This window comes from Haliotis asinina, chromosome 1 (genome assembly GCF_037392515.1).
Source record: "Haliotis asinina isolate JCU_RB_2024 chromosome 1, JCU_Hal_asi_v2, whole genome shotgun sequence".
Taxonomy (NCBI): Eukaryota; Metazoa; Mollusca; class Gastropoda; order Lepetellida; family Haliotidae; genus Haliotis; species Haliotis asinina.
The window spans coordinates 47,358,147-47,429,107 of record NC_090280.1 but is presented as its reverse complement, the minus strand read 5'-3'; the positions used below and the strand labels follow the sequence as shown (position 1 = coordinate 47,429,107).

Sequence of the window (70,961 nt, the reverse complement as noted above, 5' to 3'; positions counted from 1 at the left end):
TCAGTGCGGGTGATATTCCGTGAACACAACAGTCCAGTCAAGGAGATATCACGATTGAGTGATGTAAGTGATTCCATCATCACCTTAGGTTGAGGGACATACAGTAAATAATGGGCCACATTATCTAGCTGATGACACACTGTGCATTTAGATAGGCACCGAGACCACAGTGCCCAAGACTAATTCTGATTAATATCACCTCTTCTCTACGGTTGCCTCTGGATAATTTTGATTCGTTAGAAAAGCCTCGATGCCATAGAGATTGCGTCCGTTTAAGGATGAGGACCATCTCTGTTGCCATTTCGTCTGAGCACAGAACTTACTGATGGTGCAGAATTCAGCATTGGGGTGACTCGTCGTGTTCCGATGCATCGACGTCTAACGCAGCTTTTGCCAATCTGTTTCCAAATATCCCAACATGAGCCGGTATCCATGAAAATTCAACGTCTAAAATATCTAAAATATCAAGTATAATATTGATCAAATCTTGCCTTGCTGAGGAGGGGCCAGTCTGAATTTCTTGTAAAGCACTGACAGAATCACTGAAAATGAATCCAACGCAAAGCTTCAATGAAGGCTGCAAGTTCACCAGAAAATGCTGACAAGTAATCAGGAGAGAAATCACTCTGTGATCAGTAGCTGTGAAGATACCTGCACCAACATGACACTGGGCACTTAGATCCATCAGTGTAAATCTGCATAGCATTAGTCTACTGTAGACTTCGGATATGTCCCTCAGCAACAACTTTGATACGAGGTGCTGGCTCAGATTAAGATGCTTGTTCCAGGACATCAATGTAAACGGATGAAAGTTCAAGCAACCAAGGTCGCTTCTGCGGCAGAACACTAACATCATCTATGGCAACATCACGTGATGGTGAAAAGCACTTCTGTGACAACACATTCCATAAGGTCCCACACCGTCCCACACACAATCGCCCAATACAGCTGACGTCGGGCGTTTCAGCTCAACCGATTTCAATTTTAGCATGTATCTAACTTCTAACAGTTCACGTGTGAGATCAAAAGGTATTTCACCCGATTCAACATGTAGAGCCTCAACAGAGGTAGTCCTAAATGCTCCAAGACAGTTTCGGAGGGCTTTTGATTGAACAACATCTAGTCCTGACTTTTGTGTAACACATGCAGATCCTTAAGCTTGACATCCGAAATCAAGTCGTGGTCTAATGAGGGCGCGATGTAACAGCAATAGACACTTCTTGTCTGCGCCCCATTTGTTACTGAAAATACCTCTCCTGGTATCCTGGCGTTTGAGATGTCATGAGCCGGACCAGCCTGACACTTCTTCTTCTTGATTTCTTAGCTATTCATGTCTGTATTTATGGAGTAGAGTATCCCTGTTGCTCTGATCTGTCTGTATGTATGGAGTATAGTATCCCTGTTGCTCTGATCTTGCAGTTTGGTTCCCATTGCAGGATTGTCCTTGTTGATAGTCGACGGCTTGTGGAGATCAGAGTTGCTGAACCCCATTACAATACCATGGCTAAAACCATTCCCCCTGGTTCGAAAACCAATAAACGGAGATATCTTTCAACATCTTCTGATGATAAAGTGTCTACGGCAGTAGTGGATTCGTGGCCAAGATTCTTGGTCATTGAAACAGCAGATGGAAACTTGTTGGGATTACAAGATTTTGTTAATATACGGGTTGTTGTCTCTCAGAGGCATCGTCCGTGAGCAATCTCTGACAGAAGAAGAAATTGTTGATGAACTGAAACACCAAGGAGTAACTGCTGTTAAGCGGTGTACCTGAAAGCAAGATGCAGATATCGTTAAAACTAATCCTTACAATTTCATTTTTGGACCGTCTTCTCTACCAACGCCATTAAACTTGTTACTTTAATATCCCAGTTGATGTATACATTCCAAATCCTCTGCGATGTTTTAAGTGTCAAGTCATGCACTCACAAACAGTATGCTCCCGTTGCAGTGGGGTTTGTGACAATACTGACTGCACTTAAGACATCAGATGTGCTAACTGTAACGGTGAGCACACGGTATCGTCAAAATCATGTTCTAATTTTGAACTCGAATCAAAGATTCTTAAAGTCAAAGTCACCAACAACCTCTCCTACCAAAACGCCAAATGCCTCCAGAGTCTCAAATTACTACAATTCGAACATACTCAGCCACTGTTTCTTCCCCTGTTCATCTTCCTGTATGTTAAAAGTTGTGTCATGCAAAATCCTTTTGGCCACGATTCAACTGCATATTTAACTACTAGTAAAAAGTAGTTTTGATTTTCTAACTTGATGAGAACAAATCATAATCTCAATAATTCTAACGGATTTTAGCCCGTGACTTCACGATTTTCAAAAGAATGGCGGCGCCCTGTCTGAGGATGAAAGCTATTTAAGTTTGTTTTCACCGAGTTGCAAAATCAAAATTACTTTCTGCTGGTAGTAAAATATGTATTATATTGATGGACATTAGGATTGTACATGACATTGCTTTTAACATAACAATTTCACTCTTGGAATCGGTCAATATAATATTACTTACGATAATATTGTCACTTCGACCACAACCTCGTTTCCGAGGAAGAAAGCGTTATATCCATGCAAAATATTTTGGTTACCAATGACGGTTCCATGACGTCACTATAGGGCTCTGGCGACAGAGTTACGTAACCTGTCTGAGTTTTTGATTGCGGACGAGAGACAAGCAGACGTCTTTTTAGCAACTTTTAAGCGCTTGGTATTAATTAATCACAATTTTTTTTAAAACAAAAAAAATGGTGTTTCGTTTATGACTTACCAGAAGTGTTTCGTATGCAGTGATAAAAAGAGTGCAAAAAATGAGTTTAGTGGTCCTTTAAGCGGGGCTTCGTCTTTTCTCAATTAAAATAACATCATCTGAAAACAATAAAATTGATGTAGAAAGATCCACGTCTATTCTCAACTACATTAATCTTACGTCCTATGAGAAAGTTGTAGATTCCATCTGTGTCGTCATTTAAAGGTCACATGCAACCAAAAAATCAAATATAATTAAAACACATTTATCACTTATTCATGACATATAATATACATCGCTGCTTTTAGTAGAGATGGTAAACTACTGTGTGGCTGGAATCTGTCATTCGTCCAAGTACAAAGTAGGACTTGAAACTGACAAGAGTTTGCACTAGTTTCCGTCAGATCCAGTCATCCGAAAAATATGAATGTAGTTTGTGTGCAACCCACAGACATAAAAACATGTCATGTGTATCACACGTGCCTAATTACATAATTTGGCAGACACGGGACTCGGGTGCACGAGTCATAAATCAACTTATTTTCTTTATGTCGTATAGTCTGATAGGTGTTAAGTTCAAATTGCACGTGGTCAATGATTGAAGCTGTGTATTGCATGTTGTCTTTAGCAGACAGGCAGACAGACATATAGGTGTGAATAAACCAGACACTGAGCTTTCTCTGTGACAGAGACTGCTTACCACAATCAACATGTTTGTTTACGTAAAAAGTAGATTATTTACTTGTTTGTGTACACAACCAAGATTAGACTACTGCTCACGACCTCAGACGCTGGGCATGCATACCGTTTCATGCTCCGCGAACCTATTCACTGCGCATGCGTCATGGACGCATCGCAGCACAGCTGTTGAAACCAGTTTTCCCCCCAGCCTTGGGGGAAACGTTTGAACTCCGATTTCGCGGGCTTTTTTCAACTTTATAGGTTGAATTGGCATTTTTATGATTTGTTTCAGTAAGTGAATACCGAAAGGTATCAGAATCTGCAAAGTTGTGTTTTACGTTGCATGTGACCTTTAAATATTCTCCATTTGTACGCTACCACCACATCACATAATCACATTGTCATGAGAAACGATAATACGTGTACATGCAGACTTTTATACATTTATAACAGAAATAATTTATAAATATAAAATGTGTTTTTGTATTAGGAGCAGGTTTGAGCAGTAACACACATAGAAAGTAAAACATTTCATTGTGTGACAAAGTTAAAAGATGAACACATCTGCTGTAATATTTGTGAAAAAAGAGCAACTATAAAATCGTCATATATATGGGACCTTATATATCAACACGAGTTGATAAAGTTACAAATATTAGAGGCTTGCCAACAATACTTTGTTTTGAATGAGTGTTGACATATTTGCTATCAGAAAACATGGGGGTGATATTCTATTTATCAAAAATCACTCTTCACTGATTTTCAATGAAATATGTACATACATGTGTCCTTGAAGACGGTGCTGTCAGTGCAAGATGTTATAGTATTTTGACACCATCAAATGCATGACGCTATAGCATTGCCAGTGCATTGTACCAAACCTACAATCAAAACAATATCTGCCTGATCAAGTGAGTACCAAGGCATTGCGTGATCGTGTTACAACTGGTTGGGTCTATTATTTTGAAGGGATGCACCTTTGTCAGGTGATCTGCAACGTGTCCGAACAGCTGGGACAAGGTCGACGTTTAACATCTCTGCTCCCCTATTCGATGAAGTTAACTCTTCTTACATAAGTGTTTACAAATATATCAGCTGATCTCTGTTTATGCGCGGATGAAGATAACAGAATACAGGAATCGAATACGAACCACAGCATAGTACTGTACAAAATGGTGTGAAAAACAACACAATCAACAGTTGCCAAGTTATTTTGATTGTGTTAACCACACCCCATGTAAATAATAGATTTATTTTCAACGAGTACAATCACGTTTTAGTCGTAGGTGATTTAGTCTTGTTGGCTGCTGTTGGATACAAAACAGCGAAATCTGTCAATTTACAACAGTGAAAACCTGCAATGGAAAACAACACGCCATATCGGAATTTCGCCAAATCGGAAACTTCAATCTAATTTTATGGATAGCCAAATTATTTATTCTAGGAATGCGACGCTTCGATGCAGGTTTGTGTATCGTTGCCAAAGTAAATGAGGACAATTGTGCCGAAGCGTCGCATCAACTGAATAAAGAAGTTGTTCTTCCATGACTTTTCTCCTTATCTTCTAAATATGACTCACAAAGAAGGCATCCAAACCGGCAAGACATAAAACATTTTAGTAGAATATTTGGCACTTTTGGAGTCACTTATGAAGATACTTCCACTTGCAAAATGTTACATGAAACCAACAGAAATAGACATTTGACACTTTAGATACACTTAACTCTGGATGACCCAATATACTGCAGAAAAAGAACCACATCTCGATGGTCGTATCGCGAGATACTGTACCGATAAATACCCCATGCTTGTTGTAAGAGGCGACGAACAGGATCGGGTGGTCAGGCTCGCTGACTTGTTTGACACATGTCATCGGCTCCCAGATGTGCAGATCGATCCTCATGCTGTTGATCACTGGATTGTGTGGTCCAGACTCGATTATTTACAGACCGCCACCATATAGATGGAATATTGCTGAGTGTGGCCCAAAACTAAACTCCTTCACTCCACTAATGCTGCAGCTCCCACTTTTGCAACAACTAGTGCTGCTGCTGCCACTGTTACAACTACCACAACTACAACTATCAACACTACTACTTCTACCACTGCTGTAGCTACTATATCTTTTCATTCTGCTACTGCTACTGCTACTGCTACTGCTACTGCTACTGCTACTGCTACTGCTACTGCTACTGCTACTGCTACTGCTACTGCTACTGCTACTGCTACTGCTACTGCTGCTGCTGCTGCTGCTACTACTACTACCACTACTACTGCTGCTGCTGCTGTTGCTGCTGCTGCTACTCGCAACGCCGACCAGCCGGATGCGATTCCTTACATGGGTACAAGAACAATGTGTGAAGCACATTTGTTGTGTGCCTCCTGCCGTTGTATGGGTAAAACTGATGTGAAGCTGAACTTATTCATGAGCATGAGATTTGTTTACATATTTGTTTACATATTTCACACTAACTTACATAGTTTGACACTTATTTGCAAATTTAACATTTAACATCATACTGTACACACGTCTAAAATGTCAAACTAATGTACATGCTTCACACTGATTTATCCTGCACCACAGAATGAAATATAGTGCTCGGTATATTAAAGCTGATCCACTTGAGTCCATGAGCGGTGTCATTTAATCAGGTGTTTATTGCGGTTAATTGGAAGCAAGCATGGCATCAAACAGACAAGGTGAGAAAAAACACAAACACGCTAACAAGTGGTCCGTGTCTGGAGTCCGGATGCATCAGTCCAGACGATTTGCACATGAGCCAGCCGTCCCCCTGGGGAAAAACGTTTCATTTGAATTGAATTGATGATGTTTAATGATATGAGCTGAACACGATATGCCCCGTGGGAAGTCTCGGACACGACTGGTTTAGTGCCCCGTGCTTATCTACCAGATGACTGGTGATCTATTTGAAATATAGCCTCACACCCCCTCCCCCCCCCCCTTGTATGATGGCCGTGGACAAACCTGTACATGGCATACCGTGATTTATTTCCTGAGTTAATAGCTATACCGAATCGTCGACCATGTCATATTGTAGAATTTGTATATCCGCGGCATTTTCTTTGTTCTGCATCACATCAACTTCTAATTGCTACACAAAGCAGTTAAAGAATTATTGATTAGATTTTTAAAAACTACAGCGTCGTTTCAGCCCAGGATACTCCCATCGTTGATTAGATCTTTATGCAACACAAGGGGTACTCAGCAAGGAAGTCGTTAAACGAATATTTGAAAATGTTTCTTAAATTGGCCGACACACGGTATGATCATGGCATGTATATTAAACATCTTACCAGTAGAAGTTCTTGTGTAGTTTTTTTGTGAGCGAAATAGCGGTTATTGTATCGACATTTGTAACGAATCTTGGTGTTACACAAGGATATATTTTAAGCTCACCTTTTTCATCCACGCCAAATAATCAGCTGTACAATTCCTCAAAACTGTTAAGATAGCATGTAATTTTACTGAGAATATATTTTTTTCTTCTCTTATTTGCCCATGATGTAGAAAGGTTTCAATCACAAATCCTACAAAAGTTAACCAAGTAGGTGGATTGTCATAGTAAACGACGGTCTATATCTGTCAATGGTGAATTTGTCCATGTCAATCGCCTTTAACGACAAGCACGATGATGATCAACTCCATCCAAGCCAAATGATGATGTTGTAGAATTCGTTCCTAATCATGCATACGAAATTTCATCGTTTCACTATATTATTCAATTTTAACTACACTCGAATCATCCTATACCAACATTTCACACCCGACTGGCCTCTGAGTGGAAATCTACGCATCGTTTCATCGAAGATGTTATCCTAGTTCTAAAATACGCCATAATTTCCTCGGTCTTACATAAATATTTCTGAGTTCATAGAATAGAACTAAACAACCCAGTTTGTATATTTTACTCAAAAACGAGAATACCGAACGCTGTATCTGTCATTGGTGATCTTCATTTTTCCAGGTTATCCGATAATTAGCATTTTGTGTTAAGCTTTAAGATTACAGGCATGGTCCGTTCCAAGTATATTAATCCTTCAGTGAGATATGCGCTCGTCTTAATTACTAAGTTACTCGATAAGCGTTATGTACTAATCGTTAAGAACACATGTCCAGAGAGAAAGGTAAAGATTACTCTATGATAACACACTGGCCGAGAAAATTGTTTGATAATTTTAGTCATTTCTGCATTCTCAAATCTTTGAAGCTACGCTGGTAATCTCAAAATTCAGATAAGCAGCAGTGTAGATTAGTAACATTTGTAAGTATTGTTTAAGGATTACTCAGTTGAACTTGCGTCCATATCACGAACTCTGAGAGCATCGGTGGTATATATAACGGCCTTTATTCGGGGTACTTCACTCATGAAATGCACCGAATAAAGACTGGCCACTAATTGATGCTTCTCTCGGTTATTTTGAAGGTAAGCCATGTTCATTTCATTCAATGTATGTTCCTAAATTATGTTCACGTTTTCTGTTTTCTGTTGCGTTCCATACTGTTAGTTCATACGGTATACTGGCACTTAAACTATGCAGTATAGGCTAAGTACACCAGGGAATATTTCAGTTAGGTAAGACCAGGTAGCACCACCCTATATATGTAGTCTACGTCAAAATAGCTTACAGTATAATTTAGTAGCGTCAGGCATAATCTAACTTTAGTAAATCACATTTACATATAATCGGGCTCGTGGAAGCAGAGAAATCATTGTGCACGTCTTGTATATTTTATTGCGTGTTTACAATCAAATGTATACCAGTGAATGTATTTCTAAATGGTTATTGTGTGCGTTTAATGCAAATGTATTACATGACGTAACTATACTGTACACGCAAAAGTAGGGAGCGCGCATAACCCTTGTTGTTGCATTCTGCTGCTCAACATTGCTACGTTTTCAGTATTGTTAAGCTCTAATTATATATACGTTGAATACTTTCAATAACATGATGTTCGACATATGATCTTTTGTATCTCACGATAATCTAGATGTAAAAATGTGGTCATATGATTCAACTAGCACACTGACGTGTATATTATTTGTGTATTTATATTGCGCCCTTTAAGTTGTGTTCCCTGTCATTTACGACCTCCACAAACAGAAGATTATTTTAGTTATTGACAACACATGTATTACTTATCTTACTAAAACGTTACCTCATCAGTCTCTATGCTTATTTGTCAGCTGCGCTGGCTTAACCTCCGTGTAATCCTTGCGATTGTTTATTGTAAGGTATTTTGTTAGTAAGGTTTGTGTAATCGTTAATTCACATGGCTTTCATATGTATTATTTGTACAAGTTTTGCTAATGTTTTATTATGTGATGACTCATGAAATGCACCGAATAAAGACTGGCCGCTAATTGATACTCCTCTTGGTTATTTTGAAGGTGTGCGGTCCCAAGCTAATTCCCCGACAGCAATTCTAGGTATTATAATTATCCTAGGCCACATATAAACCCTAAAAAGGTTACTATAAGGTCAAGGTTATTATAATGTCATACAAGATGTCATACAATTAAGTACACAAACGTTGCGTTCTATTGACCGGTGATAGAACTGGCACCAGATAATGCGGTTCTGATGTAGTGATTAGCGGTGACAAAACAACCAAACACTTACTGTTGTCTTGACTCACCAGAAGGCTTTCGGTGCAGTCAATTAGTGTAGCCCAAGGCAGACAAGAGGCCACTGAAATATACCATCAAAGCTAATAGCATGGGCGGCTTTGCGTTGATTGAAAAGTGCCTTAAGTACAACTGTCATATCAATTACAACATAGTTGTGTTTAACACCAACTACAACACCAGAACATATACAACACCACCCACATCACCAACGACAGGAGGACATGTACAACACCAACAACGATATCAACAACACCACAATGTGAACAACACAAAGTACTATATCAACAACACCAAAACATGTACAACACCACAACAACATCAACAACACCCCGACATGGACAGCACCAACTACAACATCAAAACATCACAACATGTACAACATTAATTTCAAACTTCAACTACAGATAATAAATGCAAAAACACCAGTGTGTATGACTGGAACTCATGCATAAGTTTTTATATTAAGCCATGGAGAAGATTTAGCACTATGTATGTTAACAATGTCTTATTCGTACAATTGATGGTAGCTCACGAGGCAGATATTATAATCCATCTTTGGTATGTTACAAAATCCGGGTTTGCTCAGTTGCCATGCGACTACAGGTCTTGCAAAATCTGATACCTAATATGCTTCTTTCGGACATGGATTCAGTTAAAAGTGGATATCTTGCTACACTTATCTTTATGCACAAGCATTTGACAATGTAGCTTAGTGGCTAAAGCGTTCGTTTGACACACGGAGGACCCTGGATCGAATCCCCCAAGTGGTCCAATGTGTTTGGCATCCCCTATGGTAATGTTTGTGGAATTTTGCAGCAAGACGCGTGAAACTAATCTTACTCCCTCAATTCCAACAAATAAATTTATACATGTCGTACCGACCATTTATACCGCGCATGCATCTTCACGGTATGGGCACTGATGTACAAATCAATGCCCATTTTCAAACCATCATCAGTAAACAGTGACGTCAGCTCTACTTCTGTCATGGGAGTTATGGCCATATTAGAGATGTAACTAGTGTCTCGTAGACCGGGGGCTGTTTTAATGTATCATAATATCACTATAAGTCCTGTACCACAGCATGTGACACATTAATAGAGAACATAATGTTTTTCTTCTTCTTTATTCCCAAATATCGCTATGTACAACTGTAATCATGTATGCTGTGAGACGATTAGGTAACACTGTTGGTCAGTTCTATACGATCTTACTCTCCTGCCAATCACCGGTCCGTTCATGATGGCGAAACACTTGTATCTGTACATTGTTTGACGTCACTATCATCTGTTTCAGCCCGTGACCCCAACGATGGCTGTGACGAATACGGACAATTTTTATGAATAACGATAACAGAATTTATGTCGAAAAGTTGACTATGCGGAATAAGGAAGTTTTGTATCCACCAAAAAGCCTTCATCCTTCGTCTACTTAACTTCTAGAATGCCAGTCAAAGAAGATGACTGTGACAACGAAGGCGCATGCGACGTTCTATGATGCTGTTATGCGGTAGTCTACTCCCATTTGTTTTATTGGTTTGTTTATTGTTGTATATTAACCATATTGTAAATACGAGGTGAGACTTTCATAGAATATATGTCTGTCTGTCTACCCATTCGTTAGAAGTCCCAGTTATATCCCAGGGATACTCTTAGTTGTGAAATATAGTGTATGTTATTAACAAAGAAGACACACCATATCTGTCAGAATAGGTTGATCCAAGCTAATTAAACTGTAACCACGGGTCTGCATTATGTAAATTTTAAATATTATCTCATACATTACTAACTGAAACTGGTAGCAATGGCTGTAACAGAACCCTCAGGTATGAAAGACTTTGTACCAGCTGTAATCTTAATCCAATAGAAGACGAAGTTTTCTTTTTACTCAAGTGTCCACTCACCTAAGATCAATTCATTTAAATAAATATTATTGTAAAAAATCTCGATATTAAATATGTACAATTACTATCATCAGAAGATATAAATACTCAACGCTCTCTAGGTAGATACGTGTATGAAGCATTCCGTGTAAGAAACAACTTTTGACTTATTAATAAAGTCATCCTCACAACCCAAAATAAGTATAATCGATATTGTATTGTACATACGGCCAGAGGCCCACATGGCCTGCGTCAGTAAAATCTGTCTGTTTGTTTGTCTGTCTGTGTTTGTAAAAGCCAACAATTCAGGTCCTTTTTTAGAGTGTTTAGTCCGGAACAGAAGCCGTGACCACCTTACCTGCGGAGCGAGTGAGGGGATATGCACTCCCCAATTACTAAAAACTCGTTTGAAAGGTTTACTGTCGGGAATTTAGATGCTATCCCGTTGATCAAACAACCTGATAAAAAAGAATATTATTTGGGCAAAAAAATTTATAGATATTACGGAGACCTTAAAGGTCACATGCAACTTAAAACACAACTTTTGCAGATTCTGATACCTTTCGGTATGCACTTACCGAAATAAATCATCAAAAATGCCAATTCAACCTATAAAGTTGAAAAAAACGCGATGAAAAAAGCCCGCAAAATCGGAGTTCAAACGATTCACTAAATTTCCCCCAGCGCTGGGGGAAAAAGTGGTTTCAACAGCAGTGCTGCGCTGCGCCAACGATATATGAATCCATACTGAAACGAAGCATCAAGTACAAAAGAGGTTGTTATCCATAAAGAATCTTACTTTTTTCTGACTCACCTAAAATGCTCATCAAATAGATTATCTTTCTGACCGCACAATGAGCCCTCAACGTATCAGCAAATGAACCGGCCAATCGGAAGCCGTCGTACACACCCACCCGCTATGACTGAGTTCGGTCTCCCGAGGGCTTCGTTTCGAGGAAAGTAACAAAAACAAAATATTGCACTTTTGCATCGCGATTGTACGCTTATAATTTTGTTTATTTGTTTTTTTACAAGTACTTTATATGTTATAAATAACTGATAATTGTATTTTAATTATGTTTGAGTTTTTTGTTACACCACATTGATCAATCATCTTCATCAAAATATTGTTTTGTACAAAACAGCTTCCATTAAAGTTTTATAAGCATTACAGAGACCTTGAATTTTGCAACCACCATCAACTTATTCATACGGTGGAAAACGTCTGCAAATGAAATAATACTGAGACTTCGAAAGTTGTAAAATTCTATCAACATTCGAACATGATTTGTGAACACTGGCTTATTATATCAATGTACAAAGAAATATTGTCACATGCGGAATCTCTCAATGTACATGATAAAGGACACGGATTATTTCTGAATCAAAGTATTTTGAAAAACTCATAGCTGACCATCTAGCGTAAGGCAAGACGCCATTGCTTGAAATACCGAGGTTCATTCGGTACGAAATCGATCACAATACGTATTCATTACGCATACATTCGCATGAAACGGAACTTGTCGGAAAGCACTGTATATCCAGAATAAATTCATCCAGTAAACACACAGACACAGATACAGACACATAATGCATCGGCAGTATTTCACCCACATCGTGACTAAGCACTGACTGGAAGGGAACACCATGTTTAAAGCCTTGGAGTAACCTGCAAAAGGGTCAGTAAAATCTTCCTTTCGTCGGCAATGCCCTTTTTATAACTCGGGACGATGTCTGAGGCATGTTAACACACAACATAATGAGGTGGAGGAAGGAGCTTCAACAAGTTACATGACAGAGAGAGACAATGTTTATTTAGGTGTCAAGTGCTTTTACAGTAGATACAATACATTACAAACATACATTAAACTTAAAAGCACACCATTACGTTCATTACATTCACATTAAAACTCATCATTACATTTATTTGAGATTGACAACATAGTTTGTTCACATATATGCTAAAAATGCACTCGTAGCCTATCAACCATACTGACGCAAGCACATGCACTCACCCAGCCACTCCCGCACTCATACATTCACACATACCGCACAATCACGCACTCATAACACAATCTCACAGACACAGGCTTGCGCTATTGCGTTCTCACAAGAAGATACACACACATACACAATACCGTACTCATGCGCACCTACTTGTGCATATGTTTATCCAAACACTCTAATACTTTCAAAGGTGCACACAGACAGACAAGCAGATACTACATACCATTATAACACAAACGACACACATATACACACAGACATATACACATACACCCATATATAATAGGACGCGGTGGGCGACCTGGATAAAGCGCCAGACTAGCGATCCAGTGAGATTGAGGTGACAGAATCGAGCCCACCTTTGACGGGTGTAAAAACCTTAGAGTCAACATTGTGTGCAGACTCTTTCAGTGTTGTCACAACCCCTAGTGTACAGTACACAGCCCTGTGCACTTAAAAGAACCCACGAATCCGTTGGTATATAACCAGCTGGTGGCCTAGTTGCGGGTACAGCAACGTGCAGTAAATTTGGACAATGCACTGTGACTATGTGTCCCACCCAGTCCACCCATGGCCAGCTGTGAACTGCGTACCCCGTAAGGATGAAAGTGCCACAACAACAACAACAACAACAAACAACAACAACAACAACAACACCAACAACACCAACCAACCAAACTCGGTGTGCCTACTGGCAGCAAGAGTTGTATACACCCCAGGGAGTTGAGATTGATAATATGATGTGACGTTGAGACTGACATCCATTGGCCGAGGGAACCATATAACAGCGCCTTGAGCACGTACTAGATGCACGCGTGCGTGGAACATTCACGCGCTGGATGGACCAGTAATAGCCTAAATACGTTGTTTATTGCAGCATTACATCGAGCAGTTCACCATGACCTGCATCCACCAATAAACACGTTACGTTTTGCAAAGCTTTTGTCAAGAGCACATTCAATCTCATCCTGTGTCAGCTCGTACCTGTCATTGTGTATCAATTCCGGGTTTGCTGTTATGTAGGCTCCGTTATGGTTGCTTGTTCGTCTTAGCTGTAGAACTGGAAATATGTTCAGTTTCATTCATAGCACGGTACGTAAACCAAACTAAACCACACAATGGCCACAAAAGAACAAAACTAGTCCTGTGTTCTTATCTTACACGGCACTATTGCTGATTAACTCTTTGTTTTGTTACCTTGGATTCGTTTCACTTCCGCATTATCTCCAGGGAATAACTTCTTGTTGGTGTCAGTAAATGTCACCTCGGTATACTGGTTCCTTCGGCGTTAAAAAGGATGTTAATTTATGTACAATTATAATGCACGTTACCATCGAAGATGTTCGGCAGATATTTATGTCCCAATCTTGTCTTTTCACAGATACCACGTGTTCGCCGTGGCAAGGTGTGTTTGGCTTGGGTGCTTTTGTGTGTAAGTGTCGGGATGTCAGGTAAGTGTTCCACATACGAGTGACCTACAATGAGTTCCAAATGACCAACTGAGAAGTAGATAACATTTTCAATGCTATTATACATGTTCCAGCGCCTGTCACTAGCCGTCTGACTAGCTACCCACAGTCTGCCATATACCTGTAAATCACGAAATTTTTGTGTCATGATATTTTTGCGAGTGGCGACCAACAGACGTTTTTGCGACTTGCCTAATTCTCAAAACATAGTTTAGTTTGACAATTTCAAATCTTACTTACATCTGAAAGTTTTAACTGAAGTAAATCCAATCACATATTAAAGTTTGCCGCTAATCTTGAACACCATTCAGTGGAGTACTTCCGCATGAATGCAGTCAGTGATGTTTTCCTAAAAACACTTGCTGCATAGGTCAGATAATCTTAAAACGGTTCAAAGGGATTAAATTAAATGGAATGACTTTGATAAATTGGCACTGAAGAAGGACTAGTTTAGTCAGTGTCAGTGAAGCTGTTGATCTCCAGATAAGTGTCATGAGACCGCTGGATTGTCTCGGCCTTTCAAACAGTCTCTAAGAAATGTGTGTTGCGTGGTTGACGCCTGTCTTGACTATCGAACGGAGATCTGTTGTTAATTATATGAACTGATGAATAATAAAGCGAAGATAGGACAGGTTGTTTGCTGATTATTCATTGCATTCTACCAGCAAATTGCGTCACGATATTTTTGCTAGATCAAGTCATTCGCAATTTTCGCAAAAATATCATGTTCGCAAACATTTAATGATTTATATACTATATAAAAAGAAGGGAAACTTCATTATTTTTTATTCACGATTACAAATATTTAGGAGCTTTATCGGAGTCAATCAATGATGATATGGTATTATTGAATGTGTTGAGAGTGTATAACCATTTGCACTTCCTTACAACCATAGTTATTTGGAATGTAGTCACTTTTGAAAGATGATTGGTGTATGGCATGTAATTTGCATGTATACGATTTTCATTTTAAAACAAACGACTGGGAACAAACACTAACAAATGTGTGATGCAAGATGAGTGTCAAAATAAATTTCCCGATATCTTGAAAATAGGTCAACATCAAGAATTGGACCCCATGCACGTGTATAGTGGTACTGCATTGTGCACGATCATACCATGCGATGTGTTTAGGGTTGGTAATAGAGGGAAATGGTGGTGCTTTCATAAGATGTCTGTCCTTGAAACGTTTGTTAACGTTTACATTTCCTATCCAAACTGAAAATTGAGGTTCCCCTACTTCTTTGAAGAGTCAATATACAATATGCATATTCCAGAGTCCCTTCATCCTCATCTGACCAGCTACCCACAGTCTGCCGTGGATGGAACCGAGGTCACACTGTCCTGTGCAACCACACACAAGGGTGGGTTGATAGGTGTCAAGTGGTACAGAAACAATGTTGACATATTCTATACAAGCAGTGATGTCAATGTATCTACTTCAATACTTAACCCCAACACCACCTCCCCCGAGTTCCAGTCTGTGTCACGACGTGTCACTGTCAACTCCTACCCACCACAACACAACGTCAGTCTCCGGATCAACTCTACACTCGATAAGGACTCTGTGTGGAAGTGTAAGAGTGGGAATAGTTTCAGCAATAACGTCACTGTGGTGATTACAGACAGCACTCAAGGTACAAGGGAAACATTATGTGATGCATGGTTCAGAAATGGTACATAGCTAAAATCAAATAAATACCGACATTGTTGTTGATCCATTTCCATGTAAATCGTTTTACCTTAACGTCATTCACAGCAATAGTGCACCTTTATGACAAAGCATCATAAAGGATTGATTCTGAATATCAAAAATCAGTTTTTGAAAGCACAAAGAAATATATATGTATGGTTCAAGGTCCATCGTCTAAAGATCAAAAAGATGCCACGAAACTATAATCTGCAAAACGAGTGAATTAAGTACTGTAATGTGTGTGTTCTTATTGTCTCATTTCGCATGTAAGAAATTGTTAAAGTATAAAATACCAATATCTTGCAAATAACTACCCTACAAATGTTTTACTGACACTGGAAATTAGTATTTTGAAAAAAATTAAATGTTTCACTGCTGGTACAAATCTTTGTTGGTTTGCTTTTCTCCTAGAGAGACATGTTTCAGTATTTGATTTTGTATAGTGAAATACTTACTCCTGTATGTCTCAAGGTTCTGCTTCGACAGCTCGGATGCCGACAAACCGGACAGAGTCAACCACACGTATGTAGCAAACATTTATACATGTGATGCATGTTTTAGAAATGGAACATGATACGCTTAAAATAAATAAGAAACCCAGGTTCTTGTTAATAACACACATGTCGCAGCACAGCGGACTTTCTTCGTGTATCACTTTAAAACTGAAACAATAAGTCTATGCAAAATCTGTTTGCAAAATTGTATACTAACAAATACATACACACATATATACACACACACACATGTGTTCAAAGATAAAAGATTACACTAGACTCCAAAAGCATCGACCTATTATAACTTCTCTACAACTGCTCACATAAGACAGTAAAACATTCCTGAAAACTAGTTATTGTTAAGGCTTAATGTTATGAACTTTTTGAACTAAATCTTTTTAGAAGGAAAAGGCAACAGTTACAGCAGAATTGATACTTCAATATAGGCGTTGTCATGGATCCTTTTTATTTCATGTCAATTGTTTACAGTGAGAGTTCTACTTAATAGGTTACACTTACAACAGATGATACTCCGTCTTAGTAGGAGAACTTGTATTACGCCGCGTAACCACTGACAAGCATTTGTATATAATGATCTCACTTTCAGAGTCCATCTTATTAAAAGCCATAGGAAATCCTGTCAAAGATGGACAGATCCTAACACTGACGTGCGATAGTACAAATAACATCACGGAAACTGTCTGGTCTAGAAACTCACTTAACCTATTCAAGACCATCCTACCGACGTCCATGTTGGTGTACGACACCAGCTACCCCCAGTACCAATCTGTGACAGGACGTGTCACTGTCAGCTCCACCCACCAACAACACAATGTGACTCTAAGGATCAACTCTACACTCGACCAGGGCTCTGTGTGGAGATGTAACACTGGAAACGTGGTCAGCAATAACGTCACGCTCCATGTGATGGGATATAGACGAGGTGTACACTCCTGTGATGTATAGTAGTGTTATATCTTACCAAGATTATACTGATACATAAAACTGAGTAATGTCCTAACTGTAACACGGTGACTTCATTGCAATAACTCGGTGATTTCATAACATAACTCAGTGACTTCATAAAATGTACTTGGAGATTTGGAGATTCCATGATATATCTCAGTGATTGCATTTCTGCAGGGGATGCTATAACGACGATTACAGCCCTGACACGATCAACCTCTGGAGGTATGCCATTTTCATTTTCCCTACATTGTCTCGTTAGGGTTACGTGACGATATCGTGTGTGAATAGGATTGTGATTTGTGATCTTGTTGTTAGGTTTTATCCTTGTCAAATAAATCTCATTATGGTGGTATTGCTATATTCAACAGAATAATATGCTTTGGCAGCCTGGGTCAGGTAATCCAGCGACGAGGTATTATGAGCCTCGATGTAAGAAACTGTGATACAATTACATGTGTCATCCTGTTTGTCGCCTCTTACGACAAGCATGAGTTTCTGAAGACCAATTCTAACCCAATCTCCAGGTGTGATACAGATGGTTGGGGATTTACTTTTGTAATATTTGTGCAATCATGAACAATGAACCGCGGATCTGGCTAACTTTGTAAACGTCTTCATACGGTCCGTAGGTGAAGGAGGTAAATTCTCGTGTCACTTCTGAAATAAACATCTCCAAGCATCATGTTTCATGCAGCCCAGTGGCGTCAGTCAATGTTCATTGACAGTGCCAAATTTTCAAGGTGAATGACTAACAGATTTGGGAAACGTTGAAGTATATGTTACGAATGTGGTATAGAGAAACAGAGTGGAACACATACAGATTCCGAACACTCAACTCGGTGCACGGAAAACTGGATGTCATGGCAACAAGGACTAACACAAACATATATATTTAGTCTTCTCTGTGTTTCAGATGGAAGTATTTTACTCATCGCCGCTGCCGTTGCCAGCATCATTGTCATCATCGTCATCGTCGTAGCAAGTTCTGTATCTGTGTTGCTGGTGAGGAAATATAAGAGGAGTGAGTGTTTTCTTTTACTCTATTCTAGTATCGAGGTTCTTTCTGTCCAAATTAGCATTACATCGTGAGCAACATGAACACATAGCATGGTATCTAAGTATGGGCATACATACAGACATACAGGTATTTAATGAATGTTTCTTCCAAAGCAATGATCGTTGAGGGTAAAAATACTTTCAATATATCGCCCAATGTACGACAAGAGGGGAGAATGCACCGAGTACATTACACTCGGGATAACATTTCACATGGCATATTTGGAAACACACACGCACACACACAGATACACATACACACACGCATGTGTAAAATGTTTCTGATCATTCTATACATGCGAACTATTTTAATATTCGGCGATCGTAATGGTTAAGGGGTATTCTTTAGCTTTATTCTCTCTATTATGCATAAGTGGCGATGGACGTTTTACTGTGTGCAGATATCAAATTTACTTTACAGCGTGAATAAACATCTTACATCTTACATCTTGTATATCTTATCATCACCGACAAAGTCTCATGTTGTTCCAGACATCGCAGAAAGCACCAGTCAGTTGTACAGCACCATGTCACGTGACCCCGACACTGACAACAATTACTCCGAGTTGGGTCCTGAACACACAAATAAAAGGTTTCCGACTTCCCAACGTGTCATCACAGAGGAATCCGTGGCTTACTACAACACATTACCCGCTGACAGCCAGTATGAAAATCCACCACCTTCCACTGAGAAGCCGGGTTCTTCATACTGTGAGTGAGTGGGGGCTTTAGCTTTTAGCAATACTCCAGAGATATCACGACACTGGACACCACAAACGGGCTTCACGTATTGTACACATGCTGGAAAACAAACCCGGATCTTCGGCCTGACGAGCGAACGCTTTAACTATTTGGCTACCCTACTGTCCCTTTTCAAACAAAATGATTCCGTAATCTTTCAAACGCACTGGCTTTTCACAGATGATGAGGTCTGTGTTGTTTCAACCAAGTGATTGATGATTCGATTCACTGGCCACGTCACATAAAATTACGTTAAAAGAAGTACTTAAAGCTACCCTCTCTGGTGTTCTACTGGAAGAGGATACACTGTTGTAATAGCCAGTCATGTTAATAAATGTAGATATCCGTTACCTTGTCTGGCGTTTGACTACGTAATAGAGCATAGGCCACGCGGTTATTCGTTACAACATTGTATCTTACTCTGGCATCCATGGTAACCTTCGGCATGGTATCTCCGGGTGTTAGCATGAGTAATGCCAGCATTGTAGTCACTCACAATTTGACACCCGGTTTTTCACAATGTACATAAAATTCCTCAATATTTGAAAATATTATAATGCTGTGGCCTAAATTGATATTGAATTTTAAAACGATTATCAAACGTTTTGCCTTCAAACGTATCATATAATAACTGTCAAACTGTGGATGGAAAAGCTAACAAAGGCGTAAACTGTGTGACAGCGTAAAATGTACATGCACGGGTTTTCACATTCGCGCTCGCATTGGTCGTCAGCATACAGGTAGAAGAGTTGAGGTAAAAACGATGTTGTCTGAAGGTGCGTGGCAAATCTTCAAAAGAATTTACAACCTTTTTTCAAGCGCGAGGCAAAGCGAAAATGTATTGTGTCACGAAAATAACCACAAAGATCTGAAAAATAACTCTGCAAAGAGTTATCTCCCATGTCACTATTTCGGACAATGTTGAGGACATAACAGTTAAATCGGAGGTCGTCTCAAAACACTGATGGTTTCCACAAAGTGTGACTTAACCCAGGGACTGTGATTTGAACTCAGACAGTGACACGGATGCTTTATCCCGGGTTTTTAAAAGACTTCAATGTGAACTAAATTAACTGGATATATGATAATTATACAGTCCCTTTAGGTTTGCTCGCAGGAATGGTAATGCAAACAGGATGCATGTGTGTCACGTCATGTCCTTGTCTGTTCCACCATATCAATGTACTCCCTTGTATAACTACTTCTATTTTTCATATCTTTATATCATAGCGTCCTAGGAGGAAACTGTGATAACGGACAGGAAATCCTGAAATTTAAACCTTAGGTAGGTCATCAGATATACAGAGCGTGTGCACGAAAACGTTTTTGATGCACTTTTGGTTAAAACGTAATTTGGGAAAAACAGGGTGTGAACAGTTAACTTGACGGACTAGAGTCCGGACTGTCATACAAACAATGTCTACTGACGTAATAATCTGAAGGTGACGTCACGTTTCACGCGTTACATTCAACGAAGTCTCAAAAGAGTGTTTATCACTGTTCTCTTGTGTTTAGTTTTGGCACGGATATCTCGATGTATTTTTCTTTGGCACTATTTGATCACTTCCTTTGTTTCATGTGCTTTTTCATATTCGCACAATGACACTATTGGTTTTTTTTTTTTGGTTTTTTTTAAGAAATCTGTTTGACAACCCATTGTTTACTGATTAGTGGTAATGGTTGAAAAGTTTGTTTCAATTTCATAGTTTTATGTCAACCTTATGTCTCAGTTTATGTCAACCTTAATATGAAGGGAGATAACTTCTAATTGGGGTGTTCAGTGTCACCATGTGGTTTGTGCTGCAAATGTTGGACTCAGTCAGGACTCAAGTGAGATCGAAAGTAATGGTAAGGCAAATGTAGTTACTGATTTGACAATTCAGTAGGAGGAATTTGTTTGTAAATGAATTTTCTTAACTTGTACCATACACAGTAAGACAGTGTTTCACAATTTAAGTTTTGTGGCCGTTTTGGACTTGACTTGTGGAAATTGCATAGCCTTGACTTCAAAATTTGTTCACAAATATTCTTTGGCATAAGATTGGTATGAAGGATATTTGAAATATCAAGCTTGCTGTTTATTCTGTGTAATTACGATATTGGTTTTGCACATTGTATTTGTGAAAATGTTCAAGTTTGTGTTGTCCAAAATGTAGAAGCAAGACTTTCATGTTGCTATCAGTCACTTCCGTTGTTTCATGTTCAGCATATTCACACATCGACACAATTGTTTTCTTTGTTTTCATACAATGAATCCTTTGTATTCTTGAAGACATATGTTTTTCTAACGTTGTTGACGGTCGATTGCTCTGTCTTTAATATAATCACATAATGATATATGTTTTTACAGGTATCGCGATGCATTTGTCTTTGCTAACTTTCTTTCTTTCTTTTTTTTCTCATAACTGAACGTGTTGAGTTTACTAAATTCTCAATGTACAGTATGTTATCCTTTCATTTAAATGCTATTCTCATACCATGACGCAATTGTTTTTCTTGAATCAATTTGTTTGTAGCAAAGTTATGCACGGCCGTTATACATACATACAGTCAGTGATGATGTATATCTTGACGTATTGTTTATAACCCGCACCACGAAGACTAAACTCGTGACTAACCATAGGAAGTGACACTTTCTCATTGTTACATTTCCGCGTATTACAAACAAACAAAATGTGCACGTTTCTGCTGTGAATAAAATGAAACAAAACAAAACCCCAGAGGTCAGTTCACAGAGTGAGTGAGCTGGGTTTTACACCACACTCTGCAAAATAGATTAAAATCGTGACTAACCATAGGAAGTGATACTTTCTCACGACCTGTTAAATTTCGGCGTATTACGGTCCATGGTATTGCTGTGAGTAAAACAAAACAAAACTCCACAGGTCAGTTCAGTTCAGGGAGTGAGTTGAATTCCAGCTATATGGCGCCGGTCTGGAAATAATCGAGTCTGGACCAGACAATCCAGTGATCCACAACATGAGCATCGATCTGCGCAATTGGGAACCGATGATATGTGTCAACCAAGTCAGCGAGCCTGACCAGCCAATCGCGTTAGTCGCCTCTTGCGACAAGCACAGCCGCATTTTCTGGCAAGCATGAGGTGAGTTCAGATAAAGACAATGGTTGTGAGGAAAATACTCTCGATCATCCCCAAACAGTGTTTCTTTTAAATAACAAAAAATGCCAATGAACGTTTACATGAATAGGTGTACTGGTATGCCCAGCAGTTTCCGATTTGTACAGTTTTTCATCAAAATAACATAATTGTCAATGAAAATATATTTTGAACAGGGTTACTGCTATGTCTGTTAGTTTGAGATTGGCATATATTTTAATGTAAACAGCAAAACTGTCAATGAAAATATATTTAAGTAGGAGTACTGGTATGTGTATTAGTTTCAGATTTGTATATTTTTTAAATTTAAAACCCCCCAAACCATCAATGAAAATATACTGAGGGGAAAAAAGAAGGATCACATGAAATGACAAGTGTTCGTTCATTTGTTCCAGGGTTTCTTCACAGGCTATGCGATACACAAATTATGTGCGATACACAGATATTTTTTCCTGAAAAAATAAAGGAACGCTTGTTCTTTCATGTGATGCCTTATTTTTTCCCTCAGTATATTTAATTAGGATTAGTGGTGTGTCAGTTAGTTTCAGATTTGCATATATTTGAAGTAGGGATATTAGCACGTGTATCAGTGTCAGGTTTGTATATACTTATTTAAATAGCAAAACTGCCTATGACAATATTTTTAAGCAAGGGTATTGGTATATCTGGTAGTTTCAGGTTTCTGTGGATGTTCTTGTAAACAACCAAAACTGCCAAATAAACATATACATGTGTAAGCTATTAGCATCTCTAGTAGTGTCAGATTTTTACCTAATGTAAACCAGGCATTTATATTCATCCCTCTGACTGGGGGATACCGATATGGCCACATACACACACGCTAGACACTGTATGTGGACGGTGAATTAGGGTTGTCAACAAACATTCAGCCACATTGTATACATGTCTGTGTAACATAGGATACACTCACCCACCATGAAAAGACGTACAGATACATGTAGATTTAATTGTCAGGCGTCAGGAATGTGTACACCCACTCACAATAGGTTTATTGTGATGCCTCCATGTACATTATGTTTGCAGCAGGTTATAAATAACTAATCTGGGCGTGACAGGAAAGTAGTGTTATCAGTGTCGATACTGAATCTGTGAGGTTGTATTATTATACAGATTCAAGATTGCACACACGATCTCACAACAACGGAGCGCGATACATTTGCTGAGTGTAACCAGTCGAGTACACATTATGTCAGCATGACCCCACTATACAGGTTGACACAAACATTCGCATGTTAAACTGGAATAACACTTATAGTATCACGATTACTAGTGCTATAATGAGCTGTGTGCCATTACATACTCATGTTAGTGTTTTCTTGTTTTTTGTTTAACGCCGCACTCAGCAGTATTTCGGCCATATGACGTCGGTCTGTAAATATTCTAGTCTGGACCAGACAATCCAGTGATCAATAGTATGAGCATCAACCTTCGTATTGGCATACGATGATATGTGTCAACCAAGTCTGCGACCCTGACCACCCCAACTTGTTAGTCGCCTCTTACGACAAGCATGGGTAATTGAAGACCAAATGCAATAAAAGCGAAAAAAATACTTTCCACACCCGGAAGAATTAATTGCTGAAATGTTTATTGTACAAGTGACTCAATATCATGAGAACATATTTGTGCCAGATGTATTGTGATGTTGTTTGCAAGCAAATCGTATCTGGACCAGAGAATCCAGTGATTGTCACTATGTGATATAATGACAGAGCATGTGTTTATGAATCACTATGAAATACTTACGATACCAGTGTTCACGAAAAGGTTGGCTAATGTTTTAAGACAAAGTTGTCTCTATGTGGCCTGTGAGGAAATGTTTCGTAAGGGTCCGAACATCAATAGCACAATGTTATCGAATATGCATATGTTTCTGTTGTCGCTCTTTCGCACCGTCAAAGAATTGTCCACTCGCTATTCAATACCTAGAACAGTATCGTCAATATTTAGTCTGCAGCGAGTCGTTCTTCTTGCTTTAGTTAGGCGTGAAATATGATGAATATGTGAAATATTAATAAACAAAGACATCATAACAACAGATAGTCAGCGGAGAAAATGTCAAATGTTATGTTACAAGTAATGGCAATGCACACGAACAAAGGTGACACTAATCTTGTAAGCATAAAATCCAAAACCTGATATTCTACCTAAACTAATGACTAAACTATGCCACATTGTAAAATGGACAGTATGTGTGCAGTTGCAATATATGCAATCGAAATACATTCAGAGTCACCATTTACTACTATGTATTTGTAGGCGAATGCATAATGTCTTTTAGAAGATACCATGTGCTATATCTGGGTTTGCACTTTGAAGAGTACGTGAAGACTGCCAGTTGTCAGACTTTCATTTCTGTGGAAACCGCGGTGGCTAAGTGGGTTAGATCGCTGACTGTGTGTGCTGGCGACTCTGACAGTCTCGGTTCGAATCCCTAAAGGGACCAAAAATCTGTAAAGAAAGTTTAACCCCAAATCTGTGGTATGCTATATCAATATGCAGGAATTAAAATTAATTACTGTCCTACAATGACGAAAGATGTTATATCCGAATGTTGCTCAAGAATGGACCTGCATTGAAATGGTGAAATCTGGACAACGCGAGTGAAGCCTGAGTGGCACGGTGACAACCGGGTCGGATCAGATATCTGACAGTGCCATGTTCGAAAGCTTGGGTCATTTTTGCAGTTTAACATAGCAGCTTTATAATCGCCTGGCGCATACACAAAGCACAATGTAAAGCCAGTAGATAGGCTTGTTTCTACTTAGGTCCTGTGAACAAACACTGCACACAAACCTGCCCGAATTACCCTCCCGAACTGTCACTGCATCTCTCTTCCTGGTGTGGTGTTAATCTCGTATCTATAATTGTTCTATCTGTATTTCTCACGTGCGATATTTGATCACAAACTCAGGTGACAGAATTAATACACGCCACGTATTTAGACAGTTAAATACATGTATTAACCCCAAATCATTGGTTCACATATGAGGTTTGCTGCCTGTAAATACAACCCAGGGTGTCAATTTTCCTACATATGAGAGGCAGCTTTACTGAGCTTTACTGAGCACAAACCGGTTTTTGTTGACCAAGCATTCACTTGAAACACTTCCTGGTAGGCTGTTACAAGCAGGGCTGCGTCTCCATGATGGCTGTGTCTATACCTGTGGGCTGAGTATCACATATGTATTTCTGACCATGGACAGTTTAGCACATCACAAGAGGTAAGATAGAGTGGTGTCCATTCACTGCAGCATCTATAATGATCGTACCCAATGGTTACGAAGTAAAAATCGTATCTGTACTGAAACAGGTATTACTTCACGCTACGCTGGTTTTTCCCAAATGGAGTATATTTAACAATATATTCTTTTCTAAAGTGAACACTGCCGTTAAATCGTAATAGAGGTCTTACATGTTATCATTGTTTTGGTGTTAAAGAGAATCTTTAGTTTGCGAAAATGAGAAATTGTTGATAAAGTGCACGACAAACATAGCAACGTCCGCAAGCTAGGAAAGAACAGTTTAGATTTCTGACAAGATCTTACATTTTTCAAATGCAATCCGAAAAGACTGTTTCAGCTGTGAATTGTCATATATCGAACTAGAATAGCAAACTGACCTTTCGTTAAATGATAACTGCTCTACGCCAGATATTTAACATTTCTTTTGTAGACGAATAGAAAAAACAGCACTCTACCATGAAATGTGGGATGGAGACCTGTTGCTAACTTTAAAAAAAACCTGTATTTGTAAAATATTGCTTTGATGCATTTTCTAAATATTTGTGATTACCGTTAACAATTTGCGGTGAGGCTTTATTCCAAGAAAAAAAGTTTCTTCATAGTTTGTTTTCCGTTTCACTATTTTCAGTTAACAAGGTATTGTCGGTCGATTGAGATGAAGATATCACTGGTTGTCATGGTGTTAGTAGCTGGGGTGCTGTCAGGTAAGTGTGTGATGTGAAGAGCAAGGAGTTCCACATGTTATCTTCCATTGATCACAACGTACATATCACAGACCATGACGTCAATGACACACACAATATTTTGTTCGATATGCATATTACAGACTCCAATCCGCATCTAACCAGCTACGTGGATGGAGCCGAGGTCATACGTGCATATCATGCGATGTGTTTAGGGTTGGTTATAGAGGGAAATCGTGGTGCTTTCATAAGATGTCTGTCCTTGAAACGTTTGTTAACGTTTACATTTCCTATCCAAACTGAAAGTTCACGTTCCCCTACTGTTTTTGAAGAGTCAATATACAATATGCATATTCCAGAGTCCCCTCATCTTCATCTGACCAGCTACCCACAGTCTGTCGTGGATGGAACCAAGGTCACACTGTCCTGTGCAACCACAAACAAGGGTGGGGTCATAGCTGTCAAGTGGTACAGAAACAATGTTCACATATTCCAGACAAGCAGTGATGTCAACGTATCTACTTCAATACGTGACACCAACACCACCTCCTCCGAGTTCCAGTCTGTGTCACGACGTGTCACTGTCAACTCCTCCCTCCCACAACACAACGTCAGTCTCCGGATCAACTCTACACTCGATAAGGACTCTGTGTGGAAGTGTAAGAGTGGGAATAGTTTCAGCAATAACGTCACTGTGGTGATTACAGACAGCACTCAAGGTACAAGGGAAACATTATGTGATGCATGGTTCAGAAATGGTACATAGCTAAAATCAAATAAATACCGACATTGTTGTTGATCCATTTCCATGTAAATCGTTTTACCTTAACGTCATTCACAGCATAAGTGCACCTTTATGACAAAGCATCATAAAGGATTGATTCTGAATATCAAAAATCAGTTGTTGAAAGAACAAATAGATAATGTTTGGTTCAAGGTTCATCGTCTAAGGATCACGAAGATGCCACGAAAATAGGATCTGCAAAACGTGTGTATTAAGTACTAGTATTGTAATGTGTGTGTTCTTATTGTTTCATTTCGCATGCAAGAAATTGTGAAAGTATAAAATATCAATGTCTTGCAAATGACTAACCTACAAATGTTTTATTGATACTGGAAATGAGTATTTTAAAAATGTTTCAGCAATATCATCAATTTATTAAATGTTTCACTGCTGGTACAAAGCTTTGTTGGTTTGCTTTTCTCCTACAAAGACATATTTCAGTATTCGATTTTGTATAGTGAAATACTTACTCCTGTATGTCTCAAGGTTCCTCTTCGACAGTTCGGATGCCAACGAACCGGAGAGAGTCAACCACACGTACGTAGAAAACATGTATACTCCAATCTGCATGATCTGAATGATACATTCCCCGTATAGGACGTACGTGTTCTGGTGTAGCCATTACTTCACATGTTCCCGTGTATGTTAACGTTGACCAGAGGGCATTGTGATTACGTTACTTCTAAAAAGTCATATAGATAATATCAAATCGTATTCTCAAGTCAACACAATCGTCAAGTCCCAATCCACTAGCCCTCTGTAAATGTTGTCAACGTGTACACATAACGACATGATGGTTGACTGAACAACGTTTTCCACTGATGGATGACGATAACAAGCAGCAGGTACTCTAAGGTACGTTCGTTGTGTTGCGTCGTATATTTAACAAACTGTTACCAAATTTGGCATAGTTTCCAATTCATTCCCATTTGGCAGCAGGGGAGAAGTATGTTTTGGGCAATCACACGACTCTGGTTTTAATAAACGAGTGAGTGAGTTTTGTTATACGTCGCACTCAGCACTTTTCCAGCTTTATGTCGGCGGTCCGGTCCAGGCAATCTTGTGATGAACAGCATTTGAATGGATGTCCGCAAGATTGATACGATGACCAAGACCATCCCATCCCGTTTGTTGTCTTTCACAAACAAGCATGGGTTACTGAAGATCAATTCTAACACGGATCTTCATTAGTGGTTTCGAGTATAGGTCATCGTCGTCGAGTATAGGTCATTCATGCTATATCATGCATACTGAATTCTACATTGAAATACTTACTCATGTGTGTTTCAAGGTTCCACTGCGACAGTTCCGACGACAACAGCCCAGACGGAACCTACAGGAAGTAGGTATCAACTATTACGAAATGCGGTCTGTATAATCTCATAGAAACATCCCGCATCCAAGGTTATGTGAAAGGATGAAACAGTGTAATCGTAAAATGACTATGGTAAACTTGATGTTCATATGATTTTTCGTCACGAAATGGACAAAGATCATCGTACTTTCCGTGACTTATGCAGGTAAATGCATCTACGCTGTCGCTGGATCCCTGGGTGCTGTGGTGGTCGTGGCTGTCATCATCATCGCTGTGTTGTTAGGCACACTATCCAGGAGAAGAGGTAAATGCTAATCACGTTTGAAAATGCACACTAACATTCTTCTACATATAACAACCATATAAGGCTCATAACTTTTTCTTGAAAGACGAGTGTATTTCACCTCAATTCGCCTGTTATCGATGTGTGTAAGAACTGTACTCGATGGCGACTGCCTCTTTAATACTTGAATATTTTTCAGAAAATGCAAAGGAAGGAAAGGACGAGTGAGTTATTATTTTTGATATTTCGACACTAAGCTGAACTGATACCTGTATGTGGTATTTGGTATCAACAACGTTAAACAAGACAGGGTGGTCACCCCTTCGTCAACTTTAATCAAGCAAGATACCTCATAGGGCACTTGCTCCATCCGTGTCCCTTTAAGGATTACAGAAGATGTATAATCACACAGGGCAATCGTGACCTTGCGTGTGTTTTTGATGAGTGTCACTAGTGGTAAAGGATACGCCACCTTTCGCGAACCGCTAAAAGTGATTGATAAACACGTGCTCAAGATACAATCTCATTGAATGATCGGAATAGTAAACGCATTTTAAAAGATATATTGCCATATATTTCCCTAAATTCGCGTTATTACAATTGGACATATTTCTGATTATTCTCCTCCTTGAATATTTCAGTAAGGAAGGGAGATTCAATGAGTACTCTAAAAAGGAGACGGTTGGTATGTCAATTTTTTTTGTCCTAACCATTTATGAGTCACTCTTATATCTGATTTATATCTCAGATATTGCATCGATGACATCTGGACACCGGGTGTTATATACGGTCATGCAAATCTCAATAATTGCATTTAATTTACGTTTTTTTCTCTTCAAGTGATGGCAGATAACGATCTCTACAAACAATATGCCGACACGGATGTCGACGGAACGGAACACCAGGTGTCAACAGAGAAACAAGAGGTGATGGGTAAGCTATATAGGCTATATTGGGTAATGATAATGTAATTGCTAGGATCCATTACAGTGCTTTAGGAACATGTTCCTGTAGGGAGATGGGCTAGCCTGGTGGTTAAAGCACACGCTGTCACGCCTTAGACTCGTGCTCGATTCCCCACACTGGGCAAAATGTTTGAAGCTCATGGTGTCCCCGCCTTGATATTGCTGGAATATCAACCGACTGTTTTTGTATAATGTATCCATGGCATCAATACTGCGTATGTTAAGGTCATGTACCACCCACGCTATTTGACAGTATAATAACGCAGTTACACACACACACACACACACACACACACACACACACACACAGTATGGTTCAAAATTATTGAGAATAGCTAAAGCATTTCATATTATTAAACGAGAACAAATCAGATAAAATTGAATGTATTGTGAAAGTGAACTGACCTTTTCATGTTGTGTAGGTAACAATTTAATATTTTATCAAGTCTCCTTGAGCTTCACGGCACAGTCTAAGACGGGTAGGCATACTTCCTATCAGAGAGGTTAGTGTCTCGTGAGTTATGCTGTCCCAGTATCGGACCACTTCTCTCTTCATGTCTTCAATTTTTGTCAACCCCTTTTGATTCACACATTCCTTCATCATCCCCCAAATGTTCTCAATGGGATTTAAGTCAGGACTATATGCAGGAAATGGTAATGCAGTCACATTTTTCTCCTGAAACCACTGCTTGGCATGTTTTGCGGTGTGTTTAGGATCATTATCTTGCTGCAAAATCCAGTCATTTCCATAAAACACATGTGCACTTGGAAGGAGAAAATTATCTAATATGTTAGTGTAGCGTTGACTTGTCAGATTTCCCTCAAACACACACAGCGGGGTCGTTCCTAATAAGGGTATCCCTCCCCATACATGAAACTTTGGGCTGTATTTATGCCGTCGATACAACGGTGCTGACGCAGACTTTGTCCATATTTTCACATTATCGGGATATACCCATATTGAGCTTTCATCAGTAAAAATCACATTTTCCCAGTCAAAGTTTTCATGTGCCAAACACCACTCAACACGCCTGTCTTTATGTTCTTGTTTCATGAGAGGAGAAGGAATTCCAGTCTTTTTCTCCCATCCAAGATCAATCAAATTTCTTCTAACTGTAGATTTTGATACAACTGTTGATCCCCTTTCTATCATTTCATACCTGATGTTGGAGATGCTTGCCCTTTGCTTTTTAGACGCTAAAATTCCCAGCCGGACGCGATCTGAGAAGTCCAATTTTCTGGGTCTCCCTGCTCCTTTCTGGTGCCCAAAAACCTTTCCCTCTTTACAATTCTTCCTAATCCTGTACACAGTAGAAAGGGGAGTTCCTGTTCTCTCTGCCAGTGTATTTACATCATCAATTCCTTGATTACACAACTCAAAAATCAACCTTCTTTTATCTTCAACAGACATTGTTGACAGTGCTGAGGAAAATGACGTCTGCTACAAATTCAGGGGAGGTAACTCTAATTGTACTATACTCAGTAGGCCAAGATGAGTTACCTCCCTTATACCATAACTTAGTTTTAAGTATCAGTGTATCAGTTGAGATAGCTCAAAGTAAGAAGAAAAATTCTCAATAATTATGAACTAGACTATATATATATATATATATATATATATATATATATATATATATACACACGAAAAGTGTCAGTCTGAAAAATAAATATGTCATTGATATTTACATCTGCACCTGCGCATATAACATGATTATGTAATGAAATTCATTTTAAAGTTACACGCTTAGACAGTCCAAGAGTAATCCAAGCCATAAGTTTGGTCTTATATTCTCTATATTCCCTGTATTCAGTGATGGAGGATAATGTCGTATATCACGGATTTGTGAAAGCTGAGAGTCAGAAGTCAGCAGAGAAGCAGCAGCCGCTAGGTGAGTTATAGCCTGCGATGGAGTCCGGATTTCTTTCGATAAAATGTGGTTAGTAACAATATATAAGTACAGCAACTGGGATTATATGACCCTGCAGCTATTCATGTACCTCTCTTCCCTTTCACGGTCCTGGACTGGCATTTCAACATGACAGGGTTTCAGCCATATTGTAGTTGTGACGCCCAACCTCTTATGTAACGCCCGTGTTGAAGTCTTGGACTGACCGTGATCCAGACGTGAACCCGATCGATTAGCCCAGGACATGAGTGATGGCAGAGTAGCCAAGCTCTCGTTGACGAGTGGCGAGTCTAGGACATGAGTGATAGCAGAGCAGCCAAACTCTCGTTGACGGATGGCGAGCCCATGACATCAGGTTCCGGTTCCGGTTCCAACAGGTTCCCCGCTCCATAAAAAGACTTAGTGTTCCCGAAATTGCCGTTGTATGGGGATGTCACCTGTCCTGGGTGCTGTCGTACAAAGGGATCTTTACGCTAGGGTGACCATACGACCCATTCCTTATCACTGACTTAGCGTAATCCTTGCGCGAAAGTTGTTTTGCACAACAGTATACATATCCTGAGTTCTTCTATTCAACAATTGGAAGGTCGCATTCAGGGACATGCAGTATAGTTGGGGCAATGATTGGGCAGCCCTCTTCACCGTATCTGTATTTTTGCTTGGATGATTGCACCATCTATATTCATAACAATGTGCACAGAAAAATTTCATTGTGGGATTCAATTTAACTCGTGTCAAGATGTTTATTTCTGTGACAACTGAAAAGTACTTTTCCTCCGTTTAAGATGTGCATTCAAAGGTCAACAAAGTGAAGAAAACCAACAATGCAACAGAAGTACACATCACTCTGCGAATTGAAGATATGTATGCAAAACCCAACAAAACTGAAAATGGAAGAAGTGAAGGTAAGCTGTTCATAAATTATTGTGTAAAGTGTCGTATGTATTAATAGAACAAGGTTGATAAAAAAATAGCATGCGCAGTATAACAGCTAATCATATCAGAATAATTATACGAATACGATAGTATTTGTTCATGTAGCTCTGAGTACAAGTCATACCATGACGATGGCACTCTCCCAGTCATTCTGTAACATTGGATGTGTTAGATATAATCGGGATAATTAACGTGGTTGGATACTGTTGTTTGTGCGCATACCGTATGCGACGGGATGTAACAGTAGGACCGGGTAGTCATCTTTAGCCGTTATTTTCCTTTATCTGGCTTTCAGTCATTTTTCATGATATGTTATCACAACAAATACTTATTCTGAAGTAAACCTCGACAAGAACTATCTCCCCTTATCAAATTATAATTATAATTTGGCTCTGCTGTTTTCCTTGGAGATTATGTTGATACCCTTTTATAACAATTTGTTTGATTTTTTAATATTAATCTAGTGTGATTCGCTGTACAAAATTTCTTTTTATAAAGAAACCTTGTTATCTTAAAACTCTTCGTTTTTCATTGATAAGTCAATATTTTATAAATCCCTTTTCAATATCAGCATGCCGAAGTTTATGAATATACAATCCCACAAAATGCCTTGAAAGTTGATTTTTTTGCTGCTTTATTTCATTGATGTTATTATCAATACCGAACCATCTTTCCAAAAATACTAAATAATAAAAATAGACAGTTTACGTTTAAGAGAAGTGTTACTGACATATTACTTTTTACAAACTGTACCAAAATGGAGCAACACTTGTCAAACAAATGCCTTGGTGACATGCTATTTTTATTATTTGTTACCTCTATCATTATTTATTATTAGATTCGGGACACATATTTCTACAAAGTGATACCAAATTTAGCAATTTCATTTTGATATCTTGTATGCATCATCCTTAATATCATACACTGTGAGCATGTGTAGAAGCGAGGGACACAGCCTTTGATTGTCAGGATGGACGATAATGTCATAGCAGCTATACCTACGGTCAATGGAAACAACGTATTTCTTGTCAATTACGTTTTCATCACAGTCGCGCTGAAGGATAGCATTACTGTAACTATGGTGATAGGGTACAACACGTCCAGCTATGGTATACTGAGACCCAGCAGCCTATGGCTTATTCTTTCAGCGTCATCTCGTGTGTCATCCTACCAGAGCGTGGACGTAAGCACCCCAGACTGACCCAGTGAGTCAACAGAAGTGGTCGTTATGGACTTGCAATCCAGATTTGCTGAAAAGAAAATCCTCCATACGATACCTAGTCATTACGGCCTAAGCATTAACTAGAAATGTGCTCACAATCATAATTGTTATAGCACAATTATTTGTTGTCAGCATACCCCAAATTGTTCACGCTTTTTAACGGTTTCCTCTAAAACATAGAGTGGTATATATTATGACGCATATATTGGTAGGCTTCCACAGTCCAAGATGCTTGACATGAATTTCAACTCAATATCCAACAGGGAGGTTTTTGCTGAGTGCAATCTGATACAGTTTACTAACATTTTATGATAATTTTGTTATTGCTCATGTATCAGTGCAATAGACGCTGAATGTGCACAAAGAACGGCCTTTGCCATTTTCTCCCCAACTTTCCGTGCGTAGTGAAACTGTATTTAAGTCTGAGAAAGGCTCTGCTGTGCCTTATGGTTTCAAGTAAGTCCTGACGGGGTGAAGAATAACATAACATACATATGTTTCTAAGTTATCCTTGAACGTTGCACCTTCACCGTTGCATTCTTTTGTTATATACTTTCGTGATTGGTGAGTTGGTTTATGATCTGCCTGTAAACTGTGAAGGAGTGAATGTTTTTCATTCCTCACATCAATATCTAGTACATTTGTTTGCGGATGATTTAATTGTTAACATATCAACTATCAACTCTGCAAAAGCAATTGATTATTTTAGAAAAAGGAACACTGACGTTTAGGCTTACCACAAGTATCAAAGTAAGATGTTTTCATATAATATACACGCAACATGTAAACATTTAGCATACGTATCTTATCATATTTAAACAATATACATTGTTATACATTACAATGCACATTGTTATATAATAGGTATTCTCAATAAGCATTGCTTCTCCAAGGTAATGTACTGTAACACAACAACTTGTAAATATTACACAGTGAACGTAACAAAATCAAATCACAGCTGTTGCAAAATCAAGTCAAACATGACTTCAGCATCAAGCGTTGCCGTTATGTTAGTGTGTAAGTGTAGTTTTACGCCGCTTTTAGCAATATTCCAGCAACGTCATGGCAGGGACACCAGAAATGGGCTTAGCAGTGTTGGGGTCATTATGTTAAGATTTTTCCTTGTAGAATTTCATGTAGACTTTCCAATTTTTTCCCTGTATTCTGTGCATCACTTGATGCTGAAGACATCTTGCACTTGCACCTTTGGCCATTTGGACCGATGAAACATGTCAGTCTGTCGGAGCTGTTTGTGACGTGTTAAAGAGTTATATCAAATTACTATTTTATATTCTACTGATGTATCTATAGCTATGTAACTGTACTTAATAAATGATAGCTGAATTAATACGTATTTGTTACTGTAAGATTTGGAATCAAGCAGGTATGTGGTTGTACGTAAATGTGGGAATGACTTGAATTGGGGTGTCAAGATACAGCTACTTCGTTGTCAAACTGTAAAGTTTTACAATACGTTTTCGTATTTAACGTTAATAGTTCAATAGTTATGTAAGCATATAAGAAATAAAGCAGAATTTCACTTATTTTTGAATGTGCGTGTTGTTGTGGTTGTGTGTTGTATAAAGTTGTAGCTGGGCAATGAAGAAAGAACCTCAAATTGAAAAGAGTTACAGAAAGCCAGAAGAAGTGTTATGGTGACACCAAGTTATAAGAAACGCTGTCTTAACGTTGAGAGGAGCCCAACGCATAACGATTCCTCAACGTAAATTTGCAACGTTATTATTACTTTGTAAAATGTTCCACAGTGACGTAATATTCACGTTGCCATGACTACAAGTTTACCTCACAAGGAGGAAAGTCAGGGAGCGTGTGTTGCGCTGTGTCGTCAGGCTATATTTTTAACCCTTGAGAAACTGCTATGGTGTTAATATCCGCTTTCAGAATATTGATCTGCTTTGACGAATATCAGAACAACTGTTTATAAAGATATACACTACTTTCAACAGTTTCTTTGTGTTTATGAATCTCAATGAGTCTATGTTAATGTTATATACTGTATACAACGAATCACATCCTGGTCAAGGGTAGCTTCATGAGCTTTTTCACGTGCATTACGTAAATGTGAAAGCATTCCACATATCCGTATGTACATTGTGTTATTCAAACTACAGATCCAACCATGAGGGAACCATAGCGATCGTTTTGTTCACGTACAGAAAAGACAAAAAATATACATTGACTGTGTGTGGTACTGGGAAAAAAATAGACGATGCTGCATATTTTTCTTAGCCAAAGGAATATCGATTTTTTTCAAATCGAGAAATATGTAGTTTGCAGACATACAGCAATATTGTGGATATAGACTGGAGCACAATCTGAATGAAATTTGCACACTGAACTGAAATGGAATTTTTCTTCAACTTTGGGATAACACACCGCCGTAACGCTGAATAAAGGAGAATAAAACAATCGTCTGTACGTTTTGTTTAGCAGAAACCTCACATCAGTGCTGAGATCAAATAATTCTGGAATTTGTGTGACGTCTAAGAAATGCGGAGTTTGACTGCAGTTGTTCTTTATTCGCTCAGTTGTGAAAATTAAAAATGTGTGATATAAATATTTATGAGTGTAAATATTGTAGGCGTATTCACAAAAATTTTAAACATGAACTCTTCTGAAAAATTTTCATTTTATGTGTCAGGATATAAAATCGATTGAATGAGGCAGACAGATGGCTGTGGCGATTCAGGATACATGCATCCAACAGCCCACGCTTGGTATAGAGGTGAATTGGGCGATTAGGTGGTCAGGCTCGCAGACTTAGTTGATGTAAATCATTGTAGGAACGAATCAGTTGTTATTAAATGAGTCCCTGGCTTGTCTGGTCTAGACAGGATAATATACAGATCGTCGTCACACAGACATAGTATTACTGGGAGCATACAGACAACATCAAGCAGATCATTCTGTCTAACAACATAGAAACCATGTCAATACATCATCTTGATGTATATCTCTGTAGACCATGTCTCATTTCCTCCTTTGAACATATGCAATATAGTATTGGGTCGTTCCTGCACTGAGTGATTGAGTTAATATTTAACTTCACATCGGCAAAGTCTCAGCCATATCGTGAAGAGCACATTTAACACTTAATAATATATATGCATGTTTTAAACATCTGCCAACGAAGAACCGTAAAAGAACAATAGAATATAAAAAAACAGGCTATAGATCGCCAACAACAGAAGATACACATTTGTTTCAAATTGAAAATTTGAAAAGTTAAATTGAAAAGTGTCTTGAAGTCTTAAGTCGCATCGGCATTTGTTCAGCCAAGTCGTTTCTAACTGCATATTTGTCCAATATTATGTTCACACTAAAACGTCAACATTGTCGAGTTTTCCAACGTACATTGGCCAGTAAAACGATACGTTAGACGCCGTTGACCAACGTTTATGGTCATAGGTCCTCTTTCCGATGCGGAAGCTAAATGGCCATCAAGGAGAACAGCGCCGTTGTTGACCATTAGGATGGGTTGTTGTTGCTTGGACGCTTAAATCTCAAGTCAACGTTCCTGTTGCCTATCAGTCACCTCCGGATGATGTGCTTTCATACATTGCTTTGCACATTGTTACTGATCTCGCTTTCATCACATACGGTGATAACACGTTCTGCAATACGATGTCCATATAACAACTGCCAGAACGCGTGCGCAGGCCTGTATTCGCGCTCTACGATGAGTGATCGATACTGGGGTCTAAGGTGATTCTCTCCAAAGACTTGTGATGTTGTGTAAAGGCTTGCGATCCACTATAAAGACTTGTGATCTTCGTGGAAGACTTGTGATCCCCTATAAAACCTTGTGATCCTCTACCAACAGTTATGACACCCGACCTTCAGCAGTTGCCTGTATTCTGCTTCTGCTGTCAAACTTTGTTCGTTGGATGTCCAGATTTCCGACCAAACAAAACAGAAGGCAGCCATGAGCACTGTCTTATACAATATTGGCATAAGGTTGTGCCAGTTAAGATGTATTGAACCTGGCGGTTGTATGAGAATTGAATTCAGTTATGATACATTAACCTGTCGTCAGCAACGTGCAGAATCCGAGCCAAGTGCGATGAAAGATGGATTTGTTGTTCTTGAAAAGGACAATCCAGATGTAAGTTTGATGCATGTTTAAGTATCTTTATCTTATTTAGCATTGCCCATGAGTTATTTAGACGATGATAATGTACAGAGGAAAATCCATTTTTAGCCAAATATGTTCCGTTTCTGAGTGTGAATTGTAGTCCATGCAATACATACGGCCCAACTTACTCTAGGGATCACTAAGAATTATGTTGAGTCTGTACGCCTCTGAAATGTTGCTTACATATACATGTACCCAGTCTAGATTCAGCTTCTATTGCCAGTGACCATGGCAGATGTTTGGAGAGCCGGTCTAGAAATGCAGTTTGTGTTAAAGGTAATTACAGTCCTGATAGTACTGAAATGCTTCAATCGCAGCTTAAAATCGTAGACTGGGACGTAAACCACATTTAAATGACATGAGGTTTTAAAAATTAAAGTCAATAGTAATTTTTGTCATAAATATTCGAAAAAGAAACCGGATGAAATTTTCTTTTGATTTCGGGGAGCCGCCAGGGATAAGATACATACAAACAGGGATATGCTATGTAACGTAATGTCAGGGTCTTCTTCCTCGTGTAATGGTCCAGCCTCTATACAATAAAGGTTGACAGGGAAATAAGTGAGTGAGTGAGTTGATATTTAACGTCATATCGGCAATATTGCAGTCATATCGTGACTAGAAGATTAATTATAAAAATACAAATGGATTAATGGCACATATATTCTAAAAACCTGTGAACGAAGGACAGTAAAACTAACTAGAATATCACAGTGTAAAATGTAAAAATAGTGATTAGACCTAAGACAATGTATCTATAGAGGACAATACACTATAAAAATGAGCTATAGGTTACCAGCAACAGAAGGTAGATCACCATACTAAAAACCATGGGGACGTACAGTACATTTGCTTCCTGCATGGGGCCCAGTTGGATTTACATCATCCCTTCAGATGTTAGCAATTTATACAAACCTAGCCCTACGGTAAAAGAACATTTATTCTACTGTTAAAAACCTAGAAAACTTAAATTTACGTCAGATTTTAGGGGAATTAAGTACCCTCTCAGGAGGACAGTTGTTTTACAGTACTTCATCCCTCTTTGAGGGTACAGCCCTGATTTGAGGTACTAATTTAATCTTCCAATTTATCTGTTTACAGTTCATTTAACAAGTATTATTCCTTTAAAACAATTTTAATTAAATGAGGGTTAATATTGCTAAAAATCCTTCATAGTTCGTGAATTAAGATACAGTGTACTGATAACTTGTGATGGATAGGGAAATAAAATGTATTTTGTAAAAAGACACTGGCAAATCACAATATTATCTCTTAAGGTTATCTTTGGAAAAAGCGCAAAACCCTTTCCATATCAACAAGAAAAAAACCAAATGACACTGTCGATTGTACAATCACAAGGATGTTTAACGAAAATGGGACTGTACAAATAACAATGACATATTCAGGGCAATCGAAAAATACCCACGACACACGTCACTCTTTACAAGTAAAAAATTGTGATCATAAAGAAAGGCCCTCATGAAACAAATGTAATTTACAGATGGAGACTTCCATGTTCTAAGGCCACAACAACGTCAAAGAGATCGGAAAGATGAAATATAACCTCGTGTCGAACCACTTTGATACACACAGAGAAGGGGTGCAGGGATGTCAACGCCACGTATGGGACACATATGCGTGTTTGACTGTGTAAAGGATGGTGTGTGTTGATAATAAGGGTTACATCATACTTTATTTAGCCGGTTGTGGCGGAAAACGTGAAATAATGGATATATCGTTGGGCATCCTAGGACTCCCTGGACGAGTTGCAATCCATGCATGTGAATATTTCGTTTTGAGGTATTTGTTTTGGTTTGAAAATATTCGCAATAATGTGCATTTCATGAGCATTCCTGACCTATGAATAAAGCTAATAATTGCTTCTTAGGAATCTGTATTGATTTTAAAGCGTCTTTCAAAAGTGAAATATTCCCGGCACGAGCAATGATGGTGCTTTGGCTTTGAATATAATATAATATAACAACAATGAATGTGTCAAAAACAATATTCAGTCAAGGGTTTCCGTGTAACACAAACCTTATGCTTATGAAATACGACAAATGGCACATGCTCATTGTTACGGGTGTGTGTTTTTTGTATATTTTGTTATAAATTAAGTAATAATTATTATTGGATCACAACGCTCAGTGGTTTGAATGATAATTATGATGGGTCACAATTCGTATAATAGATGGGCAGCACTTCATAGCCTCCGTCAGACCGCTAACTGTGTAACATTCTGCATAGCTGTTTCTCACACTAAGACTTTGGTGAGTTTGCAGTACTATATATTTTGTGACCCATTGCCTTAGATTTTGTCTTGTTTGTATTGTATTTGAAATCGGTATTGTGAAATTGACTTGTGACTTTGTATAACTTGCTCTCTTTGCTAAAAATAATATTTGAACTTTTTAGACTTGTCTTTGTTCTGTTTTGCTGGTTGACAGGGGATTTCATACACCTTTTGTCACGGCAAATTCTTAACCGTAACAAAATCAGACACTTTTGGGTTTGCACTATAGTTTAACACGAGATTACATCGGGACATTGTACACAATAATCTGCAAACGCCATCTTGGACCAGTAGTGAGTAAGTGAATATTTAACGTCACATCGGCAATATTTCAGCCATATCGATCGTGACGAGAACATGTTTGATATTGACATGAAATATGTATATACTATAAAAATCTGTCTTCAAAAGACAGTAAAATAACTATAATATCACAGTGACAGTTAAAACTTGTGTGGAAAGACAACACTGAAAGAGTCTGTAAGTAATGGTAACTCGTGGTGGCGAGTGGACCTGTGCATAGAGCTCAAGTCATGAATCAGTTGTACTGTCGAGTTTGGACACTCCTTGGATAGGTGACCGTGTTTGGAAGCTTGACTCCTGAGAGTTTCTAGGACATCAGTGCTGCCTCATGTGTCCTCCATAGTAAAGTATTAACACAAACAGTAAGAACAACTAGATGTACCCATAGAACACATTATTCATTTCTATTCATTTCATAAAATACAATTAATAAACAGAACAGAAGATGGCGTGTATTATTCGCAGAAAACGCTGAAATACCACTGACTTAAGAATACAATCTTTTGCAATGCCATATTAACTATACGTGATATGTGGTCAAAGACCGCTGTTTTTCTCTTATAGTATTGTCATACCCTTTGATAAGTTATGCGGAACCCTGCTCAGTTATTGGACATTTTTGATTAAATGTTATTGTTTTATACTTACCTGGTTGAAAGCCAACAATTGCCCTAGAGCTCTCCGATGTGCTCAATCTCTCTAATCGCAACCCCACAGGTCACGTGACCCCTTGACACGTCATTCCCTGGCGCCGACAGAGGCCAACCACCTGGGAGGGCATGAGGGAGGGAAATCACAACTTGTTGGCTTTCAACCAAGGAAGTATAAAAGATAACATTTAATAAAAAATGTCCAATTTTTTACATACTTATCATAGTTGAAAGCCAACAATTGCCAAGGATCCCACAGCAGGTGGAAGGCTAGAGGGGGTTAAGACTCAGATCGTCTCTAAACTTGTAGTAGTGTAAGTGGTTCTGATGAGTGAAACTGAAGGTCGGTACGGAAGAACAACCCGTTCCCTTCATCCCTGTAGGTGACCCCATCTGTGGTGAGGAGCCCGCATAGGGAGGAACCACTTAGGAGGGAACTAAATAATTAACCGAAAGGATAACAGAGAATGGTTCGAACGTTAATTAACAAAGAATCTCAGAAAACTGTGGAAAGTTACCCTGTACCATGGGCAGACCTATGTAGGTCGTAGTGTGTTTCGTCTCCTGATGAACAGTGACCCCGAAGTCTTCTGCTGTGCAAAGACCTGGGGTCCTAACCAGGACACTCCAGCCAAATCTTCATTCGATAGTTCCCTAAAAAATAGTGGTCGACAAAGACTGACATTGACCTCCAGAAACCCCTGTCGAGGATTTCTGTCACAGCAATTTTGCTGTGGTATGCCAAAGTAGCCCATGCCACCCTGATTGTATGTGGGTTGGTTTCAGCAGCCCTGTAGGCCTCTATCACTGCTGGGCGTAGGTAGACTCCCAGTGCCCTTTTGTCAATTTCGCTTGTGCTCCGTTGGGAATGAGAAAGAAACAACCTGCGCTGGCCCCTTCTCAGGGAGTAGTATGAGTGATGGCGGTTTTGGACCACGCCCATTATATAAGCTATATAATATCAGTTACTCAATCTAAACCCCCTTATTCACAAAAAAACCCAAAGAACAGACACTACCCGTCTGCGTTCACATAAGGCTGGGTTTGTTTATATAGGGTGACCTGCAGACAGCTGCATGGGGTTCACCACACCCTTGACTGCAGGTCACCCAAATGTTTAAATGTGCACGATTACTCAGTAATCACATGCTCAGTATTGTATTCTTGTCTTATCATGTAGTTTAGGTAGCTGGCTATACATATATGTACATTATCAACAATGAATCCACTCAGAAAATACTCTTTGAAGACATCTTTATTAAAAATAATACTAAACTGATTGATACCACGTCCTAATTCTTTCAGTTTGTTAACAATCAGAGGCTTGACATCAGTCAATGATGTATTTTCAGCCCGCCACAAGTCTATTATTATACATAGGTGAAAACAAATCTCTAATAGGGTAACACTGTGATCACATGATAGCTCTATGGCATTTAGAGAAATGTTTCACATATAGTATGACCACACTGTAACATGACTACAGTGCATGAGTTGTAAAAGTGAGCACATGAGCGTGGAATGTGAGGTTATTCTCGTATGAGGAAACCTGAGTTACTAGATTTATTAGGTGTAAATTAAAAAAACCCAAACCCACTGTGAAAGAGCTAATAAAAGAAATGCGGGGATTTTCATGTATGAGGAAGTCTAAGCTTATCGAATTACTAAAGGAACAAAACCCTGTAGAATTACAATTCATGCCTACTGAGCGTGCTTTTCGGAAATATTTGAGGGGTTGGAAGATGGCAGTTCAAAGAAATATATACTTTTTTAGATATAAAACAATTGGTATTTCATAAAGTGAACGAAGAACTGAATGACTTAAAAGGTATTAGTGAGTGAGTTAATATTTAACGGCACATCGGCAATATCTCAGCCATATCGTGATGAGAACATTTAACATTTAAATGGAATGTATGCATATATTAAAAATCTGTCGACAAAGGACAGTAAAATAACTAGAATATCACAGATATACATGTAAAACTAGTACTTATATATATAACATTTATCTAGATGGGACAACACAAAATAAAAACAGGCTATAGATCGCCAACAACTGAATGTAGATCACCACACTAGGGATAACACAATAACACAAATACTACACTTAAAAATCCTGGCAAGTATAAATTTACTTTGAAAATTTTGGAACTTACATACCCTCTCAGGAGGACAATAATTTTACAATACTTCAACCCCCTTTGAGAATACAGCCACTAATGATCAATGTTCCTAATCTATACTACCAACCATTAAAATACAACTATCTACAGAACAAAGAAATCAATTTCATTTAAAAATCCAATAATTGAATGACTATTGACTGTCATAAAAAGATCCGAAAGTGTTTTTACATTGACATATTTATCCCTTATGATGGAGAATTCAACACAGTGGTTCTCTCATCACAAGGGATGCAAAATGGAGGATCTTCACCTTTCAACAGGTATGCATGTGTATACCTTGTATGACCAATACCACATCGTCGTAGTATGACCTCTTCAAATCTGGACTGACAACCCAAATGGGTATAATCAATGTAAGGTTATATTTCATGTAATTTACTGATACCCACTTGGGTGTCCCACTTCTTCTGCATCAGATCACGGATATAAGATCTAATAGCAGTTTTATAATCTGAGTATGGAATAAGAAATGGAGTCACAGATTTGCTGAGGGCTGCCCTGGTCAGCCATTGTATTCTCTGAAAGACCTACGTGGCTGGGTAACCAACAAAAGACAATGTCATATTGGCCAGTTGCAAGATCATTATACATTTCAATAATTTCAGTTAAAAGTGGATGTTTACAAGACAAGTTTTTAATCGCGCGAAGGCAAGAAAGAAAGTCGGAATAGATTATATACTGTCTATGTTTAGGGTGTCTTTGAATATATTTAAGAGCTGTTAATATGGCGTTAGTTTCTGCTGTAAAAAATAGAACTATTATCTGGTAATCTAGAAGATATTGTTCTGGATCCAATGACAGTGGCACAAACCACTGCGCCACCATCCTTGGACCCATCTGTAAATAAGGATTTATAATTGTTATATTTATGTTTCAATTGATTATATCCTTGTTTATACTGTAATTCATTCGTTTGTGACTTTTTAAAAGTAGATAATGTTAGGTCAACTTGTGGCCTAACCAACTGCCAAGGAGGAGAAGAAAGAAGACGAGAGGGAGCTATGTTTTCCAGCTCAATGCCGGCCGAAGAAAGAAATGGTCTAAGTCTAGATGTGGAACAAGAGAAGACTTCTCGTCGTACAAATCCTCATAGAGTGGATTGAACACACAGTTATATGCAGGGTTAGATTCATTAGAGTATAATTTAGTAACGTACTGTAAGGATCATTTTATACGATGTTGTGTAAGAGATGTTTCATCGGCCTCAGTGTAAAGACTGTCAATAGGTGAAATTCTGAAAGACCCAAGACAAAGTCTTAAGCCCTGATGGTGGATGGAATCAAGAAGTTTAAGGTTGCTTTTGCATAATCGAGTTTTGAATGGACGAGTGATCAATATAGATGTAAGAGGGTAGTTTGGTCCCCTTCCCACTTTGAGAAACAACTTTCAACAGATCTCGTGCCTTCAGTCATTTTGCTTTAAGGTATTTAATGTGCGGTAAGAAAGTTAAATGAGAATCGAAAATTAAACCCAAGAACTTGGCCTCCTTTACAACTTTGATGGGAGTGCCATTTAAAGATAGTTCAGGGGCCTTATGCGGTTTATATTTTCTACAAAAGTGTACGCGATTAGTTTTGGATTTAGAAAATTTAAAACCATTTTCAAGACACCATTTATTTATTTTGTTTAAACACAACTGCAATTGTCGTTCAATAGTATGCATATTTTTACCACAACAGGAGGTATTAAAATCATCCACAAAAAGTGATCGATCAATTGAATCCTTTAAAACCTTGGATAAACTGTTGATTTTAATACTAAATAAAGTAACAGACAAAATACTGCCTTGCGGGACACCCTGATCCTGATTGTAATGTTAAGACAGGGTTGAACCTACTCGGACTTGAAATTGCCTGTCTTTTAAAAACTCTGATATAAAAAGAGGCAAACGGCCTCTCGACCCACAATCATGTAAATCCTTCAAAATGCCATGCTTCCACGTCGTATCATAAGCTTTCTCAAGATCAAAGAAAATCGATACAGCCTGCTGTTTACTGACTATAGCATTTTTATCGAAGGATTCCTAACGTACCAAATGATCAATGGTACTACGATTTTTTTGGTATTGGGACTACAATGGCGTCACGCCAGGAAGGAGGAAATTCCACAGACGTCCATATTTGGTCAAATATATCTAAAAGTGCCATCAGACATGGTTCAGGCAAGTGTTTCAATAGCTGATAATGTATGTTGTCATCACCCGCTGCAGTGTCATGAGCTTGCTCAAGAGCTGTGTATAACTCATGTAATGAAAACACTTCATTATAATCTTCACAGTTATTGGAATCAAAATTTCTGATACGTCTTAAACACAGGAACATAATTTGCTGCTGATGAGTTTTTGGCAACAGTTTCGCCAATTTTAATGGCAATTTTAGATGTGTCAGTTATTACATTATCACAGTCTTTAAAAAGCCGACTTTGAACCTTTGCCTTTGATTCTCTGAATCATGTTCCACATCTTAGACATAGGCGTGCGTGAATTTATTTTGGAAGTATAGTTTCTCCAAGATTGCCGTTTGGTTTGCTTGAAGGTACGACTTGCCTTTGCATTTAATATTTTAAATTTATTTAAATTGTGGACAGTTGGGTGATGACGGAAATATTTCTCTGCCTTTTTCCTCACTTTTCTAGCATTTTTGCAGTCTGTATTAAACCATGGCTTCCGTACATGTGGAGCTGTAGAGGACCTTGGTATGCACTCATCAGCAATTTCAGTTAAAACAACGGAAAACGCGTGAAAAGGATCCGCCATATTCAAAACAAAAAACATTTGGGTCGTAGTTTAGATGGTCATAAAGTTTGAAATAAGGACCAATCTGCTTTGGAAAAATTCCATCTTGTGTAAGATGGCGAATCATTTGGAAATATTTCTGATAGTATCGTTGGAAAGTGATCACTTCCACAAAGGTCATTGTGGACTGACCATTCAAACTCATTGAGTGAAGTAGAGTCTGCAAGAGATAAATCAAGAGAAGAGTAGGTACCGGTTGCAGGATGCAGATAAGTGCTCGAACCATCATTGTATATACACAAATCATTATTTTACCCTTAGTGTTAGTATTTGTACCACCCCAGAGTGGATTATGGCCATTTTAATGCAGGGTTTCGGAAGTTGATCCTAGAGAGCTTGAAGATCAGACAGGTTAAGAGAGTGAGAAGGCAGAATATACAGCGAACATATTGTAAATGCAATATGAAGAGTGAGTCTCACTGGAACGGCTTGAAGATTAGCTTTAAGTGTATGCGAGCTGTGAATAACATTTTGCTTAACGAAGATTGAAGATCTGCCAGTGGCCCTGTCACCTGGAGTTGAGAAAGAGTGAACTGATGGAGATTAAAATTATCTGTCTGTTTCAAATGAGTTTCCTCTAGACAAAATACTGATGGTGCCAGGTCTTGAACTAAAAGATGTAACTCATTAAAATGTGTCTTTAATCTTCTACAGTTCCACTGTACTATAGTTCTGGAAGACATTATCGTTTGGGTGGGTTGATTGGGGATCTACACTGTGCTTTCTTTGAGGGCGACAAGCTATGTGCCCTGGGATGGATGTGATCCGATACATCCATTTCCTCAAGTGATCCAAACTTGTTTTACAATTTGATTTTATTACCTGACCCCTTTGGTGCTCGATTTGATTTCGAAGTTTCTGGCCTTGTCTTGAATTTCGATTTTGCAGTTTGTTTATCGTTTCTATCAGACTGTGAAGTCGAAAGAGATGTGTAGACTGAGCTGTATCTGTCTGTGTAGACTGTTCAGAGATAGATCAGGAGAGACAGACTGAGGAATATCTGAATTTACCCATGTCAGGTCTGTTTGACATGAGTTTGACGAAGTTAGTCCTGGTGTAGTTGTTCCTTTTGATAAGGTTTCAGATGTTTTTGTGACAGAGGCGTAAGTTTCAGTGTGCTCAGTAGATTGTACAATCTTTCTTGCTTCAGCAAAACTGATGTTCCTGGAAAATTTGATTTTGTTAATTTCCATTTGCCTTAAAATGTATACTCTTAAAATGTAGTATTCTTTCATAGCTTTGTCGACGTCCTTGAACGTTCTAAGGGCATGATTTTCGCGTTGGAGTTGATTATTAATAAAATCTAGTCTCCTCATTCGTCTCATAGTGTATTTTTTTACCGCATAGTTTTTCTATGGCTATATTGTGTCGTTTTCGCTCCGCTTCTATCTCAGCCGTGTTTGACTCGCTCAGTTGAGAAAACAGAAAATTTCTCTCGGAAAATGCTAATTACTAATATTACGTTTTGTTAAATTTACGATGCTTTGTCGTGATAATTGCTGCTGTCATGGGAGCTAGATACATGCCGTATTTGTGTTACAAAGAATAACTGAGGTAGCTCAAGGCATTATCGATAAACGGGTCCTTCTCTAATCGAAGCTATGTTCCGGTGGGATCGGTAAAAAGTGTGACACTATGTCTGTGTAAATCTGAGTAATAGTAGAACCTATCACTTTTGTCATCTTGGCCCAAGTTTTGAATCATACGCAGCCTATAGTTTATTGATTTCCTCGTCTGACATTTTCTGAATTTTGTCAGCTGTGATGTTGTTACCTAAATATTGTTTCCCCTTACCACCCACTAGTGTTATTAGTCTATCTCGCTGCTTGTTGTCCTTTTGTTCCTCTGAAAATATTTAGTTGCTCTAGTAATTCATCACACTCCATTTTATAATATAGTACTCTAGTTTTAATTTTCAAAAAATAATAACCAACAAACACTAAAGACAGAGAGATAAAGGTTAGGTTACACACGACAAGAACTTCAAAAACCAGCATTTTACTAACATTTACTAAAACATTGCTAAAAATTACTAAAACATTGCTAAAAATTACTAAAACATTACTAAAAACAAAGGCCATTCGCAGGCCATTCACAGGCCATTACTAAAACATTACTAAGACATTACTGAAAACAAAGGCCAGCCGCCAGGCCATTACTAAAATTTACGTTATTCAAAATAAAGGCCGGCCGCAGGTCATTACTTGGTAATCCACTCGTCCTTGCAGTGAAATAATGCCACCCAACGTCTGCTTCCTCAAATCTTTCAACACCGAGTTGAATTTTTGTGTCAACACCCAGATGCTATGATTTGCATGCCGGTCAGAGAAGGTTAAATACGACAGCATGTCTCTCTTTTTTGTTATCTCTCTATTAGCGCTACTGTCATTCAGGATGAACAACGTTGGTTTTCCTTTAAATTTGTTGTGAAACAATGTTAATACTCTTGTAGACGTGTACCCAGGTCGACTCTGTGTACGTCCGGGTCTGTCATCACCCAAGCTCTTTCCTTGTACGTCTTGTTCATGCCTATAGTAGGGCACAAGATAATGATTTTATCAAATACTTCCTTATAATACCCGTCCAACAAATCCAGCAAGAGAACGGTCTTCCCACATCCCGTCTGTCTACATATAATAGCGCAGTGTGGAGTACATGGTAAATTAATAGTCTTGCAAACAGCTGACCGCAGGCCCCACTTGTAGATTGTTTGCACGAATCTCCCATTGTCTATGTTAAGTTGCACGTCCATAATTAGATTAAATATGATTTCAATTTCCCGGGTGACTGAGCCTTCTTTGTTAACTGAATGGTTATCCCCGATTGTAGAAAATGTATTTTCTCCCATTTTTGTTGCAGTCAATCGTTTCTTTGCGATGTAGTAGCACTGGCAGCAACGATTGTTCAGAGAGTGTGCAAACTGGGAATGTTTATCTAGTTGGAATAGGAATGAACGCACAGAATAAATCCAGTGCAACGGACGAATTGACTTCTCATTCCCACGTGAATGAATGTAGTCTACAATAAAAGCATAATTAGAGATTATATCGTTTTGCTTTTCAAGGATGTAATCTACGTGACCTACATATATCAATATGTCACATAAAATGCTGGGAATAAACGACAATAGCGAGGAAAGTGCTTCAAGAGGATGCAGCAAATTGCAGTAATATGTCACAGTTGATACTCAGAGACAGACTGTGATACTCAATACACGTAAATGTAATCTCTTTGATGTAATACACTTAATGTGATGTGATGCATTTTGCAGCTACAATACATTCTTCCCATATACAACTAATACCTACCAATAATATAATACTTGTGCTTGGTAACGTAATTACACTACAGTGAACATTCTGAACATTATCGGACACCCCCTAATAATGCTATAATTCGTTACTTTTCCATGGCATCTATTTGTATTGTTTCATCAATACGTAATGTTTGCTGTTTTGTAATAAAGATAATAAGTGGGCCGATCTACCATACAGTGATGGGTAACACAGTTTACGACAAAACGTTATGTTTCTTGATTTTCCTCATCTGGTGCCCTTTCCATGTGAAAATATTACATTGATTTCAGGTTCGTAGTGGATGATATTATGTACTGGACAAAATGTTATTCCACATGTATTTCATGTTACATTATAATCATTGAAACAAAATGATCAGATAGACTACACATGGTGGTAACGTAGATTGCCTGATTTCAGTTTTGTACGTTACCTCTTTGAGATGTATTCTTTCTAAAGTTAAAAGCTGTATCCCACCATGGTTTCACGCACGGTGCTACTAATCTTGCTCTCATCACATACAGTGATAACACGTTCTGCAATACGATGTCCATATAACAACTGCCAGAACAACACGTGCACAGATCTACCTTGGGTGTGGAATTCAACAGTCGTCTATTCACGCTCTACAGTGTGTGGTCGATACTGACTCTCTCCAAAGACTTGTGTTGCTCTATAAAAGCATGTGATCCTCTGTAAAGATTTGTAGTCTTCGTGGAAGACTTGTGATCCCCTATAAACCCTTGTGATCCTCTACCAACAGTTATGGCACCCCGACCTTTAGTGGTTGCCTGCATTCTGCTTCTGCAGTCAAACTTTGTTCATTCAATGTCCAGAATTCCGACATCCAGGGGAAGAGGATGTGGAGGCCAAACAAAACAGAAGGCAGCCATGAGCACTGTCTTATACAATATTGGCATAAGGTTGTGCCAGTTAAGATGTATTGAAACTGGCGGTTGTCTGAGAATTGAATTCAGTTATGATACATTAACCTGTCGTCAGCAACGTGCGGAATCAAAGCCAAGTGAGATGAAAGATGGATTTGTTGTTCTTGAAAAGGACAATCCAGATGTAAGTTTGATATGTGTTTACGTATCTTTATCTTATTCATCATTGCAGGTGAGTTATTTAGACGATGATAATGTACAGAAGAAAAGCCATTTTATCTAAATGTATTCCGTTTCAGAGTGTGAATTGTAGTCCATGCAATACATACGACCCAAGGTACTGAAGGGATCACTAAGAAATATGTTGAGTCTGTATGCCTCGGAGGAGTTACATATACATGTACCCAGTCCACATTCAGCTTCTATTGGCAGATATCACCTGTTCCATGCTCAGCCGTCTCTTGTAATGGTCATGATAGATGTCTTGAGAGCTGGGCTAGAAATGCAGTTTGTGTTAAAGGTAATTACAGTCTTGATATTACCGTAAAGCTTCAATTACAGCTTACAATCGTAGACTGGGACGTAAACCACATTTAAATGACGTTTTAAGAATTAAAGTCTTTTTTGGTCATAAATATTCAAAAACAAAACAGAGCTGAAATTTTCTTTTTATTTTAAGGAGTCTCTAGAAAACATACCCACAGGGATAAGGCCGATATGTAACGTAATGTCAGGGTCTTCCTCTTGTAATGGTCCGACCTCTATCCAATAAAGTTGATAGGGAAATGAATTTTGATTTTGTAGAAAGACATAGGCAAATCACAGTATTATCTCTTAAGGTTGTCTTTCCATATCAGTAAGAAAAAACCCAAATGGCATTGTAGATTGTACAATAACAAGTATGTTTAACGAAAATGGAACTGTCTAAATAACAATTGCATATTCACGGCATTCGTTGAAACCACGACATACTTCACTCTTTACAAGTAAGTAATTGTAATCATGATGAAATAAAGAAAGGCCCTTATGAAACAAATGTAATTTACAGATGGAAACTTCCATGTTCTGAAGCCACAACAACGTCAAAGAGGTCAGAAACAAAAGTTTGGAGAAAACAAGTTCAATTGCGTCGAGGGTAAAAGAAAAACTCTTATCGATCCACGTTGATACACACAGAGAGGAGGTGCAGGGACGTGAACGCCACGTATGGGACACATATGCGTGTTTGACTGTAAAGGATGGTGTGTGTTGATAATAAGGGTAAAAGCATACATTGTTAAGCCGGTTGTGGCGGAAAACGTGAAATAATGGATATATCTTTGGGCATCCTAGGACTGCCTGGACGAGTTGCAATCCATGTATGTGAATATTTCATTTTATACCGTTGACGTATTTTGTTTTGGTTTGTAAATATTCGCAAGGATGTATATTTCATGAGCATTCCTGACCTATGAATAAAGCTAATAATTGCCTCTTAGGAATCTGTATTGATTTTGAAGCGAGTTAAAAAGAGAAATATTCCCGGCACCAGCAATGATACTGCATTAACTTTGAATATAATACAATATAACAACAATGAATGTGTCAAAACCAATATTCAGTTTATTGCTCAAACTTTTCCGTGTAACACAAACCTTATGCTTATCAAAGACGACAAATGGCATATGTATATCAGGCAGATTTTTTCACGAAATATTTACACTTCTGGGTTTGTACTATCGTTTAACACGAGATTACATTGTGACATTGTACACAATAATAGGGAAACGCCATTTTGGACCAACAGTGAGTGATTGAGTGAGTGAATATCTAACGTCACATCGGCAATATTCCAGCCGTGTCGTGATGAGAACATGTTTGATATTGAAATGAAATATGTATATATCATAAAACCTGTCTTCAAAGGACAGTAAAACAACTAGACTATCACAGTTACACTTAAAACTAGTGTGGAAAGTTAAAACTAGTAGCACTATTTGGACAAAATAAAATAGAATACGGGCTATGCGTCACCAACAACTGAAGGTAGATCATCTTGGACCAGTAATGCACTTAGCGAAAATGTAAACGTGACCAGCTGTCGAAGGACATTCAGTTAATCAATGATAAAGTATGGTGAGTCTTTCCAGAGTGCTATCCATACTTTTCTGCGAAGTTGTTGACCCTTTACAAACACGCACAGTATGTAAAACATATAAATTTAATGTTTTAATGACATTGCCATCGTTACAAAATATATGTTGTTACAGTTTTGTGCAAATTTAATGATTATCATTATTATTTAATTTTTTTATCGCGCACATATCTGTATCATACATGCTCAAGGTGATGTCGTACTCTGTGCACTGGCAACTCAACTCATGCAATCTGATAGGCGCATCGAGGTATAACATAACCTCATCATAACAAGGTACCCATTTGTAGGTTTGTAAACTGGAACAAATAGTTTCAGTATTTTGTGAACTGATGCTACACGCTTGGAATTATACCTGCAATTAGGTGTCTATATGTGTTCGTGTGTCCACCATCTCGGCACCTGTCATCAGATGTGTGGATTCTTTTCGGTGCAAAGGACAGGGTATGCACACTAGGGGGGAGGTGTGACAACACTGAAAGAGCTTGCAAGTAATGGTGTCTCGTGGTGGCGAATGGACCTGTGTGTAGAGCTCAGGTCACAAATCAGTTGTACTGTCGACCTCGGACAGTCCTTGGATAGGTAACCATGCTTGGCAGCTTGACTCCTGATAGTTTCCAGGACATCAGTGCTGCCCCGCTTGTCCTCCGTAGTAAAGTAATAACACAAACAGTAGGAACAACTAGATGTAACCAAAGAACATAATGCGTAAAAGAATTGTTTGAAAGTAGAGTTAACGATACATTATTCATTTCTATTTACTTCATACAATACAATTAATAAACAGAACAGAAGATGGTGTGTATTGAAAACGCTGAAATACCACTGACTTAAAAATACAATCTTTTGCAATGCCATAGTTACTATACGTGATATGTGGTCACAGACCGCCGTTTTTCTTTTATGGTATTGTCATAACCTTTGATAAGTTATATGCAACCCTGGTCAGTTATATGAATTTCTTGTCACCTGTTGTTGTTACTTTTGTCATTAATTGGTGCATTTTGTTTGTACGCGGGCCATTGACCAATACACCAAACTAAACGGAAAGACATAAACTCGCAACTGAAAGCAAGATTATGACATCTGGATGAATAGAGAACACTATTTTCAGTTCCGAGTTACGGGCATATTAATTCCATTATAGTAATACATATAATTAAACTTCGGATATTGTCTTACTGGTTTTTAGCCACTGTTTGTAAATATGTTTCATGTAACTTCTTTACGTATGATATGGTTACGTTACTGCCAGTTTATTCAATGTACGTTAACCAGCCATGGTGGAATGTCTTTTTCAAAACCATAAAGGATCACCGAACAAATGTGAGTCAGTATTTCCGATAACGTGTTCACTAGTCCAGTTTCACAGATATCTATTGACAGGTGAAATCCTCTGTCTTCTCCATTTCGCCATGTTTAACTGATCGGCATAATTCATTTTGTTTTTTAGAAAGAAACAGTATGGTTTGGTAAAAGGTATCAATCTTTGTTGGTAAATTTGAAGCAGAGAGTGTCCTTGAAGACATCTGGATGAATGAAGGGGATTCACTTTTTGCGAGATTATTTCCTTTTGAGAAGATAGGAACAGTTGGGGCATTCACAATTTAAATCATACTATAGTCATTGTTTTCACCTGAAGGTAGTAAAGGGTGGCAGTTGTGAAGGGATGGGAGTCCCTGTAGTCGGTTCATTTGTGGCCCAATTCGTGTGGACGGTGCTCCTTCGCTCGTGCGTGTCAAACGGTTGTACTGGTAGTAAAATATTTTTTTGTTTCATGCTAGAGTTAAACATAAAATGCGATAGTATAAAAACCTATGTGACTGTCCGTTTTGCAACACATTTTGTCATTTTCCAAATAAGGATTAATCTTGGAACCTGCCAGTAACGCTGAATTGTAACTCACTCAAGTGTTACACCGGTATTTCACAAAAAGAAGACCTGTTCCAGTTGCAATAGTAGGTCGTTATGGACCCATGATACAGGAGTCCACATCCATCAATTTCTATGGAAGTTTTTCCGGGGAGATGGGTTGAACCGTCCGTCCAGGTGACAGCTCCATTCACCCTTTGGAGACCAATGTGCGCTGTAATGAATACAAAGAAACGACAGGAGTAAAATGAGTTCAAAACAGAAAGCCAAACCAGCAACAACCTCACCATTAGAATTCCTCGATACTACCGAATGTGTCCACCGTTATCCATAGGTCAACACTGACAGAGCGTTGAAAAAGACTATCTATACATACACAAGCGTAGCAAGTCAGTTACAAGTCTTTCGACCCCAGAAACTAGAAACTTCATTAATCGAACTGAGCCATTATATAGGAACGAAGTCCAGAAAATAAAATGTTGATCAGATTTGTTCCAACAAAACCGAGTCCACAAAAAAAACCAAGTGATTTCTGAATACAACCGGGCTCTGTATGAATACAACCAAAAACATTCTGAAAACATCCAAGTCCAATTTGAATACAACAAAGCACATTCTGAACACAACCGAGACCATTCTGAAAACAACCAGGCGATTTCTGAATACAGCCGAGCTCTCTATGAATACAATCAAGCACAATCTGAAAACAACCCAGCCCATTCTGAAAACAGCTAAGTCCATTTTGAATACAACATTCCAAACACTACCGAGTTCATTCTGAATGCAAAACAAGCTAGTCCAGTTCAGTCCAATTTTAAATATATTCAAGCACATTCTAAACACTAATGAATCCATTTTGAACACAGTCGAACGCATTCTGAATACAATCCAGTACATCCGTGAACAATTCTTTCTGTGAGATCTATGGAGCAGCACGGTGATGTTGCTGTTAAAATTTTCCTCCACAGCAAAGACAATCAAAATGCCTATCAGCCACGGACCCGTCAGCTGGATCCTGTCACTTTGCACAAGTTGTCAGAAATAACAAATGTATGATCATGGGGGCAATACTCTCCCATTAACCGCGTGCTATCAGTGTAGTCCGCAGCAGTTTAAGTTTACGTCTTGCATATGTCACTTGTTCCAATTTGTGATAAATTCCAGGAGCTGTTCGCTAAACAAACAAGGGTCAGTCTTGTAGACATCACCTTTCCTTGATCAACTCCAGTTTCTAAGCTGTGGAACATGACAGAAACAACAAAATGAAGGTAAAAGTTCGAAAGTCTTACTTTCTTATAGAGGTGACATTACAAATAAACTGCGCAAACCTCAGTCTAAACATGCTTCATCGTCTAATAACATACCATAACATAACATGTAAACCGCAGCATGCGAAAAACAAAATACCTATCCCCGCCAAAGGTGAAGTGTGTTATGAAATATGCCATAAGATCCTTACTGCACTATCGCCCGCAATACGTAAATAAGCACTCATAACATCCACGATAAACTGCTGAAACATCTGTCTGAATCGTGTTTAAAAACACAACTTGGCATGATGCCATTGTGGCCCCTACATTGTGGACCTATATATTTACACAGCTGTGTCTGTGGAACTGTATGGAAGAAGATATTAGCATGGCACTTGGAAACCATCCGTTTATCACAAACATTACATGAGGAATCCTTCGATTTATGATAATGAATGTCGTTGTGAATAGACAACATTCAGTGTCAATCTTATTTATAACGAAGGGCGTTTGACAGAGCCTGGAATGGTGGTATTTTAAGTGAGTTTCATTATGTATCTCATTTTTCTTAATGAAAGACAATTTCAAGTTGTCGTGGATTTACCCTGGCTGATCATTACAGACAGGTGCAGGGCTACATCATATAGCATTAAAATTAACAGTCTGTCCAAGTGAGTCAATTGATGGATAAGTATTTGTTGATGATTTTAGCATTCTGTGTCTTAAGCACAAATATGTGCACGACTGAACGACAATTACAATGGTGCCTTAATAAAATTCAAGATTTGTATCTCGAGACATTTTCAAAATCCAAGACAAACTGCTTTCATTCTTGTTACCGATTTGAACCCACTGAGCATAAATACGTACGATAGTCATAATATGCTAGAATATCCATAGTATAGAAGACCTATCAAATTTTATTACATGCTTTAGACACGGCTTAATAAGGTGGTTGTCAGATATATAACAGGTTTTTTCAAAATGAAGTATTGCCTATTACAATAAAGGTATAATTACTCGCATTCCAAAAGTCAACAAAAATATGATTTTTTCAAAAGCTGGAGACCCATTTCACCCTTACATTCTGTATATAAAATAATCAGTACATGTAGAACTGTAAGGATTACGAAAACTCTACCATTACGCATTCACGTTAAAAACAGGCTTTATCCCTGCGAGACGCATTAATTAGTACCAACACCAGGGTACGTTATTATATTATGCTTGAAATGAAGGAAAGAAGAAATATGCCATGTTTCTGTTAACTCACTTCGAGAAAGCTCTTGACACTGTTTCTAAAGGCTTCAAAATACAAGCACTAAAACAAGTTGACTTCATTACAAAGTTTAGATATTTTTACAACATTATTATCTGCAATACGTGCAGGACAGTGTGTGATAACGGATGGAAAATTTCAATCTTATTTATTCAAACTGGAAAATGTATGTTTCAGTTCAGTCGTAGAACGTTTAGAATTTCAGTTCAAATTTCTATAGTCTATACTAAGAAGGAAAAAGGCGACAGTTGCATTGTTCATAAAACCGACCGCGAATGTGAATATGTAAATGATTTGTTTAGTCAGTTAGGAATACCTATACAGAAATTCGTGTAACTTTACCTCATTTAAGTCTTGGATTAATAGCATATGTTGAGATTAACTGAAATCATAGATGGTGATGACACTAAATGGTAAAAGTAGTCTAAAAATTCTGACAGTGAAACGTAGGGCCATAGCTCATCAAAGTGTACAATATAGGCTTTTGGATGTTCTTTTAATTTTTGTCTGTTAAAAGTAGTCAAGCAAAAAGTGCAACCCCTGATAAGTAAAGAGACGGTTTGAATCTTACTAAGAAATAATGTTGCAAGGAAAAAGACAGTAATTATGAGTTCCCTTGATCCCCAATAAGGTGGCCAAACTTTGGTCGTTAGTAATTAATAGCGAAGGTTTAGTTGATAAGAATGCTTCCGTTGGCTAACTGTCTACCTTAATTTTCATCATGTTGGCTTTACTCCAAAACTGCGATATTTCTAACTATATCATTCGTCGATGTTTCAAAAGAATAACGGGCAATATTGCCAATGCGATGTAAAGCATTTATTCATTCGCTCTATGAACATTTCAACAGGCATGGCAACATTATTATGAGTCATGGTGGCTTTCTTTCCTCACCATGGAGAGAGAGGGAAGGAATTGAGTAAATCGGGACCGAAGCCCCACTTTAACGTTCACAACTTGCGTGTGGCAAATCAGTCAGGACATATCATGGTTCAAATCCAAAGGTACACGTTCATGCCACACGGATGGTTCATTCTCCAAACAGGAAGTTACGACACCATAGTGGCGGAAAGACCCGCGGTACATCTGAAGCATTGACGAAATTGTGGCCACATCAAAGTCCAGATTTAATGTTTCTATCATCATGCAGGAAACATACTTCAGTACACGCAACCAGATAATGTGTCTTGATTAACGCCATAGGAAACTTACGATATATCCACTGATCACCCAGTGTGTCAACAATGTAGTCTCGTTTTTCCATCGTGTTCAAGATGAGCAGGCGGCCGCCCTCACTCTCACATCGCTCCTGGCTGGCTGTCCAGTACATGTGATCCTCTTGGTATTTGAAACACATGTTAGCTGACGGGACTGATGTGTAGCCTTGAGACTCGGGGCAATGTCCTGGATTTCACAAAGACAAAACACCAATTCTCTGTAAAGCGGAGCCATTTACCTACATTGCTGTCTCAAATAACTGTAGCTTCTGGAGTTGGAAGTCCTGTCATATCATGTAACCTCTGTTGTAATACGGCCATATTTCCCGTTCATCGAGAAATCCCCTTGCGGCAAAAAAACGCAACAAGAATTATCTCCCTTGTTACTATCCAATCAGAACACGCGTTAAATAGACTTAGCTCCAATATGGCACCCCACCATGGAGTTGGTTCATCAACGTGTGAAGGAAAGATTCGGTATTTCATGTTTAACTGAAAATCAGAAACTGGCAATAGACAGTGCAGGATCAATCACCATGATGTGTTTGTAGAAACAAAAACTGGTAATGGCAAGTTTTCCCAATGCATTCGGAAATTAACGAGATCTTGCAAATGATCACTCTTGAAACAACGTCTCTGATTGCACAACTAAATCTGAACGCCTCCAATCGTGAGTCTTGAACACTCGCACCATGAAAGGGCCGTATTAGAACAGAGGTTACGTAGGAAGATATGATACGAGTAACCTCTGTGAGAAGAGAATGACGTTACTGTTGAATTACCAATATCAGGAACACGCAAATACATATTCCCTTCCATTCGCGGCCCTGGCTGAAAGAAGCTAATTATCTCTTGGCCTTAATGAGTTAAAGGTCTTGAAATGATGTGAAATAGCTGAAGAAGTAATTAGGAACGCGTGTTAAACCTGAACAGCCGATTACGCCAGACGCCTTTAGTTGAGATCAAAATGTATTTTATGAGCGCTTTTAGTAATTTCCCATGCGGATCAGGGGCAGGTAACTCTAATTAAGTGTTTTGAATGTAGTGTTGCATGCGCACATAGTAAGAATGTTAGAGCACGTCTCAATATGTAACATGTATCTTATCTTATTTGATAAGCAACGGTTGTAGACAATGTATTTTCGCCCATTTCTGTTGCAGGCAATCGTTCCTTTCCTTTGTAGCAGCACTGGAAGTACCAAATATTCAGAAAGTGTTCAAATGGGGAATGTAGATCTAGCTGGAATAGGAATGAACGCACAGAATAAATCCAGCGCAACGGACGAATTGACTTCTCATTCCCACGTGAATGAATGTAATCTACAATAAAAGCATAATTAAAGTTGATATCGTTTAGTTTTTTAAGAATGTAATCTACGTGACCTACATATATCAAAAAGGCACATAAAATGCTGGGAATAAACGACAATAGCGAGGAAAGTGCTTCAAGAGGATGCAGCAAATTGCAGTGATATCTCACAGTTGATACTCAGAGACAGACTGTGATACTCAATACTCTTTGATGTAATATACTTAATGTGATGTGATGCATTTGCCCGCTACAATGCATTCTTTTCATATACAACTAATACCTACCAATAATATAATGCTTACTATACTGTATCCAGCTGGTGTTAAATCAATGCTTTTGCAAGGTTATGTTGCTAAACCGTCTTGACCTTACGTAATTACACTACAGTGAACATTCTGAACATTATCGGACACCCCCTAATAATGCTATAATTCGTTACTTTTCCATGGCATCTATTTGCATTGTTTCATCAATACGTAATGTTCGTTGTTTTGTAATAAAGATAATAAGTGGGCCGCAAGTGACAGATGTACCATACAGTGATGGGTAACACAGATTACCACAAAACGTTATGTTCCTTCATTTTTCTCATCTGGTGCCCTTTCCATGTAAAAATATTATATTGATCACAGGTCAGTAGTGGATGATATTACTAGGCAAAATGTTATTCCACATGCATTTCCACAGCAAAAATAATTTGGTTTCCGTTCTTGCGGAAACCTGATGGATACTGGGTAATGTAGGTTTCCGCTAGGTTTCAGTTTCAGGAAACGCGCAATGAGAGTTTCCGCATAGTTTCCACAACTTAAACTAACAAGTCTTAGTTTCCGTCATGTTTCCGTCAACTGAAACTGTAGTTGGAAGTTTCCATTTAGTTTCAGTTTACTGAAACCTTTATAGCTGGAGTGAGTAAGTTTCTGGTCTTGCGGAAACCTTGTGGATCTTGGGTAATGTAGGTTTCCGCTAGGTTTCTGTACAAGGAAGATGACAATGAGAGTTCGCTTAGTTTAGAAAGCTGAAATATGTTGTGTTATCTTGTTATATTTATTACATATTTATTTGAACAAAAAACAAACGCTGGAAATATTATGATCCAACTGTTTCATTTCTTAGAAAAGCTCACATTTTAATGCAACAGGGCAGTTGCAGTAGTACACAATTCGCTGTATTAAGAAACTGGGGCGCTCAGAGAAGAGTAACAGAATTCTCTGCACACAAGCATTGCTCAGGAAGTAGGCACACTGAATGAAGACGAGCTAGCCAGTACACAAAGTGCTTTGTTCTTCTGTAGATGTTTGTTGGTGTATGCGAGTCCTTTTTAATATCTGGCGAAACATCTGAATCCGAATCAATCAGGCTCTCACATTGTGGTGGTAATAGCTCGCAAACCTTGAATGTGCTGTTAATATCTTGGTCACTGTCAGTGTCTGGAAAGGAAAAGGACATTCAGTTTGAATCATCAATTCAACTGAGAGACAGTTCAATGAATGAAACACAGCAATATATATGATAATGCAGATAACATGTATTACAAATATTAAATACGTATTACCATTTGCTCACTTTCAGTTATTACAGTTACATGTATGATACATACATTAAATATATTAAACATGGATAGCAAAGTGACAGTGCAAACTCGATTTTTAGTGAAATCTAAAAATTCTTTGATGACTAACCTGATGAAACATTTGTCATTCACCCGAAAAATCTTTACAAACTAACAAACATCTTGTTACGGAGATGGAGATAGCATGTTTTTCTTGAAACAGACGTCTGGCAGTGAGGACAGAAAAGCCGTATTTCTCCTGGAATTTAAAATATATGTATATATTATGCTTGAATCCATGTACAGTTACACTTTGAGTGAGGTCAAAAAGGTTTGTTGTATGTATTAACATAGTGTCAGCTTCATTATAAAGCTATATGAATAATATTGTTATAAAAGAGATTCCCTTACCGGGCATCATTCTCCGAGTTTGTTGGTCCACAATCCATATCTGTAAATCAAATAACTGACACAACGATTCTTTCAGAAATATGAAACTTGAGGTGTGATGATAATGTCAATGCATTGTAGGGCTAACACATGCAACATGTACTGATGGACAAGGTTTTAATGGTTATAAAACAAATATCAAACCATGAAACTGATTAACTGGTACAACTGGATACACAGAACTGACACAGAACATAAGATACTAGATAATTTGATGAACTAATAAATGTATGATGTGACTTGGTAGAAATATTTCTGGAGTACAGATTATATGAATAGATATAACGAAGACATATATGCGGAATATCTCTGGGTACCCATGTTAAAACAAATATTGTAGAAACCAACCATATTTCAGAAACGTATTTCTCGTGATTTTAGGCTGTTTTTCTTGACAATTACTTGTCGCAATGTCCACAAAGAACTGTGTCCCTGCAGCAGAAAGTGCCACGAATAGTCTACAGAAATTATGCATGTACAAATCATAGCCAAAGGGTCAGTGGGATTGTGCTTCATTCTTCATTCACATTGACAAATGAATTAAGGTTTCAAAGAAATTGTGACACATCACCAAATTATATTAGTAATAGTAGTAAAGTTAACTTAAAGGGTAGATAGGGATAGTAGATATGGGTGTATAACTGAAAAGAACAAACAATGTTAATATTTCTAACCCCCGTGCATGTTGTGAGCACAGTGCGTAAATTACTTACATGGTACGTGGGGGGGGGGGGGGGGGGGATATAGAAGCAGAAATATATCCGGATACTACCTTCTCCTGACAGGATTTTAGAAAATAACTTATTTGCCACAATAAAGTTTCCCATGAGTGCTAAATCAGTAGGACTCATGACGCTCGGGCATGTTAAAGTAAGGTGAACATGTTTTCACAATTAGTCACTGTTAATAATCACAAGGTCTACATATTGATGCTTGACACTGAGAAAAAGCAATCAGTGACGCTAATGCGATGAAAAGACTGCTAAAACCATAACTGCTCACTGCTGTCACTTTGAGTACTTACATTCAATCCGCTGAATTCCACTTTTCACACTCCCCTTTGATGTCGGCAATGTAAACAAATAAACGAATGGCGACAGGATCACGTCCACGCGAGACTATCTAATTGTTAACAAAACAACTCACAACAGGGTGTACCTTCCTCTTTTGTTGTAGAACGAGGAAATCTACTGTCAAATGGTCACATTAGATTTATTTAAAAAAACACAATGACAAAACTGTCTATTTCCCGTGAGTGTTAGCGAGACGCCATCTTGTTTGGCGGGTAGGAACAAATTTGTTTTCCTAGCAATTATTTTTCAAAACTTTAAGCATAAGATGGCTGCGTCGTGTAAACTTTGCCATGGCCACCTCACTTTCCCAAAAGCACTCGACGAAAGAATTCGCGACTTGGAGAAGAAAGCAGAGAACGGATGCGAGCAACTCGGAGCACCTCGGATGTGTCAGGTAAGACCGAGGGTATTTTATTGTAAATAACGTTTAAAGAAATATTGCGTTAATGACAGAAATCCGGATAGATTATAAAGTTTATCCCGCGAATGTATATTTTCGCTCGTATTATTTTTAAATGTTATCGTTAAATCTAAGTAAAATAGGCCTGAAAAATAAGTTTGTTTATATTCCATTTCAATAGATCGACATGGTATAGAATACACCAAGCTTGTATTTGTAAGTAACTATCTTAGTACTAACCACAAGTATTTATTTAAGTTTAAAGGGGCAGACTTTTGATTTTAGTGCTCCTGTTAATAGTTTGCAAATTTTAGCGTTGCAACTCGGTTAACACTTGTACAAAAGGTGTGTGTGTGTCGGGGGGGGGGGGGGGGGGGATGAATTTCGATCTGCATCAAAAAGATCCGCCATATGTAGTGGTTCACTCATGGGTTTACTGGGTATTGCAAGATGTATTTCACCAATTCAGATATATTTTAAAGAATGATAAAAATGATGGGCTTTTACAATGGCAACATTTCGGTGTAATTTATTAAATGCAATCCTGGATCATTAGTGAAATGACATTGTTTACCCCCAAATTCGCTCAGAGGGGTCAGATGTGTTTCTGAACTATTTGAGGCAAACACTAAATTCATATAAGAAACTGTTAGCTCTGCGTAGGATACATTTAAAATTTCATGTAATTTTTCAATAATTTAATACATACGTGTTGAGCATAATCATATATATATACCTGTTATATTTAACGTATTTGATTTAATCTTTTAGGCTGTTGTGAGAAAAATCTGGACACGACTGCTCCTGGAGGATCACCCTTGTCTATCGAAGGTATGTGCTCATGTTACTAGGTAATTTCACTTTGAATATTTCATTAATTCACTTCCCTACGCACGTTTTCTCAAAATGAAAAATACATGAAAGTATCATTTGCAAATGGATTTGAATAGCCGGTAAACTAAATCAGTTTAACATTACACCTGTGTGAAATTGCCATCAAACTGACCCCTTGATTTTACAATGCTTAATTGCTGCAAGGTTATGTCATGTGATATAACTAAACTTCTTTTATCATGATCTTTATGTCAGTTGTTCACTTACCGGTTGCATAACTTTGGCAAACAGGATGTACATAGAATTTGCACGAAATAACACAAAGGATGGTTAGCCTTTTTGGAAGTTATTTTAAATCATTTAACTACAAAATGGTAAACTTTCAGAACAATAATGTATTCAAAGTTATAAATCTGCAGTTTACTTGGTTGTATAATTTTCACTGACGATCGTTAATTTTAATAGACATTGTGTTGAATGCATGATTGAATGAAGTGCAAGAAAAATGACATTTGTTTTTCAGTAAAGCCGATGACGAGGACTCTATGAATATAGTAGTCAAAGAAACAAGTGACTAAGGATGGTCAATAGGATCTTGTGAAGGTAATTTTCACTCACCTGCCTGTCATTTTAAATAGTTAATGATTTAAATAATAGTGTAAAGACAGATTTATGGATGTTAACTTCAGTAACCAAGCCAGCATGGCATATATAAATACCTTTGCCTAACAGATGAACTAAAATGTGTGAAACATGCTGTATAGTACTTTAAACATTTATTTTCAGAAGCGCTTTGTAGAGTGTGGCGGAACAGGCGTGATGATCTCAGTAGACAAGAAACCGGAAAGAAAGTGTCACAAAGAACAGCAGCAAAAAAACCCAAAAAAAACCCCAAAAAGAATGAAATCCGTAAGTATATCTATTCGAATAATAACATGTAACAATTCTTCTCATTACAATGTGTGACAGATTCTAAGTTCCGGAAATATACATTTAAAATGTTTATGGATTATTGCTTTTTACAATCTTAAGATATGTAACACATGATTCAGATCATAATTTCATAAATCATAACATAAGAATCAAGTCAGTTAATGGTGATATATAAACATGTTATTACACTTCAGCGACTTCATGTCACTTCAGAGCAAGAGATTGTGTGTCCATAAGAAAATAGGATATGTCATTAAATGTGATGAACTGCTTAACTTGTGTTGGGGTGATTAATGAAGTAAATAATTTTTCATGACACTTCCTTTTTAATAATTTGCAATCCATCTTGGCATTATGGTTTATCTGTTGATTGATTTTTGTTTAATTTTCAGAAAATTGCACTGCGCATGAAAAGCCTGAAAACTATTGACTGGCCAGATCGACGAAAGGAAAGGGTTTCAACTATACTTACCTTGGAAATGACTTCACCAGTTGTGAGTGATGAAGAAGATGCCAATTCATTGCTCTCTTACCCCTTTACCTGGGAATCTAAACTCAAGATGTCTGCACTGGACTCAGCCACAATTTTCAACGCCACCACCAAAGCTAAGGCCAACATGAAGACCAGGATGCGGCATCCAACCACAATGACAGAGATATCCGCTCAAGGATGCCCAAGTGGGCTAGTAAATAGCTAATCGATCACATGAACGTAATTTTATCTGTGATCAATTAAATTTGAATTATTCTCAATGTAAAACTTTAATAGTTTTGATATTCTGATTGTATTTCAATTAATACAATTTTATTCAATCTTAATTTTTATCTATTTTCCAAGAGACCTTTATTTACTTTAAATACATTTTTTGTACTTTCAATGTAACCTAAGTTCTTTATTGCATTTTATTTCATTGTTGTATTGTATTGCATGGTGTGTGTTATTATATGTTTAGCATTGACTGACTGGGGTGTGTTTTTCTGTGTCAGCGTGAGGAGGTGCAGGAGGAGTCAAGGTATGCAACTGTTATAGCATGTTTTTAGAAATATTTTTGTCATAAGTGACAAATATTGATCTGTTATCTAGTGCTATATCTTTTTATTATTTATTAGATATATGTTTGATCCATATTTGTCTGAAAATAAAACAGTGAATCTTATTGTATCTTTTGTTTTTCTTTATGTATACGTGATGATTGTACACAAACTCCTTATATTGTCTTTGCCAACCAGGAGTAACAAGAATGTTATATGCAATGACACACAGTGAATGACTCCTGTGAACCCGAGTAAATGAAATGCTGTGGAAAGTTTTCTGGCAACAGAAACTCTGCGGAAACCTGATGGAGTCTTGGTAACTGAAACTCTGCGGAAACCTGATGGAGTCTTGGTGACTGAAACCCTGCGGAAACCTGATGGATCTCTAACTTAACTGAAACTCAACGGAAACTTGTTGGAGCATGGGTAACGGATACCGTGCGGAAACCCTTAGAAAGTGGGTAATTGACAGTTTCCGTCATTGCGGAAACTCAGTGTAAAAGAACGGAAACTCACTGGATTCTTGGTGGAAACTTAAGTTTCAGTCCACTTTCCGTCAGGTTTCCGCACTGCGGAAACCAGGTTATTTTTGCTGTGTTCATGATACATCATAATGATTGAATGAATTATTAGATAGATTGCACATGGTGGTAACGTGGATCGCACGATTTCAGTTTTCTACGGTACCTCTTGAAATGTATTTTTTCCAAAGTTAAAAGCTGTATCCCACCAACTGTCATTGATTTTGATGGAGAGAGTTGTACTTCTTAAAAGGGACTGTCATCATTACTGTAATTACATTTGTATTTTCCTAATCTGTATTATTCGAATTGTCACAGAAATCAAGTAGATTACAAAGTTAAAAGATGCCTGCATTGTCATTAGACTTTAACGGAACATGGGAGTGTTACCAATTGATATTTGCACACCACATTTCATGAGTTGTTACCACTTAAAACGTACTAAGAAAGTCAAGACTTTAGTTTTCACATTGGCCGGTGGCTCCACTTTACGGAGAACTGGTGAAAAGAAACCTAAACATTTAAAGCCATGCGTTATTTTACAAAGCAACCTTTCCCAGTGACCGTTCTTTGAATTTATACGCAATATGCAGATGGCATAGTTTCAGTCAGATGTCTTATTCAGAGAGGTCAGTTGATTTAGAGCATAATTCCAAACACTGTAACATCCTGTGTATCATTATTTCTAAATGCAAGTTCAGCCAAGGGTCTAATATTCATTTCTGGGGACACAATCTAAACACATCCCAAAGATTATGATTAAGGTTACGTGTATGAAAGAAATGTTGTGATCTGTCGTTATAAAGAAGCATGTATGTAGCATTATGACTTTTCGTTTGTTCATGAATCATAAAAATTATGCGCATTAAGTCATAACACAACGGTTAATTAATTCCTATCAACCTCTCATCACCATGAAGACATATTCACGGGTGAGTAAAAAAACCCAGCCTATATGCCAAAAGAAATGGATTTAATCATCAAATAAGAATAAAAATAAAATATGTTCATCGATGCATTTCCTTATGACTAACCTTGTTTGACGAAGGTTCTGGCACCTGCAGCTTGAACATCAGATGTGGACACAGATGAATTGTAGAGCAAACACTGTCTCTCAAGATGAGTCAAGGAGGCACATGTGTCATCCTTGGCACAGAGCACCCCACATCCCAGCTGACTGTCCATGTGAAAGACATTGGATGGGATTTCTCCAGATTTTTTATTATTCATGCTGTTACGTCTTTCAAAGTAATGCCTCGGACTACTCCCTCGGGCAATAACTGATATGAAGAGAGGGAGAACAATCACCATCTTCTTCATCATTGCCATAGAAGTATAACTAGTCGTGGATATTTTTACAATAGTTGACATTAAAACTGCTACTGATATATGAGACTGTTCATGGACGCTTCCAATCCTAACCGTTCCGTCACTAACTGTATGCATCGATCATGCTTTAAATAGCATTCAATAAGAAGAATGATAAGTACAGAGGGTGTATGCATTTTTAACTGATCCAATAATGTCAAAGAAACGGTTGCTATGGACATAAACACTGCATCAATAAAAGCTTCCTAAAACATGTATTTACAAGCTTTGGTCACACACCGTAAACAGACTTTCGAGCGTTCGATGGCCGGGAAGGTATGATTGCATATTTTAAATTACGAATATCAAAAGTCCCGAGATTCAGTTGCTGACAAATAAAGACATCAATTTTGGATCAGATATATTTTTAAAAAGATGGTGACCAACGTGATCGTGTCGGACCAAGCATTTTTTTCAGTTGACACACCACGGATGATATATAATGAAAACTTATGAAGCAGTGTCTGATAAGGATTATCAGCAGATAGCTACATATTTTAACCAATGCACAATAAGAAGGTTTTAATCAAGGAGAACAGTTATTTTGTTCAAACCTGTATTTGTCTTTTTTTCAAGATTACCGAACATGAACACTGCTGTACAGGTCATCTACCGTCAACATTGCCAAGGTCAATGTTGGATCCCTTTATTTGGAACCACCGTCCTGGTGGCTCCATTGACTTGATGACCATGTTCCTGGGAACAGTTCCGTCATGCAACGATAAACCAAGTCCAACAAAACATAGACATATTTTACCTTGAAAATTATTTAATGCCATGCCAGTTCATATGCACATTTATCTCACAACACTCTTCAGGGAAATTCGATTTTGTCACTGTAAAACTATGACTTCAGCTATTCGCTTAGTGTAGCTATTTGCGTGGTGTTACTATTCGCTCAGAAGTCTCGGATTCGATTTGCCACATGGAAACAATGTGTGAACTCATTTCTTTACGGACTACTTACTGCACTATTAGGAAAACGTTTTAACACTTCCTTCAACCAAAATACATTTGTATTGCACAAAACATTTTTTTCAACGTGAATTGTAGAATGGAGCAATTAATACATCAGAGATCACCCTAGTTAATTCTATTACAGATATCGAACGTTCGTTTCGAGAGGGATAATGTCGGCAAACAGTTCACAATGCATATTTTGAGTGAAATTCAACAAACATCTAGAACAAGTCTACAGCGTATGGGCTTACGGCTTGGAATGATGTTTTGAATACAGATAATCGATAATACTTGTATAAACGTTCCGTGAATACTTTAGATCTTAATCGTTATAGAAAGCAAAAAAGTAACCTTTCCAATAGCAACGTTAAAAGCTTAAGAGAACTTTGAGGACATGAAATCAATCAATCAATAAATTAACTTCAGTTATACAGATACTTTACAAATATAAAAAAAAATATATGCATTCTGAAAGGCATGTGCCCATATCCAGTCTTACGAATTTATGTGTACAATTTCCAAAGACAATTATCAAAAATTGATATGAAACCCTTACCTTTGCCTGGCGTGTGTCAAAAACTACAGTTACTACTTACGAGGGGCTTTCAACAAGTAGCCTAAATATATCCTCGATGTCAAGTATCTGTAAAGCTTTCATTTTATTTGAAGAAATTGTTATCAAAGCCATATACAGTCTCTCGCATTTGTGGGTAATGAGATATTAGGCATCACAACAAATTGGGGGCATGATATTTATTAGGCAGTTGCAGAAAATGTAAAACGATCTGTTATTTGGTGCCTCCTGGATAAGGATATGCCTTCAGTGAGTAAGTGAGTGAGTGAGTGAGTGAGTTAATATTTAACTTCACATCGATATGCCTTCAGATAGTATCATATAAAATATGTTCAGGGAAACACCGGATAATCTCACATCGTGAACAACGCTGAACGATCTGGGTTGCTTGAAGATATATTACTCCATTATTTACAGACCGCCGCCACAACGTCGAAATATCGATGAGTGCGACATAAAGCGAAACTCACTCACTCTTACCGTGATCATAGATATAAGTGTCATTTAGGTGTTCCGAATACACACCAATACAAGGGGCAGATTGTGTAAGAAGATACTAGAGGGATCGAAGGCAGGAGAGAAGAGTAAGTAATGATATTTGCATAAATTATTCAGTTAAATTGATTGTTTTTTATGCTGGACAGTCTACCATTACATTTAAAACGAATACATTAAGATGTCAATACGTATTCACGTTTTGAAGCTACGGAGCACAGAAGAACTAGTCTAGAACCCGTGTGTCCATACTGTTGTTACAAATTGGAAAGAGAGATAATGACATTCACTGTATCGATTGCTTCGCAAGCATTTTGGATTCAAAACGGTTTGTTATCGGTTGATTGAAGTAACAAAAAAATGTAAATGGAATTATATATTGATTTAGAGATTTGCATTCTTATTCGTACAATGAACGTGGGTGTGCTTGTCGTTCATGACACCTGAGTCATGTTGTGTGTTAGATGAGAGGATGACACGGGTACAGACATGTAAGACGGTAGAAAATAGACATGGAAACGTGGAGACATATTCCACTTGAATTGATTTTTGGATAATAGAAAGTGCATTGTTGGTAAGTGAGAATTCATAATGAAATCAATACGTAAGCAATATTTTGTAAACCATGAAGCATAGATATTTAACATGCCTCGGATGAAAGAGACCATGCGAACCAGCTAGGAACCTTTGTGTCAGTGCTGTTGTTAACAAGCAGGAAAGAAAAATAATGACACTGATGTTGTTTCAGTCTTCACTCGTGTATTCTGATCTTAATCACACTTTGAAAGCCTGACATATTAACCCTTTTGTGTTATACATCTCACTGTTACGTTGACATATTAAAGTCTTTTGTGAAACTGACTGTTGGGATTAGTTAACATGAGAAAATTTAAAGAACAACTAAACTCAGTTTTGGTACTCTTTTTATCACTGCATATGAAAGACTTCTGGTTAGTCATAAACGGAACACTTTTTTTAAAAAAAAAACAAAAAAAATCAAAAAAAAAAAAAAAACAAAAAAAAAAAAAACAACTTGTAGTTAATTAATACCAAGCTAAAAGTTGCTAAAAAGCCGTCTGCTTCTCTCTCGCCCGCTCTCAGAGACACGGTTACGTAACACTGTCGCCAGAGAACCAGAAGTGACGTAATAGAAGGAACGATTTCCAGTTAATTGTATATAAAATGTGTTGGAAGCTCGTCATTTTGCTGATTTCTCGACGTCATCAAAGACATGCCGAATTGTTGTGTTGCCGTCAAC

At 38.1% G+C, this 70,961-nt stretch overlaps 1 protein-coding gene and 1 long non-coding RNA gene across 2 annotated transcripts; both read left to right on the top strand.

The window, feature by feature from the left end:
- Positions 1 to 13,979: 13,979 nt before the first annotated feature.
- On the top strand, positions 13,980 to 35,423 carry LOC137273151 (mucin-22-like). The gene is made up of 21 exons (XM_067805631.1): positions 13,980 to 14,070; positions 14,360 to 14,429; positions 15,725 to 16,084; positions 16,612 to 16,662; positions 17,242 to 17,577; positions 17,778 to 17,825; positions 18,517 to 18,624; positions 19,152 to 19,370; positions 25,699 to 25,763; positions 26,413 to 26,488; positions 26,827 to 27,186; positions 27,405 to 27,455; positions 27,738 to 27,788; positions 28,543 to 28,593; positions 28,772 to 28,870; positions 29,049 to 29,073; positions 29,491 to 29,534; positions 29,690 to 29,782; positions 31,626 to 31,703; positions 32,507 to 32,626; positions 33,806 to 35,423. Exons 1-21 carry the CDS (start codon positions 14,047 to 14,049, stop codon positions 33,856 to 33,858), a joined length of 2,382 nt encoding a protein of 793 aa, XP_067661732.1. The 5' UTR covers positions 13,980 to 14,046; the 3' UTR covers positions 33,859 to 35,423.
- Positions 35,424 to 63,487: 28,064 nt separating this feature from the next.
- LOC137279733 (uncharacterized) lies at positions 63,488 to 65,254 on the top strand. Its single transcript, XR_010956699.1, has 4 exons — positions 63,488 to 63,814; positions 64,341 to 64,420; positions 64,604 to 64,726; positions 65,143 to 65,254. It is a non-coding gene; the product is annotated as an uncharacterized lncRNA (long non-coding RNA).
- Positions 65,255 to 70,961: the final 5,707 nt, after the last annotated feature.

What these genes read in the sequence shown, in the direction of transcription:
- LOC137273151 (XM_067805631.1), top strand. Translation starts at nt 14,047, where the DNA reads ATGTTCAGTTTCATTCATAGCACG. An exon ending in GAAAATAGGATCTGCAAAAC is followed by an intron (nt 27,456 to 27,737) that starts GTGTGTATTAAG and finishes GTATGTCTCAAG; the next exon opens with GTTCCTCTTCGACAGTTCGG. An exon ending in TGAAAATGGAAGAAGTGAAG is followed by an intron (nt 32,627 to 33,805) that starts GTAAGCTGTTCA and finishes TTATTCTTTCAG; the next exon opens with CGTCATCTCGTGTGTCATCC.